Raw genomic sequence first — 72,089 nt, forward strand, 5'->3', positions numbered from 1 at the left:
ATGATTACCATAGGCAGTATGTGATATGAAAGCCCAAGGAAACGCAACGTGGAACGGTCGGTCTTGACCTCTTCGGCAACAGGATCACAAAATGTGAGCGAGTAGTCAGATTCACTGACTACCACCCTGGACATCAACCAGAGGGGTACTACAACGTGCTCTTGCGAAAACTCAGCTTCAGGAATGAAACGGAGCTCATATCACGTGCCAACACAGCTGGATCCTACTTTGTTGAATGCCAAATGCGCGGCCTCATATTGAGCAACGAGGACCTCGAGATGTATGTGACCGAATACACGCAAAGGAACTTGCTAGCGACTGACCACATGGACCAGTTGATCAATATGATATTGCAAAAGGTTGCGATCATCCGAGACTGCCCGATGGAAGCGCCTAACATCGACCAGCAAACCGTCGAAGGGCCAACACGCGCGAGGATGTTGCAAAAAATGGCCGAGTTTCGCACCGTCGCCAATGCCGCATTGACAGTAGAACAACAAAGAGTCTTCAAAAGCCTGGCTTCAACAAGCTCGGGGCTGCACGTTGTCTGTGGAACACCAGGTAGCGGCAAAAGCTTCTTGATACGGTACTATGTTTCGCATCTGGTAGCGCAAAACAAAACGGCAATACTCTGTGCATCAACAGGGGCGGCTGCGACGCGGCTGAGCGGGATTGCAACCACTGTACACTACCAATTCAAGATCCCGGTGCGCAGCAGTCAGTACCCACTGAACATCCATGAGACGGATGAGCGACACCTCGCAATCAAGGAAGCCAATGTGATCATCATTGACGAGATGTCCATGCTAACAAGGATGACTTTCGATCTCGTGGTAAGACAAATCGTCAATGTCACTAATGGCACATTGCATGAGCCATTCAGACACAAAATGCTCATAATTTTTGGTGACCTGGCGCAATTACCGCCAGTCTGCAAACACCGCGAGGATCTCTGCGAGCCGTGCCACATCACGTCCTCCGCGCACTGGCCTGCAGCGAAAATGTACCACATGCAATTCTCGGTGCGACATGCACGAGACATGCCGTTCCTGGCATTCTTGCATACCATAAGACTCAGGACGCCCACAACTGACGAGATTTCCGACTGTTTGGGGCAGTGCATTGTCGACAAGGAAGGTGCATGCCACTTCATCGATGCCGAAACAACCATCATTTGCACACACAGAGTCGATGTCGCTACCTTCAACGATGAGCTTGTGGAGAAATTCAACACTCCCGAGATGATTGTGCATGTTCAAATACATAGTAACGCCGCGAGCGAACCAGCTCTCAAAGAATGGTTGGAGGACAAAAGCTTCAACGAGATAGGAAAAATTTGCGTGGGGGCGAAGGCAATGATAACGGAAAACATCGACCTCGCAATAGGTGCCGCAAATGGAGCAATGTGCAAAATCAAGAGCATCAATGCAACTAGCAGGGGGAAAATCAACGGTATCACTGTCGTCGTGGACACAACGGCGGCCGTGCTCACATTACGACGCTCGAAGCATCAGCGAAAGGCAATAAATGGAAAATGGTTCCACAAGTCCACATTTCCACTGACCCTAGCATACGCTATCACGGGACATAAATCCCAAGGCGCAACCATATGCAACAAAGCGCTGCTCATATTCCGAGGAGTGTTTGCCCCTGGCCTGGCATACGTGATGTTGTCCAGAGTGACTGAGAGAACGAGGCTGCGCATACTACATTGCCCACATCCAGACATATTCAGACCAATTCCACGACAGTTCTCACAGCCGACAACAGAACCACGCGCATAAAGGTATTCACTACCAGAGATTGAAAAAGGCAGAGGCAAGTCATGAATATGTTGTGTCAAACTTGCGTGCAAGGAAAATGGTTTTAATATCTTGTCTGTTGCCGAGAACAGGTGCAGAGAATCATAAAGCTCGGGACATTGCAGCATAAGACATGGACGCAGACAAGGTAAATTCCACCAGCATGAAAGAATCTTTTTTTCTTGAAGATTTAAAAAGACGGCTCATTTGAAAAGACGGTGTAATAAGTCGTGCCTGCAAGCAGCTATTTGCGCTATACAAAAGCAACGCGAAGGCAACAAAACCTCCACCAGCAAAGAGGAGGTTCTTCCTAACCACAAAGCAATTCCGGCTACCAAACAATGCAGGAGAACGTCCGGGAGCTTACATCAACGGCTTCAACACGTATGCGGAACTACGCGACTTCATTGACAACTGCAATAGGCGTTTGCCAGCTAAAAAGAGAGCCGGGAGGCTTGAGATTCGCAAATGGTGTGTAATGCTTCGGAAAATTAAAAAAAACCGCAACAGTTGAGAAAAAGAATTAACGAGTTGCAAGAACAACAAACTCATCCTGGATTGCACTTCTCCTACAGGACTCCTCAAAGAGATCCTTGTCGAGCTTGACATTGAGTGCGATGAGACCGATAGGATGATGGAAAGTTTGGAGGGGCAGAAGCTACTAGACACGAAGACGAAAGGGATCACAGCGTATGCGTGCGAGCTGCTGCATTACAGGTACAACGTATCCTTGGAGTTGCTGAGGGACACGACGCGCGATCAAGCAACGGCTATACTCGAACAATTCATGGAACAATTTGGAGGGACGCACGACGCGACGCACTCGATGACGACAATGGAGAAGCTTACGTATATTTTCGACAGGGACTTATACGAGGAGCGCTTCGGTATTGGAAACGATCCTTTCACGGCAACAGAGAAAAACCAGGGCAAGTAAATAAATGCATTCTATTATGGACGTCAAATGGAAAAAAAAAGACCGAAAACCTCGATGACTAACGTAACTGTCAATGTTTACGCGGGTACGACATTGAAAGACGCGAGCCTCGAGATGAAGGAGGAGCCTCCACTGAAGCGCCCGCGCAAGGGAATCGCGCGAGCCTCGTCATCTACTGCATCACGTGCAAGCCCAACAACAGAAAGTACATAGGGAGCACGACGGACCTGCCACGGAGGATCAAACAGCACAATAAAAAACCACCGGCGAAAATGAAAGAGGACTTGCAACGTTACAAGCCCTTCGAAGAAAATTTTGAAATCAAAGTTTTGGAAACAACAGACACCGTAGACAAAGCACGAACTTTAGAGCAGTACTACATAAGGAGCCACAACACAGTAGGTCCATTAGGTTACAACACGCTCGAGGGCCATCCGGCCAGAGCGCGGAAGTACTATTTCCTAAAGCGTAGGAACATAATTTGACCCAAAAAATAAACATTTGTGCCTTCGAAAAAAGGGATCCAATGAAGTTGCAAATGGTGCTGGAACTTTTGTCGTACATGCAATGCAGCTTTGGGTTTGGATTTTTCCTGTCACAGTTGCATGCTTCTGGCTCAATTTCGTTTTGATTTATTATTTATACATTTCTGAAATACATCTCCTCGTCGTTTGCTCGAAGTGGAATGACAATAGATTTGCTTACAGTGCAAAGAATAGGAATTTGTCTTCCTCCGAAAAAAAGAAAAACTACGTTTTACTGTCGACATGAACAACATCTCTAAAAAAGGTTGCATGCAATTGAACATCAATCTTCTGCATCATTTCTGACAACGTGACTCATGTGAACCTCAACAAAATAGCAAAAGAGAGAAGTATTCATCAAGAGCCCAGCTGGCCAAGCACTCTAGTTGGAGCTAAGGCCAGAGTCTTTGGCATTGGTCTCTTGCTTAGCACCCAAGTTAATTTTAAGCCGCAACGCACAAGCCCTGGAATTCATCCGGTTGGACAATGAAAACGCAGAGCTGGTGCTACAGGTGGAGGCACTGACTTGACGAGTCTTGATCTGTTCCAAGTCCCCGATACTACAAAGAGGGGAAGGCAATGACATGCCCGATATGGCACCGGCCTCACAGCTAAACTACTAAGGCAGCCATGAAGCCAGAAGCCTTTGCTTGTTCAACCATCGTCGAGCGCAAAAATAATCAACAACAAACAGACAGGGATAAGAGTGCGTATCTAATCAAGTGTGTGTCAAATGGGTTGTGCAAAGGAGCAACGGCCACCTCTTCCTTGCAGTATCCTAACACATAATGTTCATCAGCACTATTCAAGCAACAGCAACAACGCTTATTTAAACAGTACTGTATATATTTTTTGACATCACAAGCGTGGAGACATCTATCCCAATGGGTGGACCAATGCTGATGAAGGGATTGTAAAGAGCTTTCACCCACAGCCATCGATAGGTTGCCACCAGCAACCATTTGCTTAGGCAGCTAGACGGAGGAAGCGGCTGGTGAGGCGTGCTGAGGCAGAAGGAAGCGAGAAGGAGGGGTGGAAGAGGATGGTTATTGGAGCTTCTCAAACCTGTAGGATTGACTAATTAGGTGAAGACCCTGCCCATCTGCGTGCTCGCTCTGAGAAGAGCGAAGCAAGAGAGAGGAGCTACAGCTGATGGAGGGCAGCTTCTTTTAGCAACAGGAGGCACAAATTTTTGCCTGCTCACTAATAAGCGCCATCAGTTTCCCTGCTACATCCAATGGGATTACCATTGGGCAAATGAGCAATGGCTACTCTTTGATTAGCTAAGGGTGCTGAGGCAAAGCTACTGGTGGCAAAATCGGCATGGACGAGGCGTTGGGTGCCCTTGTCAAGGTATTTGACCAACGGAGGCGATTCTACAAGAGACTGAGAGGATGCTATGCGTTCGATGCAAGAGGAGTCAGAGCCACGTTCCGAAGAGAACCTCTCCCTATCCAATAACATTGACAGTTCTTGCAAAAATGGCGATGCTGGTTCATGTTGTAATTGTTGTAGTAATAAAATTTAGTGGCGAGGCTATTTGCAACGAGGATATGGGATGAGCTTGTCTAGCTTTTTGGGAGTGTCATTGTGAGATTCGTCCCCTTGATGTTATCCCTTCCTCGTTTACATTCCTCTGTCATTGACTTGGCATGAATCAACTTACCATCCAGCTTCATAGCTGACAATTGCCTGCAAAAGAGTGCAAAGGCCGTTAACGTTATGCTGACAATTTAATGGTCTGCTTATATAGATAAAGCATGCTAAGGGGGTTAAAGAGAGAGAGAGAGTGCTAGCAATTTGCTTGGCCTCCTTGGCTTGGAGAAGGAGGTCCTTTAGTTATTGATCGCTACAAGCATTACATAGGTTGCCATGAAAATTGACACATAAAGAGATTCCTGTGCTTTGAAGGGCATTTGTAGATGGGTTGGTGGACTCATGCTGCCCTCCCCCTCCTCCTCCTTCACCAGTAGCCTTCATGAGATGAATGACAAAGTGTACAGCTTAAACCTCGGAGGGAAAGAATTTGGGGTTTAGTGGAGACTCGAGACAGATTAGTTCATATCAGAATTGGGGATTTTGATTGAGAGACACATATGTTTATGACCTTGCCTCAGAAATGTCGTTTACATTCCAATACTACATGTAGCTAAAATTTTGATAAAAGCTAGATTAATCATTTGTTCTTCAATAATATCGTATTTTAATACTGTTTTCATTTCCGACGTGTTTTTTGTATCTTTTCAGAAAGTGAAGCAGACGTACATACTTGGTGCATACGTGAATTTGGATGTTTAACTTGGAATCCAAACACGCCCATTGAGATTTAGGTAATGTGTCAGTCTCTTACATATTCGTGATACTCAATCTTGACGCTAATATTCTCGGCGATTCTAATCTCGGCGCACGGGGAAGGGCCCGTTCCCTTGGATTATAACTCTTTGGGGAAGGAAGTGTGCCGCCTCCCCGCCCACACTATGTGTGGTTATATAAAGTATATTTCATATATATATATATATATAGAATTTCACCTTGTTTGTTGACTTTTGCTTTTGCATATTCTAAATTTTTGTGTTGAGGTACTCGCAAGAAGGGAATGCTTAAAAACACATGACATTTGCTCGGACCTACTATTGCCTGCTTAGTTTATAGTAAGGTATTTCCCTTTCTTGACTTTCAAAACTTACAGAAATCATATTCTTCGGTTTTCTTCCATCTCCTTGAGTCACCTGCAATGAATATGAGCCCTTAGATTGATTTTAGCCCTTACAATGATGAGCCCTTTGATTGATTTTAAGTAATGTCAATCATGAAGGTTTTATTCAAATAGCGTAAAAACTTGTGGGTAAAAGCATATCTTTACTTTTTAAGCACAAAAAAGAAAAAAGCATAAAATTTTGATATTCTCAGCTTACTTTTTTCATTCCAATTTAAAACATTGTTAGTTTTAATCAACTTATTATAAATTTCATAATTCATTCCGTCGTTCTCCTTAGACGGCCTACCGCACCCTAGTTTCAGTAGTGCAATGCTAGCCCAACCACCCCGTTTCAAGCTGGGCTCATGAACCTTGGGCATGCCCAGGGTGGGCCAAGTGTGGAAACACCGTGCAATGCCGAGGGGCTTTCATTGGTCCATAGACCTTGACTGTCTCATGGTTGGCTCAAAGAACCTGCATAATCATTGCCATGCCATCACCTAGAAGCTTTCATGGGGACGGAAGCTTTCAGGGGCAAGTGACGTTCGAAATGCTAGTAGAGCATCCAAACGTTGGAGTTCAAAAGCACCCAGCAAGTCTTTGTGTATCTGCTCTTTGGGACAACCCCTTCACACAGGTCCAATCCCTCAGTCTTTGGGAAATGCCTTCTATCTGGACCGTTCCATGAACTGGATCCCTAACATGAGATCTGTCAAAGGAATTGACACTCTGATTTCCAGAAAAGGCGAAGGTTTGTAGATTGAAGGCATTTCCCAAAGACTCAGGGATTGGACCTCTAAAGCTCCGTTAATGCGAGCCCGATTCTAAGTTTGCTTGCCCAATTTGGATCTGTTCTTACGGAGTTTGCATCACTGTGCCCAGCAATCGATTCTCTGGACGCCTAACAGGTTTTGAGTCTTCTGCTTGCAGCAATTGGATCTCTCTGGCTCGTTAAATGTGTTCCAAAATTGCACCTCACTTCTTACGCTTGTGGAAAATATCGCATGGTTGTGACCAAACCCTCGAGCACTTTCTCCGGAATACAACGGGTTCACATGCTTCATTCCCTTTATTGTAGTCCTTCATTGCAACCATCTTCAGGGAGACATCCCCGATTTTGGCTCATCACTTTTGCAAATTGATCCGTCTTTATTCCACACTCTTCTGACGCTTTCGTTACAGGTAGAGTTTTGGGTTTGTCCAGAAACCGTTTTACTGGCAGCCTACCTCTCGGAAGTGGGTTGTGTGGTCTTCCCTTTTGGGCTTGTGGGAATGGCAATACGTCCAACGATCCGGACATAAGAAAAAGAAGAAGACTGAGGCTCACAGTCGTAGTTGTTCTTGCTACTTCTTTTGCCATGGTAGTGTTTCGTCTGATACTTAAAGCGTCAGAGAATAAATTTTGGACTCGAAGTCATCATTGCAGGATTGGGGATCGCTACCTGTTTTACGTCAACAGCATTTGCATTTGAAGGAAGTGGACCTCTGGACTATTATACAGACGGGTTCAGTGAGGGCAGTGTGGTTGCGGATGCGGCTATGGCTTACTTGCATCAACATTGCAGGACATGAGCTGTGGTCTTAAGCCCAACAACATTCTACTGCACGAAAGCATGAAGAACTGCAAGATTCATGAGCTCCGAGAGCAGAACATGTCCTGAGGAGTTTCACAGCATACATTGCCTGGTAAGGAAGAGTAGCGCTCACATTGCCCCTGGTAAGAAGTTAAGTCTGCTCTGAATGGAAGACATGAATTATAATTATGTTTCTTCCCAGCAGCTCGCTCCTCATCGTTTGTTGTTGTGGTGGTATATTGACGGAGTATGACATTAGGAAGGGTGACTCCAAAAGCAGATGTGTACGACTTGCTCTTGGACAACTGTGCAACTGCTACCACACTGACCTTTGCATAGTTAACACCTTTGCTTCGTGAAAGGCAAAATTGGCACCAATCGTTCTCTCTATATCGACTGGGGTCTATGCCTTGAGAAGGGGGTGGGCCATCATGCCGAGATGCACCTTCCTGGTCGTCATCAGGGTCTCAATGCTCTTGGGGTCTATCGAGCTATCACAACAAGGCCTGTATCTACTCCAATGTGGCCATTTTTCTGTGAAGGGAGGCATTATCTTCTCGTACCTGGCGAAGATTAGCAATGGGGGCAGCAAGGGATTTGAATCTTCGCTCCTACTGGACCATCACGTGTTTTTTGTGAATCTACTATAAGCTGGGCAGTCCTCAGCATCCCCAGAGTTTCCTGATATTTCTTTATCAAAGCCTGGTGCTCAGCCTGTAGTGTGGTAAGGGCTTCCCATAGACTATCAAGCTCAGCTTGCATCTTCTTCTGCTCTCCCGGATAGTAGTCAGTCTCTTCATCATAAAATGCATTGAACCCCTTGACTAATTTGTCGTGCTCATGCCGCTGGGGGAGGACCTAATGCATAATCATGTGATGCATTGTATGAGCAGCTTCCTATCCCTTTTCTTGGAGTTCTCACCAATTGGCCATTATCACATCTTGGGGCACATCATCATCAAAATGGAATAAGGGATTGATGCCCTCACCTAGTAGAATGTCTGGGACGCGACACCGATCAAATTTTTAATGGTGTGTCCAGCATACCAGGTGGGTGAGTCCTTGGCCTTCTTGATTCTGTCCCCGACACCTGCTTCATCCAACCTGTGGACTTCCTGCGTGTAGCTTCTATGCTCGGGTGGATCAGCTGGGACACAATTAACTGCTCAGAGAATCTCTGGAGCTTGGGGTTGATCATTTAAATTGGGTCGTTCATTGATTATTTTCTTGCCCTTTGAGTCCAGTATGGCTATAATCATGGGTATTTCACTCGTACCTGATTCCCTTATTTTTCTTTCTTTGCTACTTGGGCTCGCTTGGTTATGAACCAAACAGGAAAGTCTATTGGGATTGCTCGTAGTGATAATGGTGGTGAATTCATTTCCCATGAATTCACTCAATTCCTTCAAGAGCATGGTATCCAACGCCATCTTACATCTCCAAATTCGCTTTCCCAAAATGCTCGTGTCGAACGGCGACAACGTACTATCATGAACATGGCCCGTTCCATGCTTTTTGCAGTCGAGTTGCCTGAACGCCTCTGGCCCGAAGCCGTCAATACTTCTGTCTATATCCTTAATCGCTGTCCTACTCAACCCATCCTGAACATGACGCCTTTTGAGGCCTTCTATGGCTATCGTCCTTCTATTTCTCATCTTCGTATCTTTGGCTGCCGCGCATACTCCCAATGATACTCGCGGTAAACTCGAACCTCGTGCTGAACTTTTTCTTCTAGTTGGCTACTCGGCAGAAGCCAAAGCTTATAGATTATTTGATCCTCGTACAAACAAAGTTTTGGTTCGCCGAGATGTGGTCTTCGATGAAAGAGCAGTGCTAAAAAATTCCTCTATTAAGCAGTTAAAAATCCTGCGTGGCATCGTGCTATGGAACAGGAGCTTGAAAGTATTGATCGCAATCAGACCTGGATCTTGGTCAATCGACCCACTCACAAAAAGGTCATCGGGACCAAGTGGATCTTCCGAACAAAACTCAAAGCCGATGGCACCCTGGACAAATACAAAGCCCGCTTAGTAGTGCAAGGATTCCGCCAAAAACATGGTATCGATTATGAGGAAACCTTTGCCCCTACTGCTTGGTTAACTTCCTTTCGTCTTCTTCTCGCCCTAGCTGCTCATCACCACTGGACTATCTATCAAATGGATGTCAAGAGTGCCTTTCTCAATGGCTACCTTGATGAAGAAGTCTATGTGACTCCCCCACCAGGTTTTTCTCCTCCTGGCCATGAAAATAAGGTTTTCCGTCTCCGCAAAGCTCTTTATGGGCTTAAACAAGCACCTCGATCATGGTTCCACCGGATAGACACCTTCCTCAAAACTAATGGTTTTCATTCTACTCCCTTTGATCGAAATTTATATATCCATCATTCGTCAGAGGGGGTCTGCTTTATTTTACTCTATGTCGATGATCTTTTGCTTTTAGGCTCCACTCCCACTACACTTCAGTACATTAAAACTCAACTCAGCAATGACTGATCTCGGTCGGCTCTCCTATTTCTTAGGCATGGAAGTTGTACAACATTCTGGTGGTATTTTTGTTTCTCAACAAAAATATGCTCTTTAACTCCTTGATTAAATCATTCCTCATGAGCCTAAGCTGGCTGCCACTCCCTTAGATCCCACCGTAAAGCTCTCAAAAGACTTGGAGTCTCCTCCCTTTGATGAACATCTCTATTGCGAGGTTGTTGGCAAACTCCTCTGGCTCCTTCACACTCGTCCTGATCTTGCTTACTCCGTCTCTATTCTCAGTCAGTATTTTAATGAACCCAAGCTCACTCATTGGCATGCATGTATTCGTATCTTGCGGTTCATTCGTGGTACTTACTCTTATGGTTTACATTTCAGACCAGGACTAACCCTACACGGATACACTGATTCCGACTGGGCTGGTGACCCGGACAATCGTTGTTCTCATGGCGGCTATATTTTCTCGTTTGACTCGGCACCTGTTTCTTGGTCTAGCCGTAAACAAGAGACTGTTGCTGGTTCTTCTACTGAGGCTGAATACCGGGCCTTGTATGATTGTACCACAGAGGCCATATATCTCCGATAGTTTTTGGCAGAGCTACACTTTCCTTGTACTGAACCCACGATCCTCTACATCGACAACAAAAGTGCCATTGCTCTCGCAGGCAATCCCATTTTTTCCAACCGCACCAAACATGTCGGTGTTCACTTTCATTTTACTCGCGAGCAAGTGGAATTAGGTACTATTCGGTTGATCTATGTTCCAGGTGCCGATAATCATGCTGATATTCTTACCAAGCCGGTTAATCGCCCTACTCTTGAGCATCTCTGCCCACGGTTGGGGATTGGTTTACCTCCTCCTTTTTAGCAGTTTTTTTCTCTTTGTGTACTTAAGGAAGTGAACAAATCCCCTGCGAGGGTACTCCTTCAAGTCTTTCTTTTTTGTACCATCATCTGGGCATTTAGTGAAGATGAAAACCTACTTTGTAGGCATCTCCATCTAAATGCAAACCCTTTTTATTTAATTTAAAAAAAAAAAAAAAGGGCTGATGAAGATGATAGATCACTCATGGAACACCTCTTTGCTTCTCCTGTCTACATTGGACATTGAGAGGGGGTGTTAAGCCAGGCAATCTCCAATTCTCCAGGACAAGATAAATAGGTACAAACACCACTGGTGCCTCTCCAAATCCTGTCAAAGAAACCCTGAATCGGAGGCAAAATCCACAATCAAAGAACTGTCAAAAGCCCCGGTTCAGAGGTTAAACAAAATAAAAAAATTATTAAAAAAGTTTTTTTCTGGCCTGACCAGATCTAGCCGACCAGATTGACCTGGTCGGTCAAATCTGACCAGGTCGGTCAACCTGTTGGTTGACCGACTTAAAGCCCCTTCCTATTTAAAGGGGGGGGGGGCTAGGTATTCAATTATCTTCTCTCTTCCAGCTCCAGAGGCTCCTGCACACCCTGAGCCACTTCTGCCTCCTGGCTGCCTCCTCTGCTGCCTCAACTTCTGCCTCCTGGCTGCCTCCTCTGCTGTCCTCCTTTCTGCTCCAGATTTGCCCTCTTTTCTGCCCCAGATCTGCCCCTCCTTTCTGCTCCAGATCTGTCCTCCTTTCTACTCCAGATCTGCCCTCTTTTCCGCTCCAGATCAGCCTTCCTTTCTGCTTCAGTTCTGCCCTCCTTTCTGCATCAGATCTGCTCCAATTTCTGCTCCAGATCTGCCTTTTTTAGCTTCAGATCTGTCCCAACTCCTGCTCCAAGATCTGCCCGCCCTCAACTTCTGCTCCAGATCTACCTCCAACTTCCGCTCTAGATTATGTTCTTTCTATTCCAAATCTGCAGCAACCCCTGCATCAGTTTGCTGTCTCAGATTTGGTTCAGTTCCAACTTGTGGAGCTAGTGCAGAAGTCCACTACAGTTGTCAGGACTGACGTTTGTTTCCTCCAGAGCTTCTCTCATATCTTCACTTGTACTGAGTTCCGTTTGTGATATATATATCTTCTTCAGCCATTAATTGTCTTCAGTATTGTTTTATTTGTCTCCAAGTATTTTCTTTATAGGTCATTTCAGTGTTTGGAAGTGAAAGCAGCGGGTAAAATTTTCTTTCTCCTAGCATGTGCAGGCACTTTTTGTGACAAATTTCTAGATTTGGGCATCTGCGGTAGACAATTTTGCAATTGCAAAGATTTCACTCATGCCATTGCAGAAATTGCAGAATTGTGCAGAGAATTGCAATAAAAAGTTCTCACCTGTAAATTTCCACGCTAGAATAGCTTGTGTTGTTTTCTAGATTGGCTAGATCATTCACCAAGGTCTTGTTAGTGCTTTTGAACTTACCATTTGTTGGTACCAGGCATAGTGTGGTCCGGCTATGGATGATGGAGAATTACAGCCTGGGTTTTTAATGATACAGTTCGAGAAATTGCAAAAGCAGAAATTGCTTCTGTATTTAGTCAAGGAGTAGGAAAGGAGGAGAGAATGCCTCTACTCCATTCTACAGGACGTCCGAGCCTTCATCATTGTAACGAGCCTTTTGGATTCTTCACTACAGTAATACAAGGGCAGGTGTACCCATCATTGTCTATAGGGCTCACACTCACATTCATATATGCTCTCTCTCTCTCTCTCTCTCTCTCTCTCTCTCTCTCTCTCTCTCATACACACACGCACACACACTTGGCCGCCCACACGCACCAGCCCTGCCCTCTAGACAGCTCAGTGGGCACTGCAGCTTGCACCTAGGATGACATCCCAACACCCTAATAGCTCCACACTTTTTACACCTCACTCCTAAGAGATGCCATTAAAAATGCTATAGAATGGTAGAGCTAAATGCCTGGAAGGATTGCAAGCGGGAGCTCCTAACACATACTTTGCATATACTTGCACCAATCTAGCTTGCCTCTTCAATGAAACATCCTGTAATGTCTTTCCCACAGCTTGGACTATTAACACAATCATTTCCTTTTCAAAGCAGGGGACCCTATGGTTGCTGACAATTACCGGAGTACATGGTGGGATGCCATTAAAGGCTATACAATGTTAGAGCTAAATGCCAGGAAGGCTTGCAAGTGGAGCTCCTAACAAGTACTTTGGATATGCTTGCACCAATCTTAGCTTGCCTCTTCAATGAAACATTCTGTAATGTCTTTCCCATAGCCTGGACTATTAAGACAATCATTTCCATTTCAAGGCAGGGGACCCTATGGTTGCTGACAATTACCAAACAACACGGTGGGATGGCCAAGATCTATGGTTTAGTGATAGAGATCCACTTCAATGAGTAGGTAGAAAGGACGGGCTTGCAAGTAGCAGGTCAGGCAGGTTTCGGAGGTGACAACTCCCTTTTGGACCACACATTCCTGCTCAAACCTATCATTGAGGAAGCTAGAGACAGTGTGTGCTATCATTACTTTGTCGACTAAGGCGTTTTACTTGGTATCCGCCGCTCCGTCTCCTCTCACACCTTAGAGCTCTCAGTATGGCCTACGATCCCCTTTGGATAGGCATGGGCCTATATGAGTGTCACGGGCAAAGTACGTTTGTTGCAGGGATTGTTAGAAAGGTAAGTAGCACCATTGATGGCTTCCTCTACCACCCACTGTCACATGCACCTCTGCACTTGGGTGCAGTGGGATACCCTGTCTACATCAACAAGTGCTTAATAGATCCCTAGTAGGTGATTTTTTGTATGCCGTGACCCCTTTGTGGGCCCTAGTCCAGGGACAGTCAGGCACGAGCTACATAGGTCAGTCTCTCAAGCCCTAGGTTAGTCTTTCTTCACTGGTACCCATTGGAGAACCAAGTAGGTTAGTGTTTCCATCTCAGATTTAGGGTAGGATAGGTGCAGCCCATGATAGGAGCCCCAAAGGGGCCCTCAAGGCACCAAGTGTAGGAAAGGGGATGGGGGAAACACCTTTTATAGGCAGCCTCAACCCCCCTTCAGGTCAGCCTGTAAGGCTGGCTTGCAGGTCCTACCAGCCAGCCAACCAAGCCAACCAGCCGAGTGGTTGGGAAAAGTCGGGCCATCTAAGGCCGTATGTAAGGGGCCCTTAGCCCCCATTCTTGGGCATTCTGTCCCCAGCCTCCAGCAGCATTTCCTCAGCCTCTCTAGAAAGACACCGTACAGCAGCTGAAATCTGCCATACAGATCCGGTCCAAAAAGAGGGTGACCAGCAGCACGTTCAGTCCGGGGTTTGGCCAACAAACACGTGGAGGTTTGGGGTTCTGTTTCAGCATCTTTTCCTTTCAGTTTTACAGGTCTATTTCTCAGCTCTTTCTCTCAGCTTCACTCAGCTCTCATCTCTCAGTTCTCAGCTCCAGATCTCAGCTCTTTCTGTTCTCAATTTCACCTCTGTTCACCTCTCTCTCTCTCATGCAGTTGTACTGCATGCCCATGGAAAGCTCTGGCCTCTTCGATAGCCTCGCACAGTGGTCTACAACATCATTATGGGCAGCATTGAGGCCTTGGTTGTGGCTGGGACTGTTACTAAGGCTTTGTGGGTCAGCTCTCTGTCTTCAAGGTGTCATCCTCAGAGTTACATTCCGTGCACTCTTGAGGAGTGCCTTTTGTATTTTCAGGTTCTCCAATTTAAGAAAGTTCTCCCCTTTATTGGGGGAGGGGTCCCTTAGTGGGTACAGGGACCCCATCAATTGTCGACTCCATTTCTCTAACCCATATCTTTTCCTCCCCTCTCTGTGGTGCATACGCAAATACGTCTTGCAATAAGGTTTAAAGAAGGTCTCACTGCGATTTACACGATCACTAACCGTTGCATGTTACACCCACCCTCTTTGGGCTTCATATAGACAAGCTATCTTAAATAGGTGTAGAGGTTCAGTTGTGGCAAAGACCCTAGCAACCCATCTTCTTATGCGTTGATGATGTGCTGCTGATATCAAACACAATATAGGGTCTATATATTTGGCAGCTTGACAAACATTTTTTAATCTATAGGCATATTTGGCAGCTTGACAAACTTTTTGTGATAGCAAATATATGAAGGTCAACAACCTTGTTAAAGACAAGGTTACGATCTTCAACATTAGCGATGCCCATTTGCAACATGAATCAATCAGTTGAGATCAATATGCCATATGTTTACTTGGTATGTGCCCAACAAGGGCTCCCTGAGACTGTCTCAGGATCAATCACTGTGGCTGTTAATGTGCATGGTCGTGGAAGTCATGCATGTTCCAACTCACGATTTGTCCAGCTCTCAGGGGAGTTGGAGGCCTTCTAGGAAGACTGTAGATGGCTGGCCTTGGATGATGGTGTCGATGCAGTAATCCCACCTCGCTACTCCGAATCTTGCTCATTTTTTGAGCGTCCATCTCCATGGGTGTATCAGCTTGTTTACTTGCTTGTTGAAGACACTTGGATCTCCTCTTTGCTTCTTGGCAAATCTTCTCTTTTCCTATGTAGGATTAGTACTAGGAGGGACAAGTATGGCCTCACCTTGTACGGGTGGGGGTTGTGAAGCAGGAGGTTGAGTGGGCTCTTGCTGCTGCGACGTGAGTGCCTTCCCTGGACTGTCCAAGGGGTGTCCAACAAACTTCAGGCAAGCCTTGGCCAGATTGCCAAAGTCGCAACAACAATGGCAATCTTGGAAGGCATGGCACCTCTACTAGGTGACCTGACTTCCCAAAAAGGGTCTCCAAAGTAATTCACGAGGACAATGAGGGATCTGAAACAATCAGACAGACCCCAAAAGGATTGAGGCTGCCCTCTTGTGGGGCTCCATGATTGCGCTAAGCTTTGCAAAGGACACATCTCGACTCCTGTGGCAAGCCCATGAATCTCAAGGTCATAGGTATCTGAGGATCTAATGGCACATCTCCATATTGCGACGAGAGGGAACAAAAGTAGAAAGCGAGAGAAGAAGGAAAGGCTTGGGACAAAGAAAGGGGGGCAGTCTGGCGAATGGGGAAAGTGAAGGCTGGAAGGGGTGTCGAGGAGAACTGCCCATTGTAAAGTGGGCTCTAGAGGCAAATATAGAAGGAAGGGGTGTCAATGGATAAGACAATCGACACAGATGGGGGCAAAAGGGAGGCAAAAGATGTGTTGAAAGAAACAGGCCACAACAAATCAGGGTGGGGGAGATGAACGTAGCTAGAAGTGGGGACTCCAAATGCGGCCTAGACACTGAGAGGCAAGAAAGGAGTCTCTAGGTGGAGGCAAAGGCAGCTGAAGCAGTGGAAGTTGGCGGTAGGGTAAAGAGGGAAGGAGAGAAGTTGATAGGAAAGTAACAGGCTATTTGTTGGCTCAGTGAGTAACCCACTAGGCCTGAAGGCTGAAATGGCTTGGGTCATGGAGGTTGCTTAGAAGAGGGCCACTAAAATGAGCTATGTAGCAGCTCATTTGCCGAATGCTAGAGGATATGGAGCTTGGTGTCTTTAACGGAAGTCATAGACTTGCTTGATGGTAAAGAAAGTCACACACAGGGGAGAGGCGGCGAAGACAAACAAGGGCGAAAGAAACGAAGACAGTCTGTGGAGATGAACATTGTTTTTTAATCATGTTATTTATTTTCAAGTAGAGGGCGTAGGTCGATTGCTTGAATTTGACTGGTTGGTTTCTATTTCCTATGTCATCTTGATCTACCTCAGTCTCTTCTTATTGCAAAGGCTTCTTAATTAAGTGTACCTATTCTTGGTCGAATGGCTTCTAGCAAGTCTGTTGTCCTCCGTTTTCATTTTTTGAATCTTGAACTATGATGTTGTAGATTTTGGTGACTCTCTTTTGTATATGCCGTAGACTCATACATGACGATGACATCGTGAAATCGATTGTGTCTTGTGATGATGCTATTTTGTGACTTTGCTATTGTAGACTAAAGTATTCTGTTTTGGAAATAGATGCTAATTCATATTTTGGCATTTTCTCTATTACTATGGCTTTGGGTTATTACAAACTGTTCCTGTGATACAAATCATGCATCACTATTGTGTTTAAATGCAGACTTTGGCGATTGCTGTTTTATTATGGAATTGTTATGGTGAATGTATGATGTTTTATCATGCTTGATGATGTGGAAATCTGGCCAGTTTTGCAGACTGTATCCCTCAACAAACTTGTTTGGGTGCAAGTATGCAATATTAGATCCACCTTTGCTCATTGTGATCTAGATGAGAATGCATGTCATCAGTTTCTCAGAAAATGGCTGTTTGCAAGTCTTCAAATCTGTGTACTTCCTGAGTGTGTCAACAGGTGCATTTCCTCTTTTGTAATAAATGGGGGGGGATATTTTTTTGAAGAAGAACTGTAGTTACTGAATCTCTGCATGTGACTTGCAGCAGTGCCAGCAGATCCCTGTTGGAGCCTGTAGACTCTCTCTTTCCTCCTTTGTGAAAAGATTCTATGAGAGTTGACCATGGACATTGCAGCTTTTGCTTCTGACATTGATGAGCTGGTGGACGCGTTTGTGAAGGTCAAACAAGACTTTATTTACTTTAACATTTTCCGGGATTCGGGAATGATATTCTAATCCCCAAAAAAGAAAAGGAAAGAAGTGATGCACATATAATAGATGCTCATTTGTGGAATGTGTACCTTTGAAAGGTTAATGTTTGGGAGGATAAGTGTAGACATGCGCCAGAAGTGTGCTTTGCAGACATGTGATTTCTGCTGAATAAATAATCCACTTGAATTTCCAATAGCCTGAAACTGAAATTATTTAGAACAACCATCACACATGGCATCCCTAGAGGATAGGACCGAGAAAGAACGGGCTGGTGTTGGGCTTCTAAGTCTTGATGCCACAAAAGAGCTGATCCCTTAAGCGAAAAGCATTGCAAGGTTCATCTTTGCTTGGTTCGTGGGATCCTCGCCTTATCCAAGTTCCTAGGACTTTGGGGTTGTGATCCTGATTGTATTCTGCAAACTTCACATGTTTTAGTCCCAACTTGATCTTGTGGGGCTGTCTATGATGAGGTTGGTGTTCCCAAGAAGTGAAAGATGGTGAATGTGACTCGTATTTCTTCTTTCATAGTCATTTCTTTGTCCTTTTGAAGCATTTTTTCAACACTTGTGATGCTGTGTTGCCTTTCATTGTCTTTCTTCTTTTTCCTTCATCGACTGCAGGTAGATTCCAACTGGCTGTCCCTTATCTTTCTTGGTGAGTGATTTTTTCCAAGCTTCCTGTGGGTCTGTTCTTATTGAAGCTGACACGTCCCAGCACTCCTGAAACCCCTGATCTGCAAAACAACCACACACAACATCAGAACTGAGCAGGCTGCTCACCACCCAACCGTGACATCTACGGGATATGATCCCGAATCAGAAGATGTCCCCTCCGAGCCACGAGCTGAGCTACTGGCACGAACTCCCAATCAGATCCAAACCAGCCTGGTGTCCCATACCACCAGGTGGCGCTGTGAAGCCCTGGATCTGTCATTGGGCCTTGGGCTACGCTAAGATGCAGGCGCGCGTCTGTGACACAATACAGGATCAGACCTAGCACCTGGGAACGAGACTTGCTCCCAACTGCACACTGAGAACTGAACCCCCTGGGCCTCTTTTATAGACTCGGGCCCCGGCGCCAAAAATAGCGAAGACCTATAAATAGTTCGTACCCTTGCCACTCAACCCGAGAATCAAGCTTGCCTAGCTCTAAGCCTCCCCAGGATAACCTGAGCTAGTTCTGTGTACCTAGTACACGTCAGATACCAATCCGTGCACATGACATACTCCCCCTCCTCTAAGAACTCACTCCTGAGTTCGCTAAGAAATCCGGAAATGTTCTTTGGAGGTTTTGTAATGTCTCCCATGTTGCATCCTCCTCAACACGATCCTTCCACTTGATCTTGTATTCCGTGATAGTACGATTTTGAATCTGTCTTTCACGAAATTCAAGAATAGATTCAGGTTTGTGAGGAATAAAAGTCAAATCTGTAACTTCTATAATCTCATGAGGAGAAACAAGTTGATCATCTGCACCCAATACTTCTTTCAGTGAAACCGGCCTCTAATCACTCAGAGGGCAGTGGAACTAAACCTTTAATCACTTCAGCACTTATTTACAGCTCACAAAGCATATATCACAACCATTAACCATTGCATGATCACCATTTGGCATTTACCCATTTGTTCACAAACAAAACCACTGAAAAAGGGATGGAGGCTAGAATGCCCCTGCTCAACAGACATAGACAAGTGCACCCGATTGGCCCCAAACACCGTGGCGCCCCTTTCGGTATTTCTTTATATTTCACAGTGAAATGATTACAAGTTGCATCTGGGAGACCTTCCCTGCAACTAAGCACGCAGCCCCAATTCACTAAGCCTTCTCGCAAGGCTTTCAAGCATATAATACCGAAGCATGTCTTCAACCAACTGGTTGACCTTTTCTGTACTGCCATCGGATTGTGCATGATCCGAGGAACTCATACTTAGAGTAGTTTCTAACTTCTCAAATACAAGTGTCCAAAAGTTACTTGTAAACTTTGAGTCCCTGTCACTGACTATGTCAGATGGCAAACCATACAGCTTGAACAAGTGGTCCACAAACTCGTGAGCCAACTGAACAGCTGAAATAGTTATTCTTGTAGGTAAGAATCTAACCATTTTTGTCAAACGGTCGACTATGACCCAAATAGAGTCATGACCCTTGCGCGTTCGAGGCAAACCAGTAATAAAATCCATGGAAATACTTTCCCATTTATTACCTGGAATCTGTAAAGGCTGTAATAAGCCCGTGCTTCTAAGGCGTTCAGCCTTAGTAACCTGACAAACTCGGCAACCTACCACATAGTTCTCTATAAATGCACGCATCTTAGGCCAATAAAAGGTATGCTTCACAAGAGACAGAGTCCTATGTATACCTGGATGTCCCGCACTAGGAGCATCATGACACTCCCAGAGAATCTTGGATTTAAGGTCCAGAACATCAGGCACACAAATCTTTTCATTCCGGAACAGCAAGCCGTTCCTAATCATCCACTGACCTCCCGCCACCTGTATCCTAGGTGGCACAATCCCTGAGTCCTGGTCAACCATGGAGCTCCCATCCTGGACTCTCTGCCAATAAGAACTGAAATGACTATCAGTTGCGTATAGCCCTCTCAAGGATTGAAATAGGTCTGAGGATATTTCCGTAAATGACAAAGCATTTACAAACTTAACTCGACTTAAGGCATCCGCCACACTATTCAACGAACCCTTACGATAACGTATTTCGAAATCAAAATCTTGCATTAATTCTGCCCATCTAGCTTTCCTTCCTCTCAATTCTGAGCCATCACACACATACTTAATTGACTGGTGATCAGTCAATACAAGGAACTTTGAACCATACAAGTAGTGTCTCCAAACCTTGAGAGCATACACTACAGCATAAAGTTCATTCTCAAGTGTGGGCCAACGATACTGAGTGTCGTCTAGCTTCTTACTGTCGAAAGCTACAGGTCTGCCCTCTTGGAATAGAGCTGCCCCAATCGCATAATCACTCGCATCGGCCTCTAAAACATAAGGCCGGGTAGGATCGGGTAATGCAAGAACGGGTGCTTCCTTGATAGAAAACTTCAAGGTTTCAAAAGCCTTGTTCATTGCATCATTCCAAGGGATCGGCTGGGTAGACCTGCGTCCACGACCTTTCAATATGTTGGTCAAGGGTGCCGTGATATGTGAATAATCACGCACTGACTTCCGAAGAAATACCGTAAATCCTAGGAAAGAACGAAGTTGTTTCACAGTCTGAGGAATAGGCCATTCTAAAACCTTCTGGATACGATCCAGATCAATGCTAATACCTTCAGAAGAAATCTTGTGTCCTAAGTAAATGATCTCCTTCATAAAGAAGTCACATTTACTCATCTTGGCATAAAGCTTATGCTGTCTTAGAACAACTAAGACAACCCGGAGGTGTTCTATATGATCCTCAAGCGTTTTACTATATACCAAGATGTCATCTAAGAACACTACAACAAATTTGCCTAGAAAATCCCTGAACAAATCGTTGATCATCTGCTGAAAAGTAGCAGGAGCATTGGTCAAACCAGAAGGTAATACGAGGAACTCGTAATGACCATACCTAGTCCGGAATGCGGTTCTATCTATGTGTTTAGCATAGATACGGATTTGGTGATAACCCGTACGCAAATCAATCTTAGTGAAATACTTCGCTCCGGCCAAACGGTCTATCAAATCGAGGTAAAGGATAGCGGTTCTTAATCGTAACTTTATTTAATCATTTATAATCTATACACATTCTCCAGGGTGAATCCTTCTTCTTTCTTAAGAGGACAGGTGCACCCCAAGGTGATTTACTTGGGCGGATATAGCCCATATTCAGGTAATCGTGAAGCTGTAAAGCTAACTCATCCTCCTCTACCTGGCTCATCCTATAAGGTGGTACACTGATAGGTTGAGCCCCTGGGACTAAGTCTATGTGATGATCTACTGCCCGTTTTGGAGGTAATCCTTCCGGCAGTTGAGCTGGGAATACGTCCTTAAAATTATATAACAACATTCTCAATTCCCGGTGTTCAAACACACTTAATTCATTCTTGTTAATTACCGAAACAACAAATGAAGAAAGTGGAATCAAAACACACTGATAGACATCATAATGAGAATTGTTTAATATATTCCGAAGCTGCATCGCAGATACAATAGGCCCCTGAGAAGGGGGAATCTTATCACACTGAATACAATATTGGGTGTCCTTGTCTACAAAAGAAAGCGTATGCTCCGTCCATCCGATCTGAATATTGTGGGTTTTAAACCACTCTATCCCGATCAGCAAGTCTACATGCTCTAGATGCATAACATAACATGTGAGAGCTCCCGTGTAGGCCTGAATCCGGATGGGAAGCGCTTCAACCTTGCGATCCCAAAACTGCTTCCCAGCTGGAAGCTGCACCTCGTAGGTGTGGTCGCTAGGTACTGTGGACAGCCCCATCTTCTGCACGAATTTGTAATTAACAAAATTGTGAGAGCTGCCCGGATCAAAGAGAATGTGAACCTGTTGGTCCCTAACTTCTCCATAAACTCGAAAAAGATCATGGGAACCAAACAACGAAGTATTAAAGGTACAATTACAAGAAAGGGGGCAGTTACTGAAATACTTGTCATCGTGACTTGGTTGGCTCCCTTGGCTGCGGTACGTGGACCCGCCTGGAGCTTCGGTCCTAGCACCAATTTTTGGTTCTTCCGCTTAGGACACTCATTCTTTGTGTGGCCCCGCTCCTCGCAATAAAAACACCGGCCTTCTTTCTTGAGCCTGAGAGTGCGAAGGAAACGGGCCTTACCATTCTTCGCAGGAGTTAAGCTTTTCCTGGAGGCGTTGTCCGTAGACTTCGTCTCCCCAATACCAGTCGCATGCTGAAAGAACTTGCGTTTGTTCTTTCCACTCGTTTCGGTAACTGTGGTTGCCTTGGTACCGGCCATGGTATCATCATATATGCGCGCGTATGTCATGGCCTCCTGCAATGTTGTGCACTTGTTGTTCTTAATCTGTAACTTATAGGAGTCTGGCAAACCATCCACGAAAAAACCTAACAAGGTTACAAGATCCATTTTAGTGGCCCTGGTTTGCAGATCCCTAAATCTTTGAAGATAAACTTCAAAAGTTAAATTCAATTTTGACATATCGAGGGCCTTGAGCTTGCCGACGATATCGTAGTCATCTTCCTTCTTCAGGAACTCCTTCCTGAAGATACCCTCAAATTCTGTCCAAGTATCAGGCTTAGGCTGGAGTTCTTTCCACCAAAGCAAGGCTTTACCTGTCATAAACCCTGCTGCAAGCTGAATTTTTTTCTCATCTGGATAGGGGTGGAATTGGAAGTGTACTTGCCACTTGTGCAACCAAGTGTCAACCACCTCCTTTGTTCTTGATTTTTGGTCACCTGGAAAGGGATCCGGAGTGATATTCGGGCCTAGCACGGAAGCCATGGCATCCACATGCGTGAGTGCCTGAACCGTGCTAGCCAGAAGAGTCAGAGTTGCTTGTATCCCCTGGAGTTGCTGTGTCAACCCCGATTGATTAGCATTGACCTGCTCAAATTTACCATCAAGAGCAGTCGTAAACTCACTGAAGGCTTTCTTAGTTATCAGGTCGTCATAGAGACCCTGATCATCCTCTCCCACTGGAGTGTAATCTAAGTCCTGCTCTCCCATGGTGAACTCGGGATTTTGAGCATCAGACATGGCTGAAATCTGATTTGATTACAAGCGGAGAGAAATAACTGACTGAAACGAAGCACAGAGGAAGATGGAGCAGAAGAAAACCGTCCCGAATAAAGCTGACGGAAGGAGATGCTGAAATCTGGCGAATCGGAAGACCACGAGTCCTGGAGCCTCCCCGAACCCGCAAACCGGATGCGCAGGCTGCAGTAGAAGCTGTACGGTCTGCTGATGCAGGCCGTACTGTTGCGGGCGTGGCTGGTACGGCTGCTGACGTGGCCTGTACGGCTGCTGACGCAGGCCGTACTGTGGCTGCAAGTACAGTCGCAGTCGCTGTTCGATGCAGCAGCAGGTACAGGAGCAGGCGGAACAGTCCGTGCAGGCTGTACGGCTGTCGCTGGTGCTGTACGGACTGGTACGGAAGCTGCGGGAGCTGTGCAGGGCTGACGCAGGCAAGGACTGATGCAGGGGAGCTGATCGAAACAGGGCGCAGGCTGTAGGACGAGGCTACGCCCCTTCACGAGCAGACATCAGGGACTGGTTGCAGTCCACCCTCTACCTTGAGGACAGCCACATTGAGGAGGTCGCACTCATGGGATGTGGTATCTTCTGGCTCAAGCTCTCCTCAGCACAGGCTGCAAGCGATATGGTCAGACGGTCCCCTACTTCTGTGGGTGGGAAGATCATCCTTATGGTCCCATGGTATAGGGGTTTCAGTGTAGCGGACTTCGATGCTCGCTTCCGCATTCCTCGCCATCCAGTTACCCTCATTTTCCCAGGCCTCGCAACAGAGCTTCGTCCGATCATCAAGGACCTGGGGGCGCACTTTTTGGGCACGAAACTCGAGGTGAGAGGCTGCTTGTGGGTAGCCTAGCACCCAGCCCCTACCTATATAGGGTGCAGGGCTGCCTTATTTGGAAGCTAGGCTTCCAAAAAAGGCTGAGCCCCCCTCCAGCTTTGGAGGGGTGCTTTTTCGAAAAAAGCACCTGAGCCCCTCCAGCTTTGGAGGGGTGCTTTTTTCGGAAAAAGCACCTTCCTCCTGCGCAGGCTGCACGCAGCCCTAGGTGCAGGCTGTTCGCAGCCTGTTGCGCAGGCTGTGGACAGCCTATTGCGCTGGCTGTGGACAGCCTATTACACAGGCTGTCCCGCCTCTACTGCCTCGCCTACTGCGCCCCTTCCTAAGCTCCGCATCCCATTCGTCCCTTGCAGTCTTTTTCCTGCACATCGCTCCTTCTTTTCTGCTCTCTTTCTCCTCCCTCTAAACTTCTCTCCGTAGCCTTCAGAAATTTCGATTCTATCTCACTCCTCTTCTTCTTCCTTTTCCAGATATCTCTTCACCCCTTCTACCCCAGGTAGTCAGCAAAAACGCAGCAGGAAATTTCGAATTTTAGGGCATACCTGGAAGAGAAATCCGTCAAATTTCTCGCATCAGAAGTTCCTACCTCAGGAGTTGGCTCTGATACCAACTGACACGTCCCAGCACTCCTGAAACCCCTGATCTGCAAAACAACCACACACAACATCAGAACTGAGCAGGCTGCTCACCACCCAACCGTGACATCTACGGGATATGATCCCGAATCAAAAGATGTCCCCTCCGAGCCACGAGCTGAGCTACTGGCACGAACTCCCAATCAGATCCAAACCAGCCTGGTGTCCCATACCACCAGGTGGCGCTGTGAAGCCCTGGATCTGTCACTGGGCCTTGGGCTACGCTAAGATGCAGGCGCGCGTCCGCGACACAATCCAGGATCAGACCTAGCACCTGGGAACGAGACTTGCTCCCAACTGCACACTGAGAACTGAACCCCCTGGGCCTCTTTTATAGACTCGGGCCCCGGCGCCAAAAATAGCGAAGACCTATAAATAGTTCGTACCCTTGCCACTCAACCCGAGAATCAAGCCTGCCTAGCTCTAAGCCTCCCCAGGCTAACCTGAGCTAGTTCTGTGTACCTAGTACACGTCAGATACCAATCCGTGCACATGACAGAAGCCCTTCCAAGATTGAAACCCTATAGTGCTGTTCAACCAATCCCCAGCTCCCAACCTTGTTAATTACATCAGATCTAAGCTCCAAAGTCAAAGCGCAGTAGCAAACAGCCTGAGGTGTTCATGGCAAATTTCGAAGACATTGTATTCTACATCAAATTTCTATTTCAGGTTTCCAAATCTACTGGTGAAGCTGTCGTGAACTGTGGGTTTAAGATGATTCAAAGCTTGAAGAGGTGCTGCTAGGTGTCTAGGTGCAAGCTCTAGGTTTGTGGAGATGTGGCTTCAAATTAAATCGTAGATGGTCAAGAAGGGTGGAAAAAAGATATAGGACATGTAGACAAGGGAGTAGAAATAAAATTGCAGATCGACAACAGATTGGATAAAAACAAGAAAACGATGATTTCTACAAGAGAATGGATGTGGGTTAAGCAGTTCAGCTTTAGTGCACATAGAAGCTCCAGATCATCACCAGCATGGAAGAAGTTTGCATTGTAGGTCAGGTGCTCGGAGGTGTAGATGAGCACAATGGAGAAAATGGAAACTCAAGAGTGCAAGCAGCAAGCCAAAGAAGAGGGAGATGTACGTGAACAAGTCTAAAAACAGAGTACAAGATGAAAGCTACAAAAACTAAAGCTTCAATTACATCTAAACGATAAAATAATGAAATAAAATTAATTAATGGTCGATTGAAATACCATAGTCTTCGGTTAATGAATTACAACTACCTCAGTTCATTAAACTAGTTCTTTTAAGAACTTGCCTTTTTTTTCTTTTCCAGAGAAAGGAATGTCTACGAATGCTTGAAAAATCGAACGTACAAATCAGCAATCTGATAGGCACTGATCATGGGAAAAAGAGAAACAACTGGCTATCAGAAAAACCAAACTGTTCCAGAGAACTCACCTCAATGCCTAGGGGATTTCTGGAATAGGGTCTAACAACTAGGGTGGAGTTCTATACCTCTAGTGAATACGTCTCATGGTATTGACATAAAAGATACCTGCAGGTCAAGCCTTGCAGAAACGCTTCCGCCTTTTAGCAGTCTGTCTAGACCTTGAAGTCCCACCCTCCCATATGGCGCATAGGGTATAGATGATATCCTGCCAGATGCAATCCATAATGAATTTAAACATGCTACTTCTATCATCAATGCTATGGATGAATAAAGCCAATTTCCAGAACTGTTTGACAAAGTTTTTCACTGATCATTGCTCAGAGCCTGGGTGAGACCACATACCACTAACTTGCCCAAGAGGGCCCTACTCTGCATCTCATGATCAATAATGCCAAGTCCTCCTTATGCCTAGAGTAGGATCATCGTCTGCCAAGCAACCTTGGCTCTAGTGTTCTCCGTATCATCTGGACTTGCCCATAAAGAAATTGTGTACTAGGCGCTTGAGCTGACCCATGCAGCCTCTGTGAAAGTACCAACAAGAGGCCCCGTGCAATCAATTAGAAGAGGGTCTCCAAACAAAGGTTTTCTAGGCTCATAACATAAGCTAAGAAACTCTGATTAATCCCAAGTTTTCATTAACTGGTAGACCTTTGATTTTGATGTACCTAATGTTCGTGTGATTGTCCAGGGTACTATCCAAATAACTACTAAAATCTCTTTAAAGATAAATGGTTTGGTCGATCACTCTTGCAGTAGTGGACTTTGTATGTGATCTGACTTCGTCTTGTAATGAAGTACACTTGCCCAATGCACCAATGATGATGACCCACAAGGTGCAGGTAATGTTTTAAGCGATGGGTAAAGAAACCTTGTGGACGTGTGAACCATCTTAGTCTCGTGTGGCAAGTTTATCAATGATTAGTTGGAGGAACTCAAAAGTTGAAATAAGGTGTGGACCCCAACGCACTTCCAATCATCTTATCAGTCATGGTAATTGTCTAAGTACAATAAAAGGTATCAAATGTGGCCATCCTTATATGAAAGGTGCCACTATCATAGCAAAGATTTTATAGAGGATATGGTGAAAAGCTAAAACATGCAAGAGATACCTTTGAAATATTGATGACAGGTGCATTGGAGTTGCTAAAGAGGCCAATCCATTTGCGTTTGAAGTCTTGTAAGAAAACTAACACAATGAAGAAGCATGTGCACATAGATAAATAATTGAATGATGAGGGAAAATGGAAATGGATATCCATGGAATTATGGAGGTTTTCTATATTCTAGTTTTTCAAAGAAGTGTGATAGGAGCATCTAAGTCTGCTTTAGTCTCAACCAACAAATGTTATTCCATTAGGACTCTTTTAAGTCTAGATGCTCTGGCTTTTCCAAAAGCTTGTTATACCTAATTAATGCTAACATTGAAACTGAGATACATAGATAGTTATAGCTCGAGGGATTTGTAATTGCTATGGAAGCTGGTTGTTCTCTTGCAGGTTGGAGGACTGGAGTTGTCACAAATCAAGGAGCTATGGAGATCTAGGAATTTCTCTTTTATCCACGAGGCTCGTCCAAATCATGTGGATCCTGCCTTCTTTATGCAGGCTTTATATTCTTGTGCCCTTTGTAAGTCACATTGCTTAACTTTTACTCCCATCTCAAGAAATAGAACAAGATAAGAATAGGTAACTCGCAACGTTTTGTGTGCAGGTCATTTGGAAGGCAATACATCCTGGTCAGGGAAACTTGGGGGACTTTATGTGCTATACATACTTTACGAAACTCAGCTCTTTACTCCTCGTTTCAAGATTTACCTATCCCCAGGTATATATATTCTTACTTGAGTGTGAGTCATGCAATTTTCAAATTTATTGAAATCTATTATGTTATAATCAACGATTGCCGGTGGTTGATGTGATGGATTCCACTAGTGATGGATGTGATATGGGTGATAGGAACGATCGGGGTTGTGAAGATGGATATGGTGAATAGAGACATGACGTTCATGTCCCTCCTACTCTGTAACAAAGGCTAATTTCTTACTTAGAAGTTTTGGTTTTATTTGGCCTTTAAATGGCAGTGGCTTTTTAATGGTTGCCACGTGGCATTATAGGGGACTATCCCATAAGCAAATGGTTCTTGACTAGCCTAGGCCTATTCATATAAAAGGGTCCATTGTACTTTGCCATCATAACTTTGAATGATCATTAATGCAGTTCACTCCAGCTGAGTTTTCATTACTCTTGGCTGTCTAACTAGGATTGTCTCCTAGCCTAGGACAGTCTTTTCCTAGCCTGTTCTTGTGCTGCCCATCACAAGTGCTTGTTCTCCCTATAATTCCAGGTACTTTGTACTTTGATGCTCATGGATTATGAAGTTTACATGACATTTCATCATTTTGGTTGAAAATCGACCCCAGCAGTCTATTTTCTTTGGACAGTGAATCTACTGTGCCAATCCTTTGTTGAATCTTGGAATTCCGGTGTCTATACATATCTTTTCTTGATATATTGGGGTTTGAACAGCTTTTATTTGATCTCTTCAATTTTGGGGCTCTATATACAGTGCTATTATTGATCATTGACCATTTTCAGGCTTTATACAGTGCTACTATTGATTACTAATATTGAAATGGCTCCTAAAAGAGCTGCAGTCTTATCTAAAAAGCCATTAGTGGGAGATCTAGATCCTAATACTGAGAATGATATTGTAACTGATGCTATAAGGTCAGGTGGTATTGCTTTACTTAGCAGTAGTTCTATGGAAGGAAACCGGGTTGAGGAGCTGGACATAAATGATCAGCTTAATGATCAGGTTGAAATTTCTATTGGCTGTAGACAGGGTAATACGGAAGGACCTTCCCATTTGCAGGCTAACCAGAGATTGGAGCCACCTTTTATGGGTCAGTTATTGCAGGCCCGTAGGAGGTTTAAAGCTGATGGTGTAAGAATGCAGAATTCATTTGCAACCCTTAGTAGGAAGTTGGATCAGATGAAGAGATCTCAGGAATATGAAGGAAAAAGCCCAATGGAATATACCCGAGATGATTCTGATGATGAAGGAAATATACCTATTGGGGTCATTGCAGATCCAGTTGGTTTTATGACTTCAGCAAGGAGGGCTTACCAGTCTACTACCCATAAAAATGAGGAGATTCCGGTCCATTGGGAAACAGTCCTGAAGCTGAGAGACTGCGCCACGGATTCAAGGAATATAAGGCCTTACCAGCAGACCTCAGATCAGCTATGTCATTTCATCAATATATACAAACATTTAAGGCTGCGGATGTTAAGGGGCACTCTTTTGAGGACAAGGATATTAAAGACAAGATTGTCTTATCCAAATTCAAAGGAGATCCTTGCACCCCCAATGACTTGGGAGAGTGGCTTAGTAAGATGGAGGATTATTTTTTGCTCTATCCAAGGAATGACCAAAGCAAGATTAGGTTTGCTAGCTTACATTTGGAAGACTATGCTCACGCTTTGGTGGAGGAACCTCCAACAGGAAGGTATTTCTATTCATACTTGGGACAAATTCAAGGAGCAAATGTTCCAGACTTTTGTTAGCAATTGCTAGAGATAAACTTGTCTGTGATTGGTATTGAGCTATCTCAGCAAGGTTCAGTAAGGAATTACATAAAAGATCGGGAAATTCTCAATGTTTGCTGGTGGAATTGATGAAAAAAGAAGGCTCATCAAATTTATTCATGGACTCCATCTTGGCATTGTTGTAGATGTGTCAGCGCATAGTCCTAGATCTCTTAGGGAGGCTATGAGGTTGGCTGAACTATATGAGCCAAAATACAGCATCAAAGAGAAAGGTGTGGGAATTGGTCATTTGGATAGCAAACCAATTAATAAGGTTAACCCTTGTAACATGCAACGGGTAATCTAATCGTGTAATCACAGCAAGACCTTCTTTAAACCTTTAGCGAGGAATTAGCGTTATGCACCATAGAGAGAGAAAGGAGATAAGAGTAGAGAGAGAATGGAGTTGACAACTGATTGGGTCCCTGTACCCGTTGAGGGCCCCCTCCCCCAATCAGGGGAAAATTTGCTTTATACTTGGAGAACTGAGAAATACAAATAACACTCTTCGAGAGAGCACGAAAACGCGCTTCGGAAGAGGACACTGCGCACACGTATTGCAGACCCAAAGACCTGAGAGGCAACGCCGACCAATACCGAGACCTTGATGCTGTCCACACTGACAATGAAGGGCACTTCTGCAAGGTAAGTGACACAGTCCTATTCTAACTCTCTTTCTTGGATCACGGGCGATGGCACTAGTTATTTCCACCCAGCCATACTCTCATGGATCGCAGTTTTTTCAACAGATACGTCTTTTCTTTTTCCTCATGCATATCCACAAGACTCACAACTCCCTAGATGGTTCCCCCTTGCCACATGTCATCATTTTAGCCCTTTTCACTTGGTGCACCATCTACCCCTCTCTTGGGGCACATTTAAACCTTTTGCCCCATGGCATTATTGCACATTTAGGTGCACCTAGGCCTTAGCACTCAGAACCACCTAGTCAATGCCATTTCACCCTCACCTAGGACCTTGGCAGTTACTTCTCTTGACCATTTTATTTACGCACATTAAATATTACAAAAGTCGGTCATCTAAGTGAAAATGCCCACCGATCTTTCCGAGGTCATGCTATCTCGGCTAGAGCATAACATTCCTTCCCTCTTCAAGCATCAGCGTCCTCGATGATGAAATCTGGGAACACTCTCCGTAATTGGTATACGGATTCCCAGGTAGCTTCCGATAGAGGCTGACTATGCCATGCAACCAACACCGTGGGTATCTTCCGATTTCGTATTTGCATTGTTTCTCGGTCCAGGATTCTTGTTGGTTTGCGTCTTGCATTATCCTCTATCTCCTGAAACAAAACCACACCTTCGATTAGTGAGTCACCAATATGCAAAAATTTCTTTAAACGAGAAACATGAAACACTGGGTCCACCTTACACCCCGGTGGTAATTCTAATTTATAGGCTACCTTGCCTATTCTTTCTAGAATTAACCACGGTCCACAGTATCGAGGTGATAACTTAGCACACTCTCCTGAAGTCAACGACTTCGAGTGCGAAGGAACTCTGAGAAAAACTTTTTCTCCTTCCTTAAATACTCTTATAGATCGATTTTCATCCGCATACACCTTGGCTCTATCTATAGCCTGGCGGATATTAGCTTCGCAAATGCTAGCATCTCCCGCATCTGAACCACTAAGTTCGCGGCACAAGGCACTTTCCGAGGTACTCCAACTATAGTTGGATTTGCTGGTCTATAACCATAGTTCAGCTCAAACGGACTGAACCTTGTAGAGGAATGTTTTCTATCATTGTAGGCAAACTCCAACAATGGCAACCACTTGTCCCATGTATGTTGCCTCAGTGACACATATGCCCTCAGCATATCCTCTAAAGTCTGGTTGACTCTCTCCGTCTGACCATCCGTCTCAGGATGATCCCGACTACTCATTCCCAACTCAGTCCGCAGTGTCTCAAATACCGCTGTCCAAAAATGACCGGTAAATCTGACATCTCTGTCTGACACTATGGATCTAGGCAATCAATGCAGACGAAATATATGTCTAATAAACAAATCCGCCACTTGCGGGGCACTAACAGACTCTCTAGTCGGAATGAAGTGAGCCATCTTGGTTAGACGATCAACCACCACAAGGATAGAATCATACCCTCCTTGTGTCGTAGGCAGCCCTACAATAAAGTCCATGGAAATGCTCTCCCACTTACCTAGTGGTATCTCCAAGGGCTGTAAAAGTCCGGGTGGCTTCACCCGCTCGGCCTTGCTTACCTGACACGAAAAACACCGTGTCACATATTCATGAATATGCTTTTTCATCTTTGGCCAAAAGAAATCTCGCTTCACGAGATCATATGTCTTCTCGATCCCTGGATGTCCCGCACACGGGCTATCATGGCACTGTCGAATGACTCTTTGCGTGAGATCATTCTGACTAGGTACTAGAACCTTGCCATTTCTTTCTAGCATACCATCCCTTTTGGTATATCTTGCATATGTTTTCTTTTCCGGATGCTAGGTCATCCTTTTCATTTTCCCCGGGTTTTAACACATGAGCCTTAGGCCATAAGCTATGGACAAACTCGTCCACTTTTTGAGTTTCTCTAATCTCGGTCATTAGAGCACTCTCTAATACCCTGAAACTCAGGTTGTGCATAATGCGAGACAACGCATCAGCCACCTTATTATCTTTTCCTCTTCGGTACCGAATCGTTAAATTAAACTCCTGCATGAGCTCTGCCCACCTAGCTTGGCAGCCCCTCAAGTCAGGCTGTTTACAAAAATGTTTCAGAGTATCATGATCCACATCCACATAAAACTCTGAACCATACAAATAATGCCTCCATGTTTTCAAAGCATGGATCACTGCATACAACTCCAATTCATGAGTTGGCCAATTTCTTTGAGAGGGAGAAAGCTTCTTGCTTTCAAAGGCTACTGGCCTTCCCTCTTGAAGGAGGACTGCTCCTACTGCAATGCCACTTGCATCGGCTTCCAGGAGCAACGGTTTCTGGGGATCAACTATTTTTAACACCGGTCCTGTGACCACAGCTTGTTTTATGGTGTTAAAACTTTCTTGTTGATTCTGTCCCCAAATAAAAGGTACTTTATCCGAGGTCAGATCAGTCAATGGCGATACTATTCCGGATTATCCTTTGATATGCCTTCTACAAAACTGGACAAATCCCAAGAATGATCGCAACGCGGTCAGACTCTGAGGGATTGGCCAAGTTAGTATCGCAGCCACTTTCTTCGGATCCATTTCTACCCCCTGTGGAGTAATTATGAATCCTAAATATTCAAGCCTAACCATACACAGTATAATCGTCAATAAAATGTACTACGAACTTTCCGATATACGGACGTAGTAAATCGTTCATAAGCATGACGAATGTCGCTGGAGCATTGGTAAGTCCAAAGGGCATTACCAAAAACTCATAATGACCAAACTTGCTTCTGAAAGCGGTTTTATGCACATCCTCGGCTCTAATCCGGATCTGATGGTAGCCACACTTAAGATCTATCTTGCTGAAAATCACGGCTCCATGTAATGCATCTAGCAAATCATCAATCCGAGCCATCGGATACCTGTGCTTAACAGTGATATTATTCAATGCTCTGTAATCTATACAGAGGCGAAACGTATCATCCTTTTTTTTCTTTAATATCACTGGCGAAGCAAAAGGTGAGAAACTTGGTTGAATCTGCCCCAACTTGAGGTATTCTTCCAGTTGTCTACGCACCTCCGCCTCTTCAGTAAAACTCATTCTATAGGGCGGCCTATTTATAGGTTCTGCCCCCGGGATCAGTTCAATCTTATGCTGAACTTTCCTCTCTGGAGGTAACCCATAAGGTAGTTCATCCCTAAAAGATTCATAGAACTTCTCTGATATCTCGTTAGCCAACTCGGCCATCTTCCCATCTTGGGTAGCCTCAGTGCTAGTCGATGCATTATCAATCGACTCTACCGATGCTATACACAGACACAGAAACTCTTTCGGGGTCCTCCGAATTTCCATGGCTGAAATCAGTGGTCCTCGAGGTAAATCCTTCTCACCTCGCAAAACATATTCTACCCCGTTCATCTTGAACTGGTAAATATGCTTCTTCCAATCAATGGCTGGATTTTTTCGAAAATGCCAGGCCATGCCTAGGGCTATATCTGCGTGAGCAAGTCTGGTTCAAAGTCCAGCTTCTCAACATAGTCCTGAATTCGTAACCCTTTGGTCCCATACTTCAGTTGAACTTCCGTCCGCCATCCTGATTGTATAAGCATAGTCAGACGGACTAGTTTTCAACTTGAGCCTCTTAATAAGCTTTGAGTTGATTACATTGTGTGTTGACGCTGAGTCAAACAACACAATCACATCATGACTGGCTACTTGCCCTTTCATTTTAATCAACTTGGGCTCATCGAAAACCGTGTACCCCGTTGCTGCGGACTTGGAAAGGATGTTATCAGGTGCACCGCTTACTAACTTAGTAACAGACACACTTAACAACACAGGTACTGGTCCGAATCCTCAACTGTGGTGCTGCGTATACACCCAGCAGCAAGATCTGGTACAGCAAGTACAGTAAGTGCAGGAGGTATTGCAGGAAGTGCAAGGGCTGCCAGGGTGGGCAGCAGGGGAAGCACCAGAAGCAGACAATAAGGGCTGCTAGAGGGTGGTTTAATAGGCCCCAACAGCAGTCGGCAGAGTGTTGACAGACCCCAGGTCAGGGGCAGATCTCCTATGTAAAGGGCCCCAGGTAGGGGCCAGAAACATTTCAGTTACCTTGGACTGGGGAGCAGCCAGAAGAGCACCTAGGAGTCTCCTTAGCCTGCAGATCTACTTACCTGAGTCAAGACAGTGAGAGTAACATATAGTGGAGCGTGCTTGCATGGCAGAAGTCCAAACTGTTAGAATTATAGATATAATTCAGCAGTGACCAATGTAATATAATAAGCTAGTTAGGGGCACTTTTCCCTCTTTAAGAGGTTTTTCCCCCTAACCGCAGAATTATAGATATAATTCAGCAGTGACCAATGTAATATAATAAGCTAGTTAGGGGCACTTTTCCCTCTTTAAGAGGTTTTTCCCCCTAACCGCAGTTAGTTCACTAACTATGGTTAGTGACTACTAAGGTTTTGTCACTAGGACAAAACCTTATCTTTCTCTCATTGTGTTGTACTCTCACACTCTTCTATTGCAACTAAGCTTTCATGATTCATGGTGCTGCTCCCGTGATTTGCAGTAGAGACTAGAATAGGAGAGTCTTACAGTTTCGAAATAGGATGAAACTCTCTCAACGAAACCTTTGTTTCACCCAAATCAAAATAAACATTTTTGCCCCGTGCTTTCTAGAACGAAGTTGAAACTTGATAAGCGAGCTTGAATTTAAATAAATTTGAAGAATATGTTTGTGTTTTGAATTTTCTTTTAAGATGTCTTGACTTGTATTTCTTTTTGTTCACTCTAAATTTGATATAACATATCTTGTTTGCCCCTATCCTTGTATCTAATAATTTGATAAATAAGTTTCGTAATGTATCTAATAATTTGATAAATATTGAGTATCTTCAAAAGAAAAAATAAAAAGACGCCCCACATCTCCCCTTCCCCTCCTTAAGAAAAATGGTCCTAGTATTGTATGAAGACTCTACCATCATCATTCCCCATTGCACCTAATAAGGCTTTTCTATGGAACCACAAGGCGAAAGTGTAAGAATGTGGCATAGTGTGCTAAGAGCACTACTTGTCCCCTTTTTATTGAAAAGCGATTCAAAGGAAACTCAAAGGGAGTGTACATTCAAAAGTTGGGCACAAAAGTGTGCATGGAAGAGAAAAGGCATGCATCACAACACAAAAGAAAGCCTACTAAACCTAACCATGTGGGATAGAAAAGGAGTTTCTAAAGATTGATCTTAGCAAACCAAAGAGTTTGATGCTTGATGATGCAAATGATTTGCAATGACCCATGTTGCTGCTGTTGCTATCGGGTTGATACTCTAAACTTGAATATAACATATTTTATTTGCCCCTATCCTTGTATGTATTAAGTATTAATTTGAAACATGTTGAAACAACGAAACGACGAGACAGATGAAACATTCCTTGTGACTATGGTTGGTTCCTATCTTCTGTGGGGACGACTGGATGGTCTGTTGCTTCCTTCGGGTTTTGAAGACTCTGGAGCATTTGCGACTAGGACCAGAAATTGTATTGGTGACTGGATTCAATTGTTCGTGAGTGATGCAGAGAAGTTCCTGGAGATACTGTAGGTGCAGAATAGAAGACCAGATGAAGAAAACATCTTTAAACTTGTTTCTGAAAGTTTTTGCAAAGGAGCTGATGGAGCGGCTCTTTGACAGATTTGGTAATGGGCCATGGTGTGTCATTGAGAGGGGCCACGGTGTCTTTGACAGAGTTGGTATCGGGCCATTGTGTGTTATTGAGAGGGGGTGTTGGAAGTATAACATAATATTGTGGTAGATGCGTCAGTAGGAGAACGGGCAGTCGGCAGCGAGATGGCTGCCACATGGACAGCAGACCAAGATCCTGGTTAGTATTGATTTGGGGAAGCCCAAAGGGCCCCCAATGTCTGCCTTTGAGGGCTGGATGTGGGGCTGGAAAGAGCCCAGCCATGAGCCCAAATGGAGGGTACAAAAGCTGCACATTGCGCAGTAGGAAAAGGGCTGCAGGAGAGAAAGAATACTTGGTCGACAGCAGCAGCAGGATCTGGTACAACAAGTACAGCAATTGCAGGAGGTACTGTGAGAGGTGCAAGGGATGCCAGAGGTGGGCAGCACCAGAAGTAGCCAACAAGGGCTGATTTTATAGGCCCCAACAGCAGTCAGACCCAGATTGATGAGTCAAATCTGGTTGGCAGGATGCCTGACCAGGTCGGCTGGTCTGTAGGACCAGTCAGCCAGTTTGGAAGGGCTTATTGACTTTAATAAAGGGCTCCAGGCAGCTGGCCAAAACACTTCAGTTACCAGGACTGGGCTGAATCTAGAGCAGCCAGAAGAGGACCTACTCAGCCGACAGATCTACTCACCTCAGTGAAGAGCAGTGAGAGCACCATATCAGTGGAGTGTGCTTGCAGGGAAGAACCCCAGACATCTTACAGCAGACCTAGGTGTAGACATACACCTGTAGGAGAGCATAAGGAGTGCATGACAGGGAGCTTGAGAGCATAAGGAATGCATGACCGGGAGCTTTATCTGCAGTACACATTACAGCATTTATCTGCAGTACACATTACAGCACTACTTGCAGGACTGCTCTACCTTGAGCGCTAGTGAAGCCTACATGGAGGCACATGGAAGAACAGGATAGTTTACCAGAGAGGGTGCGGCAAACAAAGCCACCTTTTGGTACCTTACCTTGGCAACTGTTTGCTGAAGGTGTTGGTACAGTTTGTTGGCAGTTTTTGTACTTGATAATTACTATGATATATATTCTGTAACTAGGAGGATCTTTCACCGCGATATTTTTTCCAAATAGTTATCACTCATTGCTTATGTCATACAAAACTCTCTAATGCATGAGGAGGATAGCATTAATTTAAAGGCAGGAATAAAGGTGAGTAAAGAGCTACATCAGCCTTGGCATATAAGATTCTTATGTGCACCAATACAGGAAGCCAAAGATACGATGAATATTTGCCTTGAGCTAAGGGAAGGGTTCGGAAACTCTTGTCTTTTTACGTCATTGAGATTAAGGACATTTTGGTGGACAGTTCAGTTCTATCCCTGGAAGATTGCTGTCCTATCTGACTCTAAGATGTGAAAGCTAGGCCTTTTGAGTTTGATTCATCACAAGCAATACATTCATGAATGTACCACATCGGCTCCTTAATCTATACCAAGTGTCTCTAAATGTAGCTCTTCTGTGCCTTTGTTATGCTTACTTTCATGAATGATCGATGGGTTCATTCCATTTTGTGAGCATGGCAATCTCCTCGTATGTGTTGATTAGTGCTTGAACATGACGTAAATCTTACGCAATACAGTTTCTTTCTTTCTGTAAAAGGAACAAAAGTTGCCGAGTTTTATACTTGGAGGATACATCGAAAAGCTATAATTGTTTTTCAATACATTGCTTGTGCAGATGATTTGCAAAATATACTCTCTTTGGTGAAAGAGGCTAAAGTGAAGGGTCCTCCAATAGCTCTGAAGATAGTGCATCGGATGATGACAAAATACTTTTTTCTGTACGGTTCAGTCACTACCAATCAAAAGAAAATGAAAGAAGCTGTTGATAACCTTTCAAGCAAGTCTGCAAAACGTCTGCAGCTTGCTCAAAAAAGGCAAGGGAGCAACTGCCTTCTAAATTTGAATGCTATTTGAAACTAATTACTGTCTGCAAAGACAATTATATACAAGTCTAGTAAAGAGAAGGCTTTTGGCTATATGCGCGCAAGGGTAGCTGATGCATGTCTTAAGAGCATCAGTGAATGCTGCTCTATGATGGCTTTTCTGTGTGCAAGCAAGTTATTGAGCTGGTAGATGGATATGGTAGGTATACATTTTTGTACAGGGGTCATCGGTGGAAATGAAATATTCAGCGACTGCATGCTTGAGAATCAATTATCCTCCAAATGGGTTGTATCGACATTGTTTCCCGTGTTTTACCTGATTCCTGCTTGTCTTGGTTTTCCCAGGTTGTTGACAAGTTTTCCAGCTCAGGAGCACTTTGAAGGAAATCTGGTATGCAGCGCTTCCCATTTTCTAGATTTAACTTACTATTGGCTCCTAATTGTGCAATAGGAATAGATAGATAATACACTCTGAAGTCCTTGGAGCTTTTTACCTTATCTTGCATTTTCGAATTTGGTAAAATAGGCACATATGCGGTCATGTGCTTTTCAGGTCATGGCTTCTCATGCATTGATGAACTTATGCTTCACACAAGTTCTGATTAGGATATATGAAATAAGGATGGCAAGCCCCATCTTCTTAAAAGCTGGTGTTATTCAGACCCCCTTCCCCCTCTTGCATAACAAAACGCAAAAAAGAAAAGAAATAACATGGAAACTCCTTGTAATCATTTCTTTGTTCATCAGGACTGGTAAGTTAATTCACATAATATTGTGCGATAAATTTCAAGTATTTCTTTCTTCATGTTACTTTTTTTTGCAAAAATGGCACAACAGGTAAAGGAGCTGGGCTTGGATGAATTAGCAATGCTGAACGAGGAATATGCAATGGTGAAGCAGAGACTTTACAATGGTAATGTAGTCATTTGGTGTGTTATTGTGGCTGCCTCCTTGGACACTATTTATATGTAATATCTTGGAGGCTGAACGCTTCTTGCTTTAATTTTCCTTGGACGAAACAGGAGCAATGCAGGCTGTGGAAACTAGTGTCAAAGAAACAAATGGGCATGCAGCAGTTTTGGGTGATGAACTGAAGAAAGATGCATATGCTTGGATGAACTATAGGAATTCTTTTTATCAGAAGGAAGGAGAAGAGGATGGATTTGAACTGGAGCTGGAGCGGACATTAGAAGAATGAATGGGACTTTGGGGTCCACCTTTTCCAGACGATTGCATTAAATGCGTGCCAGTTGTGTGGAATTCTTAAGAAGAAAATAGTCACATTGCTCAGAACTTCAGAGCTGTGATGGGCCTTGCTTTGTAATTTTATACTGTTTGGCACTCAAAGGTAGGTGAATTTGTAATGACTTTAGACCGCATACTATTTAATGCCTATAGACTGCTTGCTTTGTAGTACATTTTTAAAGACTGTTTAGATCACAAGCCTCTTAAGATTAAGCCTATTTGGTAACATTCATAACAAGGTTGGCGAGGGGTCTCACGAGTCATCAACCTAAATGAACTACTTTTGTTCAAATGAAGAATGGTGCTATCTGTCTTGTTTGTCAGAAAAATAAAAGGGAAGCAGTTAAGCCGTATTGTCCTGCCGGTAAAAAGAGAGCATGTTTTGAAGTTTATGAATGTAATATCATGGACAAGTAGTCGGATTTTGATGCAATAATTATTTTGATGCACTAATTCCTTCCTTTGTTGTATGGTGTTTGTTACTACCATTTGTCCACATATGTTCAGGGCATGATAATGTGAAGAACATTGAAGGTCCTAATTGATGCCATCATTTCAAATCTTTCTTGCAATGTTTTTCTTTGTGATAAGGAGATGTTCGTAAGTTCTCAAAGCCTTTATAGCCAATGTAAGGTGCAATAATCTTTTGTGATGTTCAGGACATCTTTTGCCTCTAGGCATTCATTATGTATTACTTTCTTTCTCAAGTACACCCCATATGATTTCATTACTTGCTGAACTAAAACTTCAATGCCCTTGAAAAATATGTTTTCTACGTTGTATGCATACCATAAGAGCCCATTTGACAATATCATGGTATGATAATTTTGTATCGGTAGCACATCTACATGATCCAAAGAATAATAGGGAACTTGAGTTCTTCACTCCATACACAAATGAGTGGATGAGATTGCGCTCACAATTGACCATACATATTTGCCACAAATTTACCCCTAGTTTATCTTTATCTTGAAAATTCTTGTTATAGATTTTAATTTTAGTTGAGTGGTGTTTTCTTCAAGCATTTCAAGAAATGGCTAAGGTGTATGCAACATTCTATAAAAAACAAGAACCACTTGCCAAGAGTCAATGAGGCGTTTCTTCTCCATAGGGAGTACTAAAAGGACAATTGATGATGTTACCAAGGGGAAGAATGTGAAGTTTAGACAGGGAAAGAAACTATCATTAACAAATAGTACAATAATATCTTGGAGGGATGCACCAAATCTCTTAACCCTTACTTTGCGCTCCCTCGTAATTGACTTTGGATGATCTCAAGGTTAAAGCTTAACCATAGTTGGTAAGCCATTCTTTTCTTGTTGAGCCCTAAAGTTTGGAAGTATGATTGTTAAAAAGAGGCGATGAATAATCTTTTGGAGACCATTGAAAGCCTAAGAATGCCATTGGTGCTGTTATGAATCGAATTTAACTTTCTAGTTGGGTTTGAGATCTTGCAAACTTCCATGCAGCATGTACAAGAATTTTTCATATCATGGAATCCTTAAAAGAGGAAAAAAAGCAAACATAAAACCATTTAGCTCATGAAATGATAACCATGAAAACTTCTTACATCATTTTTGGAGATCCTTGAAAGCCTGGTAGTTTTATGAATCAAATTGAAAATAAGCTTTCAACCTCCTAGGTTGGGATACAGAGATGCTGCAAACTTTCATGTAGCATGTAGAAGATTTTTTGACATCATAGAATCCTTAGAAAGGGAAATGTAGATAACTAGAAAACCTTTCACCTCATGAAATGACCATGGGCTTTTTAGAAAGGCATAACACTTAGGGATTTGATCCACTATGGACTAATTTTGGGAAATGTTGTTCATTATTTAAGAGCACATATGTTAGCATGGTTACGAGAGGCAAGCAATAGTGAAGTGCTTTTATTGATGTTCCTCGTTCCTTTTCTATTCCTTTCCACCATTATAGGAGTTCTACAATGTACTGTGTGCAACATGTTTTTGCATATTCATACTTGTAGGGGATGTAGATTATGTGAAGAATCCACATGGATCTAAATGTTTAGTTATGAATTGTGGATTAAAGCATCCAAAGAAACCTCAATCGTTTATCAGAGGCACAATTTCAACAATTTGATTGCAGTCTAAGAAAAAGGATTTCTTTCGGAGAATACTAGAGTATACTACACTTACGGAAACATAAAGTAGAAGGCATTGTATTATGCATATTTGGTGTATATACTAAGACTTTGGTATGAACCACTTATTTCCATGGCCAACTTTTGGCTTAAAACAATTCTCTCCCCTTGTGACACATTTGATTGAGACATACTAGTGTATGTGACATAAAATTTCCAAATTGCCATATTGGTTTAATATTTTGACATTGCTTGGAGAAAGTGCCATTACTCTAAAATTGCTTGAGCGGGGTTGTTGATTTCTCTAAAAATATTATTACATTTGCATTTAATAAATATCAATTTCATGAAAATGAGACATCTAGGGTGTGAGGATATCATCTAGTTGATTTTGTCATGCATGTATAACACACACACACACACACACACACACACACACACACACACACACAAATATATACAAGAAATTTGATTAGTAAATGTATCTCACACATAAAGACACTTATTTCTTTACACAAACACACACACACACACACACAATCCTTTTCCCCTTTTGCATTTACGCATTCTTTCCTTTTTGGAAAACCTTGTTTGATGACCTTATCCCTAACCTCTCTTATCTCCCCTTCCTTTAAAACCCCCTAATCTCCCTCTCTCCCCCTTGTTTCCCTAACGTCTGCCTGATTTCTCCCTATTTTTTGCTTATTTTTTTCTAAGTTTCTCTTATTTTTTCCATTTTCCCTATTTTTTATTTTCCTATTTCTCCATAATTATTACCTATCTCCCCTCCCTTATTCTCCCTAATTTTCTCTACCTTTTCCTAATATTCCCTCCTTTTGTTCTCCTATTTTCTTTTTCCCTAATTCTCCCCTTTTCTTTGTCCCTCCTAATTTCCCCAACTTTCCCTATGCTCCCCCCCCCCCCCCAATCTTTCCCAAGATTCCCCCTATTTCCCCCTTTCTTTCCCTTTCCCCCCTAATTCCCCCTATCCTCCTTATTTCCCCTACTTCCCCTATTTCCTAATTTTCTCCTCTTATGCTTTCCTCTCCCTAATTTTCACCCTAAACCCCCCTCTTTTCTTACATTCTCCCTCTTCTCCTCTATTTTCTTTCTTCCCGCCCACCCCCCCCCCAAAAAAAAGAGGGTTATATTATAATATCCAAAAAGTTATATACAATTATGCATTATCAACAGAAAAACTTTCTATGATAGGCAGCAAGCATACTATCAAAGCATAGAAGCGTGAGTACAAACACGTAGTCCTCAGAGATACCCCATAATATGATTCCCTCATGAGGTAAACATTTATTCCAATTCTTCTTTGACTTCAGCAAGAACTGACAGAGAGGCATTAGGAGCTACAAGAGTAGCCACAGGCGCTAGTGGAGGGGCAACGGGGTTGCACATTCTTTCCTTGAATTCTTCAGCAGTGAGAGCTTCTCGACGGACCTTGTATGAGACGCTGGAAGGATCTGCGCATGAGGTTGGTCTCTTGAACGGACGCACAGGAGGAGACATGATCTGATCCATTGACGCAGCAGTGACATTTGTTCCAGCAACAGTAGGGAGGGGTGATGCAGGAGGAGGAGGGGGAGGAGTCGACAAGCCTGAGGGGGCTAGAGCTGGAGCTGGGGCTAGGGTTGGGGTTGACATGCCACCGTTTCGTAGGAACTCTTATTTTTTGATTTCGACAATTCATTGGCTTGGTCCAGCAGCATTGTTTCCTCATTTGCAAGTTTTTCTTCAACCTTGAAATAGTCTTGGGCTTGAGAGTGCAAAAGGTCGAGCTTCTTGATGTTAGCTCTTCGTTCGTGTGAGCACACATAATGATTCAAACACAATTTTAGTATCCATTATAACATTATTAAATAGTTTATTGCATCTCTGAACCCAAATTGACCAGAGCGCTGAGGCTCTGATGACGTTCCAGTTTTGCAGGGCTCTATTAGAAGAGTCTCCAAGCAGAATGACCCAATAGCTAAAAGAGAAGGGAGTTATGTGTCGGTGTATCAGATCCCATAGTTCCTTGGAATAGGAATAGTTGACGAACAAGTGTGGGATATCCTCTCTCGCTCTGTTGCATCTTCTACACCAACCATTCCTGTGACCGATCTTTTGTGCTCGAGCTGTGGTCCAGATACCTCGGTGTAAGATGAGTTAGAGAAGGCACGATTGCTTTTCAGAGATCTCTTGGCCTTGACTTTAGAGAATCTATAAGACCATATGTTATCGTCATCTCTCCGGTACCAAGTTTTGTTTAGCCTGGCTATCATCTCCTTGCGTCCCTCATTGACGATAGGAACCAGAGAAAGATTCCATTGGCTCGCCCATCTGAATTCTCTCGTTGCGGGAGGTAGACGACCACCTAACCAAGGGAGGTTTTCTTTGGCTCAAAGAGCCTGCTGTTCCTTTATCAGGGGAAGGTCGAATCTCGTTAATTTGTGTGATTCCAATAGGAAAATATCATTGTGCCACTTACCTTGAGCACGGTCCCACAGATCTCCCCAGACATTTTCTCCTCTCTTGCTTAGTCTGAGAGCTGCTTTAAGTTGGTCATCTCGTAGTAGCGGATGGGCACTAAACAAGATCGAGAACCAAATTGAATCTTGGCTGCAGAAAGTGCCTGTTTTCCTCATAAAACCCTTCCATTTAAAAAAAGGTGGCATACTTTCCCAGGCTCTCCACATTCCTTTCCAAAGCTCTGACCCTTGTGTAATGCATCTTTCTTGCCCGAGAAGGAGGGATCCTAGAGGAATCTCTTTCCAATGCTTGCATCGGTTAGGCTTGACTTTCCTCACATTCTTCAAGAGCGGGGAAGCCCACACTGAATCTGGGCTTTGGTAGGCTTTTAGGATCCACTGAACCATGAATCTTGCCGATGACCTTTTGACATCTACCACTCCTAGACCCCCTTCTGCCTTCGACAGAGTATAGAAGCTCCATCTAACCTTGGAGCTTCTGTTGTGCTCTAAGGAGCCCCCCATAAAAAGGTTCAAAACAATCTGTTGAGTTGGTCAAACTATTTTTTTGTAGGGAACCAGTAAGCTATAAAATACAGAATGGACGGGTAGATGTAGTGATTCAGCACAAATTTTCTTCTAGCCAGTGAAGGTTGTAGCCCTTGCCATCTACTGATTTTAATCCTAATCTTGTCAATTACCCAGTCCCATATGTCTTTGTTTGGGCATCTAAAACCCATTGGGATCCCGAGGAGACGAAAGATCTCACCCTCCTTGAGGATCTTGCATCTCTTATTTATGAGAATTTGGGGAGGATTTGCCCTAGTTCTGAAGACTCCTATTTTCTCATGATTAATTGTAGACCCCGACACTATGCAGAAGGTGTCTAAGCATCTGAGGATGCTCTCAACTAATCTAGCATCATTGCTTGGTGTGAGATTCGTGTGTCTGCGAATTGTTGGCAGACTATTTGTACTCCATTTCCCACCTAGATCCCTCTAATGTTCCCATTGTCTTCTTCCTCCTTGATGAGCCAACCCAGAGCATCCAAGCATGTATTTTGTAATCACCTTTTAAGGATGGCGGGCTTGAGGTTGTTTGTTAAGCCCTGCACGTTAAGCCCTGCATGTTGATGCTAAGAAAGGAAAAGTTGTCTTGCATCATTGCGTAGTGTTTTTTTTCTCTTCTTCTTAAAGCTTACTGGACTGTCCTGGGGAGAAAGAGCGAAGCCTCTCGACATCCTCCTTTTCTCCCTTTTAATTGAATTGAGTTCCTTTCCCCTATCGTTTAACTCAAGCGCTTGAGCCTTTGCCTTCCCTAACCTTGTTGCTTTTCTGCCTTTGACAATTATGAAGGGCGGACCCTCTTGTTAGTTGACTCGTGCTCTGCCTACTCCAGTTGTGCCTCTAAGTCTTGGGTGGCAACCATAAATTTTTCCTTGAGCTATCTCCCGTCTATTCTTACCTTTCTATAATCACCTCTTTACCTTTCCCTTCTGTCTCACCCCTTGGGTTCTCAAAAGTTGGCTTGCTTTGAGCTTCCTTCCGTTCCATGGGAGGAGAAGGGACCGGATGCTTAGTAGGAGTCTGAGTGTCCTTGGATTCCTGAGGGTCTTGTTGGGCCATGTCTAGTTTCTCTTTTTTTTGGTTGATTCTAGATGGGTAATCTTTGATAAAGTGCCCTCCCATACCATAGAGGAAGTAGGAGTTAGGAATGTTCTTGAAGAATACTTTTTGGATCACTCACCTATGTCCACGTCAAGAATACGAATGGCACTAGGAGGGTCAGAAGTGAGGTCCATCAGGACACAGGCTTGAGGGTTACCTCAGGGGCTTATAAACTTTTCTGTTTCCACATCAAGGAACTGGCCAAGCGATGCGTAGAGAGTCTCAATCTGAGGAAAGAGAGATAAAGGCAAATCAAGGACTTCCACCCATATGGGGGCCTTAGATGGAGGCAGGGAATCAAGACTATAGGAGGGCTGCCAAAGCTGGACTGACAGGAGACTGACAGAGGCTGATTTGTAATAGTGCTTGTCCCTTTTTGCACTACTTCTGTCACCATCTCTGGTTTTTCAAAGATGAAGACGATATACCCGTTCTTGAGGAAACGAATGGTTGTGACAACCAAGCCTTTATGCAACCAAAAGTTATGGACCAACCTTCCAAGAAAAGTGCAGGTGGCCTTGGGCTATGAATATATCCTACGACAGTGCATGAATAGAGCCATTTCATCATTTTGTTAAGAAGTCCATTGTGTACTTTGACTATTTGAGTCTTACCTTTGAGAGGCTCTATAGCCTTTGGAGTGTTGGGATCAACAACGAAAGGGAACTTTACAGGTTCTGTGATGGAGGGGGGCAGGGTGCCACTGAAGATTCTCCTAGCTCATAGTGAGAGCTGCTCCTAGGTTGACTGTCTCAGCATCGGCGGAGCCTTGAAAAGGCTTCTGCCTCCTCTGATAGCACCAGCATAGGTGCTCTTTGGCAGCTCCTGCACAGGGTTCCCTTTCGAGACCTGATGCATTACGGACTTGAGGGCTCCATTGGGTCATTGATCCTTTGTAGCGAAGGAGACAAAGAGAGGCTTTTCTTTGCTCTAGCTATTATTGGGAAGATTACTGGTCGGAGCAGTTTTGAACTCAGAGAGAAAATTACGAAGAGTGTCTGCCTCTCTGCCACCTTGTTTGAGTTGTTTCCTTCAGGTGAAGGGTGAAGGGGGGGAGAGGGGTATCATGCTTATCATGATCTAGATCTTGCATGACGAAATCTGATGGATTGTTGTTGCCTATCTGATTAGACTCCAGATTGACAAGAGCAAGACTGATGGGATGGGGACTGGGGGGACAGGATGTGAGAGCTTTAGGAGAACAAGACAGAGCCCCCTTGTCTGCACTCCCATAGCTAGGGCAACCATCTCTAGGTATTCCCTTGCTAGGGCAACAATCACTAGAGGAAGCCATTCTCCTTCCTATCCACTCAATATGCAAAAGAATTGTTTCAATTCTCTGCTCCATTTTCTAGCTAGTTCTCCCTATTATTCCTTTTGTCTCCCTAGTTTTCCTATTTGTTCTACACACATCTAACTAACTACACTAATAGACTAACTAATCATCCTAACTATTCCCAACTCCCTAACTTCCCTGGCTTCTTTGACTACCTAATCGTTCCCCTATATTGACTCAGTTCCCCGACTAGTCTCCAACTATCTTTTAAAACTCCCAACCCTATCTCTCTCACCCCCTAGCTAGTCCAACCTATGGCTCCTGCCTCTACTATTGCTTCCCAGCTTCTCCATCTGATCTCATGCCTACAAACTATCCACTCTTGCTATCTCCATCCACCTTGCACGTGCCTCCCTCACTGATCTCTACATAGAGTTCCATGCCTCTCAGTCTCACTTTCCTGTGTGGTCTTCTGCAACTGCCCGCACGACAGTTTAATGCCACAATACAATGCCCTTTTTCTTGATTTCCCCTACCATGTGTACTTACTGTTGCTAGCTCGATTATCTATGCATGCGCCCATACCTTTGGTTGACTATACATAGCCCTCGTCAGTGCCACCACATTATCCAATAGCTCAGGATGGTGGACTTGGGCTATTCTATTCTTGCAAGTTCTCTTCGCTATACCATTGCATTTCCCTTTCCCTAGTTGGAGCATTCAAAGATTTATGGCCTTGTACTCCACACTTGTAAGCAAATCATACTAGTACTACCACTTTCTTGGCCTCTCAAACCTCCCATGGGATACATAGTGTCCCCTAGACCTTCGAAAGTTCTGGCCTCCTTGAAAGGATTATTGCATGTTCTCGTTTTCTTTGTCATAGATGGTTTGGCTTCTACCTTGACTGATTGGTTGATTCATTCGATTTGAATTATTATGGCCTTTTTGTCTTGCTTCTACTGCTCTGAAGTCCATTTGGTATGCCTTCTCTAGAATAGTTGTCTCAACTAAACCCAACTCTCTTTGGATGGAATGATATAGCCCTTGATAGACTTCATGGCCTGCATTTTTTTAACTTCTTGCATATAGAACTTCATTATGGACAGTTTGTAGAAGGTCTCCATGTAGTCCTTCATACTCTATTCCTTCTCTTGCCTCAAGTTTTGATAGGACTTTTAGAGTTGTATACCATACTCTATTCCCTCTCTTGCCTCAAGTTTTGATAGGACTTGTAGAGTTGCATATCATACTCAAGGAAGAAATTTATTCTTCACTATATGTACAAAGCCTTCCCATTAGGAAATTGGAGGCTCTAGAGAGTTTCTCTCCCATTGTGAGCATTTCCACCACATGGTTGCATGTAGTTCATCTTCATTGTCACTGATGCAAACTGTATCCAAGGTATTCTACTTTGGTCATGAAAGCATTGATCCTACTTGAGAAATCAATCCAAAACATTAGCATCAAATGAGCCATCATATCTTACAACTTCTCCCTTAGCCTTCACCACATGGGCTTTTGGGAGACAATGCTATACTATGCTTCTCTTTTCTATCAAGTGCCTTCTCCTTTTCCAACCTTGTAGCCTCTTTTGTTGTTGTAGCCATTCATCCTATCTATTGATAGAGTATTTACCTTCTACCTTTGTACCCACCAAGTGTATTGATATCTCTTGGAACTTTAGCATTTTGGAACTCATCTGTGCCTTCATTTCATTGATCCACTTCTACTGCATTGCTTTCTTAGGAGCCATTCTAGGTCAATTTGCAAGTATCACAACCTTTGTGCTAATTGCAATTATGCACAACCATAAATAGCCACAAGCACCTTAGATTACAAACTCTCATGAGTTAGATATTAATGGTATTCTATTTATATCAAAGGAATGACAACTATCCTTAGACTTTGATACCAATTAGTGTAAAATAATAGTCTAAAGCACACACATGTTTTTCAAATAGCCCATAAGCTATGCAAAATCTCACAACAATGAATAGAATTCAACAAGCATGTTGATTCTAAATCCAAAGATCTAAACACCACAGATCATGATAACTCATCCAAATCACCTCCATTTACCTTCAAACTTGAACCACTCATTGTTTTATATAGGACCAAGTGCACAACAAGCCATGTCTTGATTTGAGCTTGCATGATGAAGTTAGCAACCTGATTAAACATTTCAAGATCCTTATATTTGGTCTTCTATTCTCCAATTTGGAGCATTAACTAGATCTCTTTCTTTGGATGGAGCTTTGCCTTTTCTTTGGAAATAATTTGTTAAAAGGTTTTGAAGACTTTTGTACACTGTCCTCCTTCCATTTCACTCTATGTGACTATAGCCACGATGTCTCTCAAATGCGACAAGCCCCTATGTACAAATGGTTCTTACATTATTTTCCTTGCTGATATATTGATCTTGCATTAAGTGTGGATTCAAGGGATGCTTTTTAAATTCCTACCTATATATGAGCCTTACGTTCCTTTTTCGTTGAATTTTTTGGTAAAACTTCAATGTTGATAATTTTGTGAATTTACTAAATTAAAAACCATCTATGTTAAACCCACAACGAGTGCTTGCATGTTTTTAGTGTGCTCCCTAAATAACATAAAAGGAGAAATAAAGAATAACTAAATGAAAATATTAATGGTCATGGCTAAGGTAAAGAGAAAGAAAAATGGAGAGGATAAGCAAAGAGAAGGATAGCAATTCAACCCAAAATGGAATGCTCAAAATTATTCAACAAGTCATTTTATTTAGTTGCATCTAGAAATGCTCATCATTGGCAAGCCAAGCTACTTTTTTTGCACATTGTCTATGTTTGGTCGATGAAATGTGAGAGGAAAGTTTCATCATGTGTTGCAAAGATGGAATTATTGATCTCATTAGTATGGGCTATTGAGCTTACGAATATACTCACCTTCTATGGCCAAAGTATCCATGGGTAGTGCAAAGGCATGAATAATTTTGTGCAATCTTGGCAAAATTTGCCTAAAGCCCTTGTATTAGTTTAGTAAAAAGTCTTGGATTCCTAACTTACAAAAAGTAAGAGTCCACATTTAGAACTAGACAAGTTGGCAAGAAGTCTCATAAAATATTATTGGGAATGCATTTACTCAATGCTAGAGAGAGAGAGAGAGAGAGAGAGAGAGAGAGAGAGAGAGAGAGAGAGAGAGAGAGAGAGAGAGAGAGAGAGAGAGAGTTTATCAGCAGATGTGTTCGAATGCTAGCAAGTATATTGAAAGAGGAAAGATTACCCAAGGGGAAGATAATTTATCTATGGGAGATGGTGTTTGATTTACCTCTTCATATTTCACATGTTGCAAAGCCTTAGTCATGAGAATAATGCTCACCCTTCTCAAAGTTCTAACCTTTTAATACTGACACTCATCTAACTTTATGGCAAAAACAAGATTGCCTCTAAAATACCCATGTTCAATATTATTTGAGTTTTCATATTATAGGATTCCAAGTTATCCTTACATTTAACAAAAATGTTGTCAAACTTTTTGTACTCAAATGAAGCTTCTCATCTTCGTGTCTTCTCTTTGTCACTTGCTCCTGTCTACTTTTCCTCTTTACCTTTTGTCTTCCTAGTTTATTTGACCTTTTGTCTCCTTAATGTTTTGATCTATTATTGCTTTTTATTGTCACCATACTACTTGCAAAAATTGCTTGAACATAACCCCAACCTCCATGCCACTAGCTTGCCATTTATTGCACATCATCTCTCACAACTCCTTGATTCATCATTGTGGTTTAACAAGTAGAAGGGAGGGACAATAGAGGGGTACATAAAGGGGGTCCAAGGCAACATGGTGGCAATGGAGAGGGGGGCACTACAAGGTATAGGCCATTTTTTGACACAAATATCGACCTTTTTGACAAAATGTTTTTTAATTAAAGGGTAAAAAGGTTGGTAATTACGTCGGGATTAGTGTCAAAAAATATGTGTTGGTATATATTGACATTAGTAGTGTTGGTAAAGGTCAATATATACTGACTCTATATCAAATAACCATCAGTATATACCGACCTTTAACAGAACATAAGTTTTTTTTTTGTGGGTCAAAATAGGGCTAAATGCATCATGAGCTTTCCAAAAAATTGTCAAATTCAGGACAGTGCTCCAAAGGTGAAGCTAGAAAATGCTTTAGATCACTTCAAATGAGAAAGCATCCAAAAGCCAAAAGATTACTCACATAATAATGAAAATTTCTAGCACTTAACCATGTTCAATGGTTCCCAGTAGAAGCAAATATCATTGTTACCCCCAAATTAAGCAGTCTGAAATTGGAGGGTGCATGGTACAGAAGTGGATATGGATGGGATGTGTTCCAAGTTCATCATTCAAGGCATGATGTGTTCATGTCAACTGATAGGGGATGATATAGAGCATGTTGTGTACATAGCTCAAGGTTCCACGTTAGGGAAGCTGGAGTGGGCAAGTAGATCCTCCTTTGTTTGTGGTGACAGTGTATTCCGAGATGCGAGGCAGATAGGTGCTCTTTTCAAGGTGTATCCAGTATTCATGATGCTGGAGTGTCCATGGTTGCATCTTCATCGGCATTCTTCTATGGATTCTCTGCACACCTAAGTTGTAGAGAGGGTGTTAGAATAGGGCATCTCATGTCTGCATCTAGAGAGGGCCTTGTTGTGGGTGTGCCTGCCCAAGGTGTGTGAGTAGGCTATGTGCCTGCCGGGGGGGGGGGGCAATTGGGTGTAGTACAGGATTAGTCTCTTGGGTAGAGGGTTGGCCCTTTTGTGCATGGGCTGAATAGCCTATTTAAAGTTTCCTAACCTTTTGTATTTGGCATCCTCCATTAAGCTTTTGGTTGCCCCATCTGTGTGTCTCTTCGTATTCTCCTCCTTCCCTCTCTCTCCTTTGTGCTTCCACTTTTGGTTTCTAACAATTTGATATTGCACCCTAAGAGTGAAACCATTTTAATTTGAAATTAGATTGGAACTTAAAGAATTAAACAAATGAAAAAGTGAGATTACAAGTTGGAGTAGACTTATATCCCATGAGTAGCCACCGTAGCCCAATCAACTACCACTCCTTGCACCTCCATCTCAGAGAACCACTTCCTCACTCCTATGTGGAATGTGCGTTTCTGCTCTTTGTCTATGGGACGGTGACCAATCATAGATTGCTATGGACCCAAATTACGAGAGTTAGGTAAAGTGCATGAAATATGTAATAAAACAAATATAACAATAAATTAAATGAGAAGTAGACTTACCACCCATGCCTCAAACATGGCTTGTTGTCCGCCACTACTAAGATGCAAAGCACCTATGGTATCCAGCCATCTCCTCACAACCTTCTTCTGATTGTCAAACTTTGTGGGTGTGTCCCTCAACTCCTTCAAAATCTTCCCATCACCTTTATCCACCCACTTGGGTTTAGGCTTCTTTGCCGCAATGGCATCTCGCAGCTTTGACCTGTGATGCTTCAAGACACACGACATGCGCTCTCGCATGTAGTGCTCATCGAACTCATCCTTGGGGGGGTTAGCGAATTATCTTCTCAATTCTTGCAAGACTATATCCTTCTTATCGTTATCTTGGACCCGTGTTATGCCATTCTTGAAATGGTAGCTCATCAACCACCTCATGGCGGCCATCACTTGCACCCCCTTTTTATTTTCGATGATCTCTCGACCCATAGTGACCTCATAGTAAAGGTCCTCGGGCAGGGGAGTAGCAAAGCTAGAGCGGGTGGTGCGAGCACTTAAGGAGCAAGGAGTAGCAAAGGGAGTGGTATATGGGGTTCTGTTGCCTATGACTGGAGAGGGCAAGGGACCTAGCTGGTATTGTGTCTCATGATAAAGTGGAGACCTATAGGGATGTGAGTGTGTAGACTTGTCTACATCCCTCGAGCCACCACAACAGCCTTGACCCTTACTGAGACCTATGATGGGTACACTCAGGTGATGACTCCTCGATCGAAGGTGCTACAAGGGACAATTGTCGAGTAGGTAAAGTCGTCGATGGCCTTGATCTACCCTCTGTGGGGGTTAAAGGACACTGTGCCTTTACCCCAGTTATGTACAATACTCAAACACATATATAAATGAATGAAAAAGAAGATTAGGGTGGTTCTACACCCACCAAAACTTGTGTGGCTCTCTGTCTCTCTCTCTCCTTCTTCCGTTCTTGCTTCCGTTGAGAGCACTCTCAACTGGTATTAGAGCTCGGGTGATCTAGCTGAGCGTGCGTGAATGCTTGGAAGCTCAGCAGCTCTGTGGGAGGAAGGAGAAGCTTTGTGGGTGACTTTACTTGCATTCGAGTGTGCAGAGACCTTGGAGAAACCTTTGGAAAAGTCACTTTGGCTTTGCGAAGTGGTTTTGAGAGCCTGTTAAGAGCTTTCAAAGAAAAAGTCGTTTTTTGAGCTTTTCCATGTTCCGTTCGATGACAGAGACTCCATATTGACTTGTAGAGGCAACTATTGCTTGCTTTTGGTGTCCACATTACTTCAGGAGCTTGGAAACACCTTCATTCTTGAATCTGGGATCATTTCATTGGATTTCTGACTCACTGTGTCAATTCCTGCGTTTTTTGCCCGGGTGTTGGAACTCAAGTTTGGAGCAACCATTTGCAAATCTGTCAGTTCCGGTGGACTCAGGAGGTCCTAAAACTTCTATGTTGCTCATCATTCGCACTCCGGTGGAGTTTACAAATAGCTCTGTTTCAAAAAACGTTTTTCAATCCGTCTGTTGGACCCAGTGATTGAGACCACGGTTTCCAAAACCGTCTTTCCCATTGCGTTTCGGACGCCCAAAAACCCCTACCTATCAGTTCTTACGTGATTCGGTGGAGGATTTTCAGAGTTATAAATCTCTGTGTATTCGATTTTGTCTCTCTGTTATGCATTTTTCATACTAAGGTTTTGAAACCTTAGATTTATGCCACATGGCAGTGGATAAGTGTTGACTCCCATTTCTCACTCATCGGTTGGGATTTTGGAGTTCTGGCAGAAGAGAGATATTTGCAGATTTTCTTGTTGATTCCGATTATGCAATGGTGCCCATGTTTTGAGGCATCTCAGGTTCTATTTTCAATAGCGCTCATTACCGTGGGACTATGATTTCTTGAGCATACCTTATGCAGATCACTTTGGTTGCAGTAAGCAGTGTGCGCTCATTCGTGGTATGCATTTGGTTGCAATGGATGATTTATAGGCCATTTGGATGCATTGCGGTCCTTGTTGGATGCACTGATAGGCCCAAATTGCCTTGTGGGATGCTATTTTTTATGGATGCTTTGCACATGAATGCTATTTTATGCTGAGGGATAGCTTTGACACACTGTTGGTGATGCACTGATAGTGCTATGCTCTCTTGGATGAGATATAATTGATGCATATGCCAGTGGGCGGTGTTTATGCTTGAGTCATTTGGCACTTATTGGCATTTTCTTTTGGGCCAGATTTGCTTATATGGATGCATAGTATATGCACATGAGTCAGATGCATCTTTTGATGCTTTGAGCTTTGAGTCTTTTGTGATATTTCAGTCTATTGTGGCATACACATTTGGGTGCACTTGGTATTTGGTGTGATTCTCTCTTACAGGGACTAGCATTTGGGATTTTGTTTCATTTGCATCATGGCATCCTCTTCCATGCCTGAAAAGGAGTTTTCAGTATTAAAAAGTTTGATGGGACAAACTTTTCTTTGTGGAAAGAACAAATAAGGGATGTGCTTATTCAAAAGAAGCAGATTAAACCCTTGGCAGGGATTGAAGCTAAGCCTGTAAATATGTCTGAGGATGATTGGAATAAGTTGGATGCATTAGCAAAGTCTACTATTAGACTTCATCTTGCAGAGTCAGTCTATTTCACAGTAGTAAATGAGCTGACTACGGAAGATTTGTGGAAGAAACTGTGTGCCACTTATGAGAAGGAAACTGCCTCTAATAAAGTTTACCTCATGAAGAGGTTGTTTGAGCTGCAGATGAAGGAAGGGGTCTCCATTGCTTCTCACTTGAATGAATTCAATATCATTTTCAGCCAGCTTCAGGCTCAGAAAATGAATTTTGATGCGGAGACTAAGGCAATATTTCTCTTATGTTCATTGCCATCCTCATGGGATACCTTCCGTACAGCTGTCAGTAACTCTGCACCTGGTGGAGTACTGAAATTTGATGATGTTGTGGGTAGCTTGTTGGCCGAGGAGATTAGACGGAAGTCTATGGATGGCAACAAGCAGGATGCAGCCTTAAATGTGCAAAGGGGCAGATCACAGTTCAGGGGGAAGTCCCAAGAAAAAGGGAAGTCTCGTAGCAAATCCAGGGCACGGAACATTGAGTGTTACCACTGTGGCAAGAAGGGCCATATGAAAAAGGATTGCTTCAAGCTGAAAAGAGAGCAAAAGGATAAGAAAAAGAATGCAAATTGGGGTGCAAATCAAAAGGAAGAGAGTCCAAGGGAGGACAAAGGAAAAGTGAAGATCGAGGAGATCAATGCAGTCACACATGATAGTGACAATGACGTTCTCTTCATGTCTAGTTTACCTGCAGAGTTGCTTACCACTTCAGATGATGCATATTCCCAGGATTGGATTTTGGATTCTGGTGCTTCATTCCATGTTACTCCCCATAGGGAATGGTTCTCCACTTATGATAGTGGAAAGACAGGTTGTGTGCATCTTGGAAATGACTATGCATGTGACATAGTGGGAGCAGGTGACATAAAGTTTTCTTTTGCAAATGGGTCTGCATTTGTTTTGAAACATGTGAGACATGTGCCTAAGCTGACCAAGAGTCTTATTTCAGTGGGTCAGCTAGATGATGCTGGTTTTCACACCACTTTTGGCTTTCAGAGTTGGAAAATTCAAAAGGGCTCTATGCTTTTGGCTAGGGGTGCCAAGTGTGGGACTTTGTATCCCTTACATGTATCAGGGGTATATGATCAAGTTGTTGCAATAACCGAGCAGCCAAGCACTTCTTTGTGGCATTGCAGGTTGGGGCACATGAGCCAGAATGGAATGAAACTCTTATGCCGTTTGGGTTATGTACCGCATTTGAGTTTCTCTGATTTTTTGAATTTTGTGAGCATTGTCTCTATGGGAAGCAAACTAAATCAGCCCATAGAAGAAGGGGAAAGAAAGAGTTTGAAATGCTTGTTTTGGTGCATTCAGACGTATGTGGTCCCATGCCTACACGGTCATTAGGCGGGGCTGAATACTATGTGACATTCATTGATGATGCAACTAGGAAAGTGTGGGCTTATGCTATAGCTCGGAAGAGTGATGTGTTCCAGGTATTTCGGAAATGGCTGGCCTTGGTTGAGAATCAGTCAGGTAGAATGCTTAAATGCCTACGGACTGACAATGGTGGAGAGTATCTCTCTCATGACTTTCAGCATTTCTGTGATACACGTGGGATTAAGAGGGAGCTCACATCCCCTCATACTCCAGAGCAAAATCCAGTTGCAGAAAAGATGAACCGTACCATTCAAGAAAGGTTGCAATGCATGCTTTCCAATGCAAGTCTTTCTGGTGGTTTTTGGGCTGAGGCAATGAAGACTGCAGTGCATGTGATCAATAGATCACCTAGTAAGAGTTTGGATGGTGGTATTCCTGAAGAGGCATGGAGTGGCAAGAAGTCCTCTTACTCTCATTTGCATATATTTGGGTGTGAGGCATATGCACATGTGCCAAAAGAGCTTCGAAAGAAGCTAGATCCTAAGTCTAGGAAATGCATCTTTCTGGGTTATGGTGAAAGTGGAGAGATGGGCTATCGTCTCTGGGATCCAGAAGCAAAGAAGATCATACGCAGCCATGATGTGGTCTTTAATGAGAAGAAGATGCATAAGGCACCCATGAGGGATGTGGAAATGAGGAGAATCACTTTCCAGGATGTGAATCCACCTACATATGTTGATAGACACCAAGCTGTCCATGCACCAAATGTGCAAGAAATGGTGCCACCAAGTACTCCCACAGGTATACAATCAAGGGTAGATGATGGATCATCTATTGCTGGAAATGATGAGCCAAATGTGGCTGATATGCAAGTGGGACAGCAAGCTGAAATGCCCTTGAGAAGATCATCTAGAGTGTCTAGACCACCTGATAGGTTTGTTCTAGGGGTAGACTATGTGATGCTTACTGATTGCGGGGAGCCTTCTTGCTACAAAGAGGCTATGATGCGTGAGGATCAACGCAAGTGGGAGGTTGCTATGCAATCAGAGATGAGTTCACTTATGAAGAATAAGACTTGGGACTTGGTTTCTTTGCCACATGGAAAGAAAGCATTGCCATGTAAATGGGTCTACAAAATGAAGGTCACAGGTGATGATGTGCCTAGGTACAAGGCCCGTTTGGTTGCTAAAGGGTTCAAGCAAGAGAAGGGTGTGGACTTTGATGAGATTTTCTCTCCAGTTGTGAAGATGACCACACTTAGATGCATGCTTGGACTAGTGGCAGTAGAGGATATGGAGCTTATGCAAATGGATGTCAAGACAGCTTTCTTGCATGGGGATTTGCATGAGGAAATTTACATGGTGCAACCGGAAGGCTTTGAAGAAAAGGGCAAAGAGCATTTAGTTTGCAAGCTGAAGAAGAGTCTCTATGGTCTTAAGCAAGCGCCTAGAGAATGGTATCAGAAGTTTGATGCTTTCATTCGGTCCCAAGGTTTTAGAAGGAGTGAAATTGATCACTGCCTCTACACTAAAAGGGCTAAGGATAATAGCCTGATAATCCTAGCACTATATGTGGATGATATGCTATTGGCTAGCAAGAATACTTATGAGCTAGATGCATTAAAGGCCAAGTTGCATGAGGCCTTTGATATGAAGGATTTGGGACTTGCAGGTCATATTCTTGGTATGCGCATCACGCGTGATCGGAGTAGGAAACTCCTTTGGCTTTCACAAAAAGAGTATGTTACAAAAGTATTGCAGCGTTTCAATATGGAGGGGGGGAAGGCAGTGAGTACTCCATTGCCTCCATATGTGAAACTGAGTCATACAGATAGTCCCAAATCAGATGAGGAAAGGGCCATGATGGCTAAGGTTCCTTATGCATCAGCAGTTGGGAGTCTTATGTATGCTATGATAGCTACTAGGCCAGACATTGCATTTGCAGTGGGAGTTGTGAGCAGGTATATGGCTAATCCAGGAAAGAGGCATTGGGAGGCAGTTAAGTGCATCATGAGGTACATGAAGGGTACCAAGGAGATGTGCATTTGCTTTGGTAGAGGACACATGCGTGTACTTGGGTACACAAATTCAGACTATGCAGGGCATGTGGATAGTAGGAGATCCACTTCTGGTTATGTGTTCACCTTTGCAGGTGGTGCAGTGTCATGGATGTCTCGCGCACAAAAGTGCGTTGCTTTGTCTACCACAGAGGCTGAGTATGTTGCAGCCACAGAGGGTTGCAAGGAGGCTATATGGCTTGATCAGCTAGTGAGAGATTTGGGGATTCATACAGGTGTACCAACATTGCATAGTGATTCCATGAGTGCTATTCAGCTAGCACGGAATCTGATCTTTCATGCAAAGACCAAACACATTGAGGTCAGGTACCATTTCATTAGGGAGGTACTTGAGGACAAGCGCATAGAGCTTGTCAAGGTTCATACAGATGATAACCCTGCAGATATGCTGACGAAGAGTCTACCTAGTCAACGGTTTGAGTATTGTCGTGTATTGATGGGCATTGGATAGTATGCTCACTGGTTGTTCTCCCTTAAAGGCACATTGTCCTTTAAGTGGGAGGTTGTGGGGTTTAAAGGTCACTGTGCCTTTACCCCAGTTATGTACAATACTCAAACACATATATAAATGAATGAAAAAGAAGATTAGGGTGGTTCTGCACCCACCAAAACTTGTGTGGCTCTTTGTCTCTCTCTCTCTCCTTCTTCCGTTCTTGCTTCCATTGAGAGCATTCTCACCCTCGAGGGGTGTAGGAGAGGGAATAGCTGAGGTCCTCTCGGATAGCAGAGAGAAGAATTTTGTTGCCTCCACATAACTCATGGATGTGACAAACTTGTTGAGACTCCTGAGAAGCCATGGGCTACTAGCAAAGGAGTTCCCCGAGGGGTAGTCACAGTGCTAGGCCTAAAAGGAGTCGGCCCGTGGTGGGGAGTCCACCCAGGGGTAGCATTAGAGGGAACTCATTTTGGGGCCCTCTAAGAAATTCACTATTTACCTATTTTGTTGCACTCAAAATATGATAAATGCCATAAAATATGGATACTTACTACAAAAATGTCAGTCGAGTACTCAGGCTTCAAATTAAATGCATATATAAGATCCTTGATTTTTTGTGCATAATTTGATGATTCTAAAATTGCTAGCACATCAAGAGCGCGGGCCAAAACCCCCAAATTGGGCCAACTAACCAAATCACATTTTAGTGCAAATACCCCATTTCAGGCATTTTTGCCCTTTTTTGGGCCTCCGGATATCAATTTTTGGTGTCTCTAGGGTCAATTTTGGGGGTTTTGGCCCACTTTGGACATGTTGCCAATGTCAAAATCATCAGATTCTACACAAAAAATTACCTTTTGAAGATGAAATATGTCAGATAACATAATAAAAGAAAAAGATTTTGAATATGACTTATTTCATATTTTTACATGGTTTTTGGTATTTTTCCAATGTTACGTTGGCCCTCTTCTGATTGGTCGAGAGCCTATTTTTCTAAAACCTAAAAGGCCCCAAAATGAGCTCCCTTTCTTCCTAATGTCGTAGGGGTAGGCACTTGAGGAGTCGGCTAAGTGGAATCAAAGTCCTCTTGAGAGTACAGATCATGACGTCCCCTCCTACGAGGGGTTCCATACTCTTTGGATGTGCGATGTGCTCACATGTCTAATTTGGTGGGATTGGACAAACACAGACACAAGCACAAACATAAAAACAAAAACAAACACAAGTGCGGGTAAGAAACGGAAAGACAATTTACTTTAAAGACAATACTTACAATTTACTTAAAAGATAATTTATTACTTGAAACTCAAATACAATTTACTAAAACTATGAAAACACAATTATTTTCTTATGAGTGAAATAGGGGAGAGGGAAGCATATGATTATGCTTATGCTTATATGCATATGCATGAGCATATGTGCATATGTATGAGAATATGAGCATATGCTCATGCATAAGCATAAGAATTTGCATACGCAAATGCATATGCTTATGAGTGTGAGAGGGTAGGAGAACTAGGGAAGAGGACATAAGCAAAGCAAAGAGGGCATAAGCAAATGCTTAGGAGTGATAGGATAGGGGAAGAGTGAAATAGGGGAGAGGGAAAGCATATGATTATGTTTATGCTTATATGCATATGCATGAGCATATGAGCATATGATCATGCATAAGCATAAGCATTTGCATATGCAAATGCTTATGCTTATGCTTATGAGTGTGAGAGGGTAGGGGAATTAGGGAAGATGACATAAGCAAGGCAAAGAGGGCATAAGCAAATGCTTAGCAGTGATAGGATAGGGGAAGAGAGCTTATGAGTGAAATAGGGGAGAGGGAAAGCATATGATTATGCTTATGCTTATATGCATATTTTTCATATGCAAATGCATATGCTTATGAGTGTGAGAGGGTAGGGGAAATAGGGAACATGGCATAAGCAAGGCAAAGAGGGCATAAAAAAATGCTTAGGAGTGATAGGGGAGTGATAGGGGAAGAGAGCTTATGAGTGAAATAGGGGAGAGGGAAAGCATATGATTATGCTTATGCTTATATGCATGAGCATATGAGCATATGCATGAGCATAAGAGCATATGCATGAGCATATGAGCATATGCTCATGCATAAGCATAATCATTTGCATATAGAAATGCATATGCTTATGAGTGTGAGAGGGTAGGGGAAGTAGGGAAGAGGGCATAAGCAAGGCAAAGAGGGCATAAGCAAATGCTTAGGAGTGATAGGATAGGGGAAGAGCTGATGAGTGAAATAGGGGAGATGGAAGGCATATGATTATGCTTATGCTTATATGCATATGCATATGCATAAGCATATGAGCATATGCTTATACATAAACATAAGAATTTTCATATGCTTATGAGTGTGAGCTCAGTGTGAGAGGGTAGGGAAATTAGGGAAGAGGGCATAAGCAAGGCAAAGAGGGCATAAACAAATGCTTAGGAATGATAGTATAGGGGAAGAGAGCTTATGAGTGAAATAGGGGAGAGGGAAAGTATATGATTATGCTTATGCTTATATGCATATGCATGAGCATATGAGAATATGCTCATGCATAAGCATAAGCATTTGCATATGCTTATTGAGTGTGAGAGGGCATAAGCAAGGCAAAGACGACATAAGCAATGCAAAGAGGGCAAATGCTTAGGAGTGATAAGATAGGGGAAGAGAGCAAGGCAAGCATATGCTTAGGCAAGGGCAAGCTTATGAGTGATAGGATAGGGGAAGAGGGCAATGCTTAAGAGTGATTGGATGGTACCTGCAACCCCAAATGCCTTATAGAGAATCCCGTGGAAAAACAAAATGAAAAACTACAAACGAAATGGGTGAGATGACTTACTTGAAAGTTTAGGGTTGAGGGTTGACTGGTTTCCTTTTAATCTTGAAAAATCAAGGGAAGAGGGCAATAAACCATTTCGTGAGAATAGAGGAGAGAAAAGGAGAGCAAAGGAGAAGCAAAGGAGATGCAAAACAACACACAAAGCAAGCAAAGCAAGGGAAAGCAAGAGAAATACAAAAAAAAGAAGGGGTGAGCCTTCTGTCCTTCACCAAATCTCGTTTTTTGTCCTTCAACTATAAAAATAAAGCATGAAAATGAGCACATCGGCTTAGCAATGCAAGGAGAAACATGCTTCAAAACTCACAAAATGAAATGGGGGAAGGAAAAAACCTACATTGTTTAAATAGGCACACCTTCTTGGAAAATGAACTTTAACGCAAGTAGAGAGGGAGAAGTGTGGAGATGGAGCACAAGTATTGGGAGAGGGGCTGGGTAGGGGTGAGGAGTGTGGGGAAGAGGCTGGAGGAAGGTGAGGTCATCGAAGGTGAGGAAGGAGGAGAGGTTTTGGGTCTTTTCGTGATGGAATTATGAGGGTTGGCAAACAGCGTCAGTATATATCGACGCTGTATTGTTCCAAACAATCGGTATATCCCGACTTTGTGTATCCCTAAAAGTCAATATATACCAAGAACACAGCATAAAACTAAGAATAAGCTATTTTTTGGATCTTGAGTGGGTTGTAATCATTTTGTGTTGTGATTTTGGAGGTGTGTAGATGGAAGGGATGAGTGGAAGCTCGTCAGATGATGCACCAATGCCTAGGAGCACAGACTAGCTTACCAAGAGATTGTATTGTCCTTACACTCATTGCAAGCGAGAAGTACAACATCAACGCTGTGTTGTCATGTGCCACTTGCGGATGTATGGGGAGGAGCCCGCACTAGTACTGACCATTGGTGGTGGTGATGGATCATCGGTAAGTCAATGCTATTTGAGTTTGTGATTAATATTGCATGCATACTCTACATGAAACCTTGAGACTGGATTTTATATTTACATGAAACCTTGAGACAAGATGAGGAGGGTGGCAAGGGGGCATGTATACCTTTACACTTTGAGCAGGAGGGTAGTCTCTGGGAGATGCTAGATGATGATGACGAGGGTATGGTGGACATGATGGATTCTATTTTTAGGGGCACTACATCACATGTACACGTGATGTCTGAGTTTGAGGCCATGGTGTGAGAGTTTCAATCAACATGGTTGAACGAGGGTGTTGGGATGTCAAAACTATGGGCTTGTCTCTCAATCTTGAATCTGCAAGCAAAGTATGGGTGGTCCGATACCAATGTCTCGGCCCTAATGAGGTTAGCACATAATTCATCTCAATTTAGATCTTGATTGTTTTGAGAATCATCATAGTTTCTCATTATTGGAAGTATATTTATGTCTGAATTGCAATAGGTTGCTCCAAAATATGTTGCTTATACCAAATACCATGCCCACATTAAGAGATGAAGTGGAGAAGATGCTGAGAACGGTGGGTATGGATTATGATACCATCCATGCTTGTTGTAATGATAGTATTCTCTTTCATCGTGAGCATGGAGATTTGGTTAGTTGTCTGGAGTGTGGGGAACAACGATATAGAGATGACTTGCAGGGTGAGCAGTTCCCACTAAAGGTCTTGAGACACTTTCCCATCATTTCTAGAATACATCACATGTCCTGACGCAAATCCATAAAGGATTTGATGACTTGGAATGCTACACTTCAATCCACTGATGACACATTGAGGATTCCTGCATATTGTGCTGCTTGGAAGCACATAGACATTTAGTGGTGGCCAGACTTTGTGAGGGGTCCATGCAACTTACATATTGGGCTCACCATGGACGGCGTGAAAGCTTTTGGGTTATGCTCGACATCTTGGTCGACATGGCCTATAGTCTTGGTGAATTACAATATCCCACCATGGCTAACAATAAAGAAGGGACACCTCATGCTTGCACTACTTATGCCAGGGAAGTACAAGGCCAAAAATATGGACGTGTACATGGCACCTTTGATAGATGAGTTACAGATCTTATGGAGAGGCATACAGGCCTTTGATATTTCCAGAGCTCCTAGACATACCAATGACATTTTGGTCAGGGGAATCTTGATGTGGACCATGCATGACTACCCAAGATATGGAGAGTGTGTAGGTACATGGTTGTGTCTTTACATGTATAATGATACTATTATGAATCTCTTTCTAGTGCATGTCTTATACTAACACATTCATGCATGCATGTAGGACTTGCAATAAGTGGCTACCATGCTTATCCTATTTACGGGAAGGGTCTGAGTGTGCTTGCACAACACTCCAAACATATGAGAAAAATGGTTTATGAAGGTCATGCTTGATACCTTCCACTGGACCATCTTGCGCACGTGAAGGCCAGCTTGATCCAACACCACCATCTTTGAAGGCAAGTGACTAGATTCAAGCTTGGAGGGAGAATGGAGAGGAGCCTCCTCTTGGTATGAAGAGGCTATTCATCTTTCATGAGATTGCTTGTTGGGGTTAGTTACAAATCAATCATCTCTTGGATCCCATCCATATCTTCAAGAATGTGGGGGCTACTATTTGGGCACACTTTGTTGGTGACAAAGACTCAAGAGGAGTGCGACAAGACTTGCAAGCTATGGATAGGATGCCTCATTTATGGCTCCAAGTGCATGGTTATAAAGTTGTCCTTCCGAAAGCAACATGGATCCTCTCCAAGAGAGAGGAGGTAGCGGTCAAGGCAAACATTGCCTCTTTTCAAACACCGACAGGGTACATGCATTGCTAAGGAGCATTTTCAAAGGATAATAAGCTTAGTGGGCTCAAATCTCATGATTGGCATAAGGTCTTATAGGTATTCTAAGTGTAGGACTAGTGTACCGATAATCGTGATGTGTCATATTAGTGTAATTATGATATGTTATATTATTGACATGACTTCTTTGTTGCTTGGATAGTTCATCCTCCCAATTACAGTGAAAGGGTGCTTACAAGAAGATGTTAGAAATGCTATCAGTGGTATTGTGAGCTATGCTTACTATCAACTCACATTGATTACATTTTCTTCAATTTAAGTTGAAAAATCTGTAGAAAGATTATGAATCTTACATGGTGGATATCTAAAAAAGAGATCTCCATATTGAGCATTGAGAAGGCTAGGGTGGACTCCATCGAAGCCGTGTGCTTTCTTGAGAAGCACTTTCCCTCGAGCATTATGACAACTCAAGTGCACTTGCTTGTGCACATAGTTGATGAGGTGGCCATTGTAGGTATCATGGCCATTGCAGGTATCGTTCATAGTCGGTGGATGTTTTTTCTCGAATGGTTTATGAAATCTTTGAAGGAATTTGAAAGGCAGAGAGTAAGACTGAAAGCAAGCATGGAAGAGGGATGGCTTGTGCAAGAGTCATTAGTATATATCACGGAGTTTCTTGCATCCATGGATCTCGATAAGCCGTAAGATTGGCATAACAAGGATGATGATCACATCGTTGGTGAGGTTCCCCAAGGAAAAGGGATTGAAAGAAAGATGAGCGAAGAGAAAATGGAGAAATTCAATAAGTTTTGTATCCTCAATAGCAATGAGATGCACATAGTTGATGAGGTGGCCATTGCAGGTACCGTTCATAGTCGGTGGATGTTTTTTCTAGAATGGTTTATGAAAACTTTGAAGGAATTTGAAAGGCAGAGAGCAAGACCGGAAGCAAGTATGGAAGAGGGATGGCTTGTGCAAGAGTCATTAGTATATATCACGGAGTTTCTTGCATCCATGGATCTTGATATGCCGTAGGATTGGCATAACAAGGATGATGATCGCATCGTTGGTGAGGTTCCCCAAGGAAAAGGGAATGAAAGAAAGATGAGCAAAGAGCAAATGGAGAAATTCAATAAGTTTTGTATCCTCAATAGCAATGAGATACAGAAGTCGATTGAGAGATATGAAGCGACCAAAGCAGAAAGAATAAATGCAAGGATGAGATTTAGAGTCATGCTGCACAGGTGAGTGCAACCATATCCACGGCATCTCTCCCTTCTCCCCAAAGACATGTCACTTGATTGGCTACAACTGGATCTATGTAAAGCTGAACACAATGGAGAGACAAGAAATAAGCGTGAGCAAGAGTTTTTATTTGAATGTATGATGCATGTAAGTTTCTTACCTCTTGACATAATTAAGTTATTTGTGGAAATATATGCTGTAAAATATATGTATCCTCATTGTTTTAATGATGCTCTTTTGTAGTACAAAAAGTATAGTGCAATATTATGGTCATATGCACGATATTTTCACGTGGAATGCATCGATTCAAAGAGAGTCACATATGGTTATGGAGTCGTGGCTAACTTCACACAAGATAGTCGAGCAAGTGCTTCGGATACCAATCTTCTCTCCTTATAGTTGGATTATTTTGGGACCATACTCGAAATCTATGAAAATGATTTTAGATGATTTAGTATTTTCATTCTTGATCTAAAATGGTTTAGAACTATTTACAACGATCCCCATGCTATAATGAAGAAAGATAGTAGTGGTTTCTTTGTGATAGACTCCACCAAACTCCAGACTAATAAAAGTGATACTTTTATTCTTCTTGAGCATTGTGAGCAGGTGCATACTAATGATTTCATTAATCAAATGCTTTCATTTTTTAAGATCAATTGGTACATGTTTGTATCTACTTAAGCATAAATTCATATAATTGATGACATTTGACACCCATCTTCAATATAGGTGGTTTTTCATCTGGATTGTTCTGATCCAAGATGGTGGTTCGTGATCCAAGTTGCACACGAAGTAAACAAGTTTTTAAAGATAGAGATTTGGATATGGAGATGCCATGACCAATGCCGGATCCAATTGATCTAGATGGATCTAGTGAAGAAGATGAAGATCACAATATGAGCCAAGAAGAAGATGCACATAATGACATCGTACGGGAGGAAGATGGAGATCACGATATTAAGGAAGATGATGACAATTAAGAATCACTCGACTTTATTGAAGAAGGGGAATTACAAGATCAAAACATACAATGCCAGAGTACGATGATGATATAGGAGATTACCTCGATATAGAGTTGGAGATAGACTTGTTTGGCATGTAGGACTTGGCTCAGGAGAAGCCGTTGATGTAAATGCTCTTGATTGATTTTTGGCCCTGCAAGGGTCTTATGGGATGGTGGTGTCTTTGTTGGATAATGAGAGCCATTGTTTAGGTTTCAGTTCATTTGGTCAAATTGACCATGCTTAATCATGGTTTTAGTACGGTTTAGGTGTAGTTAGTGTTTTAATAAGTGGGATAGGGCATTTTAGAGTTTCATATTTTATTTGCTTGTGATGGTGGTAACTTCATTTTTGTCTTACCTGACGATGGCGGTGATGAGATTGGCAGAGCTACACTGAAATGCCTTTATAACTGGATGAACAATCACGTTTGCAAACACACAGAGAAGAAATACGATCCCAAGATGAACTCAAAACACCATAAATTGGGAAAACACTAAGAAATACCATATATTAATGGATTCTAATAACTGTTGGAAATACAAAGGTCATTGAAATGTATAGAGCGCTGTCTTCCCTCCAACCCACCGCCCGATGACAACCTCCGAGAAATCATAAACTTGTAACAAGAATCCCCTCTAGGATCAGATAGGACCTTGCTTGCCAAAATGACCGACTGGATGCCAATGAAACTTGAATGGGACCTTGGACCTTATCAACAATTCTTTACTTGGCTATAAAGTTTCTCCTTTACTTAGAAACATTTGAAATCTTCAAGGATGCAAGCTTCTCAACAAATCCACCTCCCTTCACAATTCTTACTTGCTCTTTTAGTCTAGCTTATCTTTAGCCAACCAAAGGACAGCTTCTCCTGCTACTGCTTCTCAGTAGGAAAAAAGGGAGCTCATTTTGGGACCTTTTAGAAGAGAGAGAAAATAGGCTCTCAACCAATCAGGAGTGGGCCAACGTAACGTTGAAAATTCAACAAAAGAAGATGAAAATAAGAAAAAGAAATAGTACTATATGTTCGTAGAAGCATGTCACATCAATGAGGTGATCTAATTTGAATCTTTTAAAAATTTATTTTTTGTGCAGAATTTGGTGATTTTGGCACCGCATACGCGTCCGGAACGGCACAAAACTCCAAAAACGGCACTGGAAACGCTGGAATCGGACATCCGGAGGCCCGGAAGCGGCAAAAAAAGGCCGAAAAGTGGGATTTGCAGCAAAACGCGATCTAGCACCTTTTGGGGTTTTGGGCCGTTCCGGACGCGTATGCGGTGCCAGAATCACCAAATTCTGCACAGAAAAGTGTTGCTCTTATATGAACATTGAATGCAAAGCATGTGAAAGAATATATTTATTCTTTTTCACATTGACATTTCTCATGCAAGTATCCATATTTTCTTGCTTTTGTAGAGAGAGAAAAGAGAAAATAGTGAATTTCTTACAGGGCCCCAAAATGAGCTCCCTTTTTTCCTAATGGTCCTCTAGAACTTCCCTTGAAAAAGGTCTACTAGTGGAATCTACCCTTACAAATTTCTGCATGCACACGTAATTCTCTTGTGCCTTGAGTGTGAAGTTGTCGCCCTTCTTGTTATAAAGAGTCCTTTGACTCACACATGGACAACACCAGCAGCTCGCTACCTACGGCCCTTTACAAAACTAATGATCAAGCCAAGAATTTGGCCTCTTGATACCTGCACTTTTTGAAATTAGTTAAAAAACTCAGGTTCTCATCCTGGACGCCATTGCCCTGCATTCAACCATCAAAGTCATGCCAGCAAAGGTGGCGAAGATCTCGTGTTCAAGGCCAATACATTGTAGAAGCCCCAGCAGATTGGAGAGCCTAGGGACTGCTAATTTGCCATGATTGCACAGACACCCACTGCTGCCTGCAACTCGGTTTCGGATGTCTGTACCCACGAGAAGCAATTCTGCCTTCTTTTATGTTGTTAATTTTGATGACGCTTGCTTTAGATTACATGTGATGGGCTCCCTCTATCAACTACAATAGTATTAGCCTCCCGCAACCAACCATGAGCTTCCTCGACATTCAAAACCTTTAGATCAAGACAAAACTATCTTCGTGAGTTCCTAAATGCATCACGACACCTCTAAAACTAGAGTGAGCTACAATTGAATCAGTTCTCCTTATGACCCTTCATAATCCCGATTGAGATGAGCAAGAAGCTCTCAACCTCAAGTCACTGACAGCCTCTTCTGTGTTCATGGCCTCCCACCACCAGATCTACTACCAAAAAGCCACTGAGCCCACAAAACTATTTGCCTCGTATACTTAAAAGCTGCCATGACCATTAAGCTGCTTGATATCTCGAGCAAGCCATCAGCTCCTCCCACGACCAACTGCAAAACTTCTTCTTCAAAAACTATCGAGCAACAACCCGTAGCCTCCACAAACGATCAACTTACGCCATAATGAGGATCGCCATCTACTCTTGAGCAAAGTTTATGCTGATTTTTGAGTGTTCTTCCATGTAATTATCTCTTCTCCAAACTGTCTTCGATCTGCAGACTATCATGATCACATACTGAACAAGATATTACCCTTTGTGTGTTTCATGATTCGTTCATCTCACATGACTATCAGAAGAACTCAGCATAAAGTTGATTCACAGTATTCACTCGACCGATATGCTATCCACAAATTGTAAAAATCATCCATAAGCCTTCTCTATCAAATCAACCACCTACACTATAGGTGGCGCAACCCAAACTCCACTTGAATCAAGCCAAACTCCTTTACAACGAGCATAATACCATTCACACAATTTATGATGCCCTTGACAACAACTGAGAATGAGCCCAAAGCTCATAAATTCTGCGATCAGCTGCCCTCTTCACCTTGAGACGAGCAAGAAGATGATCTGAACCAAGGCCGTCCACCCTCCTTATAGAGATCCAACCAGCAGTTCCATTAATCCATGTGCTTCCTTTTCCATGCAACTGCTTGGCCATTGATTGGCTCCTTTTATCTCCACCAATGAGGGCTTCACTTTTATCTCACTTTTCCACTTTTCTTTATGGTCCTCTACTTTTCGTTGTGGCCATGCAAAGTAGTCCTCACCTGTAGTCTTTTTGGAAAGCACCGGTCCTTCTTTACTGACTTGGTGACCACTCAATCCATCATCCATTCTAAGTGCCAATGCAAGATCCAAGGTCCACATCCAAACTCCATGGGTCATCCAATCATCAATTTGGTCGCAAAGTTCTTGTCATCATTTTCTCAATTAGGGTTCTTCATACAAGAGCACAATTATTTTCAAAATACATGTTCAATACAAAGTATCATCTCAAAAAATAGAGGAGGCCACTGTCATGGTATTCTCTAGTTACTATCTTCTACCCTATCCTTGCTAGCTACATGTGCGCCTATCAGTGCTACTACCTCCTACACATGAGTGCTCTTATTCATGATTTACATAGCATTTTTTATCCGATACAAAAAGATACCAGTCGCAGAAAAAAAGCCCATCACATTTTTTTCTCCCCCAAGTGTTAGAGCATGCACATGCTTAGCAGTACTTAACCTGTCCTCTTGTCATCATCTTGCATCATATGAAAAGGATGCAATTGACCATTGCATTAGCTTGATAGAAGAGGTGGAACCCCTAGGATCAAGGACCTGCTTGCTTCCTTGAACACCTTCATGCTTCCAAATCTTGCCTTCATGAAGCCACATCCTGCCGTGCTTCACTTTATCTTCAATATGTTCCTATACTGGGTAACCACTTGTATCTTCCTTCTCAAGAACATCAAGATATCTTTCTTTATCTACTGTATTGTCTTCCTTCGTGGCATCTTTTGAGAGACTTTTTCATTCTTGAACATCTTGCATATGCTCCACCTCTATTTCCTGCACTAACTTCATAAAAACAAACCATGAATCATCTTTACCCTCCTATTCATCCTCACCATCCTCAGCTTCAACTTCAACATCTGGAAACAGCATGCCTACTTCATCTCAACTTGAATCGGTGATCTCACTTTCACTTTCACTCTGTTCTTCACTCCCACTTGAGTTGGCTTCACTATCATCTCTTTCTTCTTCCTCTTCCTTTCGGAGCTTCTTGTCCACCATGCTAGACTTTTTTCTTAATCCTTTTTTATCCATGAGAGTAAGCGTGCCCTTCCCCCAATCCTATACTACTTTTACTAGTCTTAACACAGTCTACCTAAGATTAGTGGAAAGGCTCCCATCCCGACTGGCATAACATGACAATCAACCTTTACATGAACCCCAAACACCCTCATATCCAAATCATTCAAAATCCCTAAGTATTTTACCTTGGCATGATTTGCCAGTCGGATCTTGTACCTTGATACTCCATTCAGTTTGAGGCCTAGCCTTTCAACATAAGACTATGTAATTACACACACCTGGGCTCCACCATCAACATATGCTTCTCCTATGGATTTTTCTTTATGCCAAGCATCAATCACAGGACATATATCAGGCAATTCTTCTAAGGATTGAACCCTTATCATCTTCTTCCTCTTCGGCTTAGGTAGGTTGACTAGCTTCTTCTATTCTCTTCTTAGCTGAGGGCAAGCTCCATCAACTATGACAGAGTGAGGGATCAAGGAGGATCAAAGCACCACAAGAGAGACTTAGGGTAGGAAATACTCATTGATCTATTGCAAATGTGTGTTCAACAATACATGATAGGCCTCTTATATAGAGAGTGCCCTTTGAATAGTCAACACGTGTGATCCTCTCATCCACATCTCTCCTTGTGGATATCCTCAATCCACATCTCCACATCATGTAGTCCATATCCTAGGGTGGCTACTTTAATACATTCCTTATCACGTACCTTTGCCCTTTAATCAATGTGCTCATGGCACCATATCTCTCAACAAAATGACCATACGAAATATCCACTTTCTTACCTATCAAATCCTTCTGAAGAGAGTAATTTTCTTGAGTTCCCCCAAGTGGTAAATCCCCTGTTTGAAAATGCCTTCATGGTCTTGATTTCTTTTTGCTTGAAGCAGACTCCCCTTCCTTTTGTTTTCCCGTCTTTGCATTACCATGTTCATTCTCAGGCTCTTTTTTCCTTACTCTTTTAACTGGCATTGCTTTAGGATCCTCTAGGTGTATCGGTGACACATCGGGATGCCTTTCATCTATCTACTCCTTCCCTTTTTCCTCTAGTGTCAATCCACTTGTTCCAGGCATTCCCTTTATTTCTATTCCATAATCATTTGCACGATTATTCAAATCGCTCGGCAAAGGGAATATATCTCCTCCTCTATGTGGAGGCTTATCACAATTTGGATTGGTATGGCCCCAATCCCCACAATTGTAACAATTATAGGGTTCAAACCTTCTCTGATTAGCTCCTCTACCTGCTCCTGGATCCTGTTTGTTCCTTGGATTTTGGTACGGTGGCCAGTGCCCTCTTCCTTGTCCTCTTCCTATACCTCCCAAGAGGTTGAGACTAAGATTTTTGAACATGTCAACCACCTCATGCATTTCTTTACGTAAACTATCATTTTTTTGTATTCTTTGTTTCTATTGGTGCAACCAAAGTGCTCATAGAAGGTTGTTCCTCCCTCCTTGGCATTTGATGTACTCCTGTGGTCAATTGCTCCATTTTGATCATCTTCCACTCTTTTGCTTTTGTTAGATCCATAGCTTCTTGGAAATTAGCTACAAGTTTTAGTTCCAGCTTCATCCGTAAAGGGCCTCTAATAACTGAAATGAATTTTCAACATGGCAGGTGGCTGCTCATTCCTAGTGACACACACCAGCGATCCCACAACCGACTGAAGTCCTGAATATATGCATCAAGGGGACATCTTTGCACAAAATTTTGTATTTTATGCCACAACTTATTTGGATCCTCTACCCTCCTATAATGTTGTATAAAAGCATCCCTTGCCAAATTAAATGTTACCTCTACTGGT

At 43.1% G+C, this 72,089-nt stretch overlaps 1 protein-coding gene across 7 annotated transcripts; it reads left to right on the plus strand.

Annotated features, from left to right (window-relative positions):
- Positions 1-5,509: 5,509 nt before the first annotated feature.
- Positions 5,510-39,489, plus strand: LOC147892536 (Small nuclear RNA activating complex (SNAPc), subunit SNAP43 protein). 7 transcript variants are annotated; one of them, XM_087386716.1, is made up of 9 exons: positions 5,510-5,593; positions 5,843-5,919; positions 17,315-17,448; positions 27,525-27,654; positions 27,739-27,852; positions 37,682-37,880; positions 38,235-38,280; positions 38,727-38,802; positions 38,912-39,489. In XM_087386716.1, the coding sequence occupies exons 3-9, from the start codon at positions 17,392-17,394 to the stop codon at positions 39,085-39,087; spliced, it is 798 nt and encodes a 265-aa protein (XP_087242842.1). In that variant the 5' UTR covers positions 5,510-5,593; positions 5,843-5,919; positions 17,315-17,391; the 3' UTR covers positions 39,088-39,489. The 7 variants fall into 7 exon arrangements, with proteins under 7 accessions (XP_087242842.1, XP_087242846.1, XP_087242844.1 ...); XM_087386713.1 differs by lacking the exons at positions 5,510-5,593; positions 5,843-5,919 and adding exons at positions 15,054-15,372; positions 15,682-15,831; XM_087386720.1 differs by lacking the exon at positions 17,315-17,448.
- Positions 39,490-72,089: the final 32,600 nt, after the last annotated feature.

The sequence above is a fragment of the Dipteris shenzhenensis genome, chromosome 16 (assembly GCF_047967505.1).
Source record: "Dipteris shenzhenensis isolate YYH24624 ecotype China chromosome 16, Dip_SZ_1.0, whole genome shotgun sequence".
NCBI lineage: Eukaryota > Viridiplantae > Streptophyta > Polypodiopsida > Gleicheniales > Dipteridaceae > Dipteris > Dipteris shenzhenensis.

Coding starts and splice junctions, on each gene's coding strand:
- LOC147892536 (XM_087386716.1), top strand. CDS start 17,392: ATGGACATTGCAGCTTTTGCTTCTGACATTGATGAGCTGGTGGACGCG. Junction 17,449..27,524: donor TGGTGGACGCGTTTGTGAAG/GTCAAACAAGAC, acceptor GTTCTCTTGCAG/GTTGGAGGACTGGAGTTGTC. Junction 27,853..37,681: donor CAAGATTTACCTATCCCCAG/GTATATATATTC, acceptor TTGCTTGTGCAG/ATGATTTGCAAAATATACTC.